General features: G+C 36.1%; 3 protein-coding genes across 3 annotated transcripts; 2 read left to right on the top strand and 1 right to left on the bottom strand.

Annotated features, from left to right (window-relative positions):
• The first annotated feature begins 27,022 nt into the window (after positions 1-27,022).
• LOC133332707 (odorant receptor 67d-like) lies at positions 27,023-28,385 on the top strand. Its single transcript, XM_061541086.1, has 4 exons — positions 27,023-27,265; positions 27,357-27,880; positions 27,950-28,064; positions 28,173-28,385. The coding sequence occupies exons 1-4, from the start codon at positions 27,023-27,025 to the stop codon at positions 28,383-28,385; spliced, it is 1,095 nt and encodes a 364-aa protein (XP_061397070.1).
• A 10,888-nt stretch (positions 28,386-39,273) lies between these two features.
• LOC133332706 (uncharacterized) lies at positions 39,274-39,954 on the bottom strand. Its single transcript, XM_061541085.1, has one exon. The coding sequence runs from the start codon at positions 39,952-39,954 to the stop codon at positions 39,274-39,276; it is 681 nt and encodes a 226-aa protein (XP_061397069.1).
• A 6,864-nt stretch (positions 39,955-46,818) lies between these two features.
• Positions 46,819-47,788, top strand: LOC133332708 (uncharacterized). The gene is made up of 2 exons (XM_061541087.1): positions 46,819-46,842; positions 47,039-47,788. The coding sequence occupies exons 1-2, from the start codon at positions 46,819-46,821 to the stop codon at positions 47,786-47,788; spliced, it is 774 nt and encodes a 257-aa protein (XP_061397071.1).
• The last annotated feature ends 16,334 nt before the right edge of the window (positions 47,789-64,122 follow it).

Here is a 64,122-nt window from a genome sequence, read left to right as displayed (position 1 = left end):
TCTTGGCTCTTACGATTGGTTTTGGTGACAGACTGGCTTTATCGTATAATTTAGCCACGTTCAACCGAACTTTTCGTTTCGTTATTTCTCTTGCTATAGAGTATTGAATCGTTGTATACGAAAAATTGTGTATTAGTACATTCCATGGAATGACCAGAGTGTTGATAGCGCTACTATCATCGATTTTAATCAATTTCTCGTTTAGTAATTATTCAAGAAATGTATCTGGGGGATTCGTAATTTTTTTAAATAGAAATCCGGCTGATTTCAACGTTTTTATTATTTCATGATGTGCTTGTAGTGCAGAGTCGATTGTATGACCGCCTGCTAATATGTCGTCGACATATATTTCCTTTTTAAGTATGTTTGTAGCTAGCGGCCGCTCAATTTGCCATTCTGTGGACTGCTGCAATAACGTTCTTATTGCCAGGCATGGCGCACAGTTAATACCAAATGTGTTTATTTCGTAATCTTCGATTTGTGCGGTTTCATTTTGTAAATACAATATTCTCTGATACGGTATATCAGACTCGTGTACAAATATTTGACGGTACATCTTCTCAATGTCACCATTAAATACATATTTATATAACCGCCAATTTAGAATTACAGACGTTAAATCGTTTTGTAACGTTGGGCCTGTATATAGAACATCATTCAATGAAAATGAACTATTTGTTTTGCAAGACTCATTCAACACACGTGATGAAAATTCATTTAAAACGTCTCTGTACGTGTTTACCAGCATTTTGTCTTTATTTAAGCTATTTATATATTGGGGTAAAGATTTGAAACGAGGTGATTCTAATAAAATAGATTGTTGATATTCTTTTTTAAATGGATTTTTTACACCAAATCTACCGCCCGGTCGACGGCACGTCTTTTTGTAAGAGTCTTCGCAGTACTCATTTAATACGGTCGGAATAGGAGTCCGTTCGACTTCCTCATGTTCCACGAATTTTCGTGATAATGCTTCTATGTCTTCTTCACCTTTCGAAGATTCTTTGACTGTGCCAAATGCTATACTTTCGTTTGCTATTGGTCCGTATATATACCAACCGTAAATTGAATTCTGTGCTATCATATTACCTAGAATATTTTTCTTCATGCCGTTTAGCATTATTGTTGGAAGGATATCGCTTCCAATCAACATATCTACATGCGCTGATACCGCAAAACCAGGATCGGCTAGTTTTAAATCTTTAACTTCACTACAGTACGAGTTTGGAAGAGACCTAGTTGGAAGTAGACTAATAAGATTTCGTAGCACTATTACTTCGGATACTAGATTAAAAGAAGTGTCATCTGTACATAGTGTAATGCAACAAGATTGGTTTGCATTGGTGACTATTGTGTCACTTAAACCACTAATTTGGAAATCTTCGTTTCTGGTCGTAATACCTAAGCGATTAACCACTTTATCTGTCACAAATGACCTTTTAGACGCCGAATCTAACAACGCCCGTAATGTGAACCTTTGTCCGGAGTGCATAATTTGTACCAAGGCCGTCGGTAACATAACGTCACCGTGACTAATTGTAGCTAGTGTCTGAACGTTTGTACCAGACACTGCCCTTGACGAGCATGGCAATTCATTGTGTGATTCGTCGGTGGTGAAATGTGTTTCATGATTGTTTTCACGCATAAACGTTTTTCTTTTGCAACTTCGATTCGCTGATTAGCTGACATGTTGTTAAATCTGGGACAGTTTCGCAGTATATGATTTTTTGCGCATAGAATACATCTATTTGAATTTGTGTTTGTATTATATTGAGCTCCGAAGTCGTATCGTAAAGATTGTGGAGCGTTTTGTGTTTTTATACGACCAATTCGTTCTAACACTTGATGTCTGTTAATTAGAAATTCTTCCATTTGAGACCACCTTGGCAAGTCAGCATGTGACTCAAGTGACTGCTCCCATAACGTCAAAGTTTCTATTGGAAGTTTTGTCGAGCAAAGGTATATTAAAATTGGATCCCACTCGCCCACACTTATGTCGTGTGCTTCCAAAATTGCGAGACAATCACTGATTGTTAACTGGATCCTTTTTATGTCTTCGTTGTTTTCGTTTTTTGCGGGAGCTATTTCGAATAAAATTCGTAATTGGTTGTCAACCAAAACTCGCTTGTTTTCGTAGCGTTTCTTTAGTGCGTCCCATGCTAAAGAAAAGTTTAGATCTGACAATGAGAATCTGTCTACGATCCTGCCAGCTTCACCTTTAGTTTTATTTTTTAGGTGATATAATTTTTGTGCTGGTGTCAGTCTGGGGTGATTGCCATATATGGCCATAAACATGTCCCTAAAAGTTGGCCATTCTTCATAGCTTCCGTGGAAGTCTTTTGTATCACATGGAGGAACTTTAATACACACCTCTGACATGTCAAATGTGGTAGTTGGGGGATACATGGCCGAACTATGAAAAAGTGAAGGATTTGTTTGGTCTTCTCGTCCTGAACTGGTGGACTTTTGAAGAGACCTCTTTTTTACAACCTCCATTAAGTTCGATTTTGTTAATTGGTATTGATCCCGTGCGGATTCAAACTCCAATTTCGCAACATTTTTAAAATCATCATCGATTGCCTTGTCATCGGCCAGATAGACGTTTTCATAGGCAGTACGTACATTATGCCAGTCTTCATCTAATGATTCTAATTTTGTTTCTATCAGCGAATCTGACAGATCGTTTTCGGACATATCTAATATCTTAGCACATGCTCCCATTAAGTTCTCCATGTCGAAGTGGAACCTTGCACAAATTACTTTTGCCATTTCTTTGATTTGTAATATTATTTATTTAACTTGAGTTTTATTATTTGTATATTTTTTATTTTTTTTTATATATTTATGGATTTTTATTATTTATTGTAATATTATTTGGGTCTATTTTGCCTTCGGTTAACTTTCTGCTTTATTATACAAATAGAGAGAAGTTAGAAAAAATTAAAAAATTATTAGGCTTTAATAGGGCTTTGCTCAACAAATATTTATTTTTTAAATTTTGAGAGCAATTTTATTATTATTTTATTATATTATTATTAGGTATTATTTGTATTATGTTTATTATTGACATTTTTATTTTATTGCTTATATTTTTATTTTATTTTGTATTTATTATAGAAATGGAATGCAATATAATGTAATGCAATTTCCACTTGATGTGAACAAGAGTACTCGGTATCGGTTACTCTTTAAACGTGTGTCACTATTGCAACAAAACAAAACAATATGTCTGTCTGTGACTATTGTAAATAATGAAAATTAAACACAAATTTAACAATAGTGAAGTGTTTTAATTGGTGTTTTATTGTTATTCAAATATTTGTGATTGATTTATTTGATAATAAATAAATTTTCGTTGCAAAACAAATGAAGAATTGTTTTTGTTTTATTCACTTATTGTCAGTGTTGGGCTTTGCCGTGTTTGTGGCTGAAATATAAGCAGACGGCAGGGAGATGTCAACACTGATGTGGAATAAAAGGATTTTGTTGAAAAATTTGGTTTTTGAAGATTTTTTGAACAAATTGGTATTTAATGGCAAATCTAGGCCGCTAATTCGTTTTAAAAGGCTCGAAGGACCATGTACAGATTCCCACAAGGACGTAGGATCTGTTGTGAAGTCTAAATTCAGACGAATTTAGAGCCTTAGGATTAGAGTTGCCGGCAAAAGCAACAACTACAACACATACGAAATATACAAACACCACAAGTATACGTGTAATACTCACGTGATGTGAGTATTACACGTATGAATAACTTTAATTATAATAAATATTGTACTGTCAGGCGACAGGTTTATTATGGGTTTAATTTGGGTAAATATAAAGTTGACGATCAAGGCGATCCTTTAGGTTTTACTTCTTGTAGTAAGAGTGATTGGAGATGGGAGTTTCTCGATTTTGGTTCCCTTTTGAGATGGGAGGACACCGATGACTTACAAGTCCATATCGATGAGGTCTTCATCGGTGTCCATTGGTGTGGTACCCACGTACTGCTTGATGGCCGTGCGGCCGTCAACAGGTACAATTTCGCCAGAGGTTTTGTTCATGCAGCCTTAGGGCGGTACGCGCGGCCTGACACATAATGCTGAGGCCCAGAGGGTTAAAATTCAGCATTGCGTTCAGAGCTGCTTGTGGCGTACTCCTCCTGGCTCCTGTAACTAAAATCGAGGCGACTCTTTGTACCTTATCTAATTTACTGGTTGTCGACTTGTGGCGCAGACAGTTCCACCACACATCTACTGTATATACATTTTCGAATTTGTTGTATACTTGGAAAAAATGTTACGATGAGCAATGGATATTTCCTGCAAAGAATTTAAAAAAATGTTATTGTTTAAAAATAATTTAATTAAAAAAAATCTACTCCTGTTTTTTTAATAATTTTTAAAAAATCCACTCCTGCATTTAAAAAAAAAATTTAAACAATTTTTCTATTCACTAGTCGCTAAAAAATTATTTTTAATAAATTCGCGCTCATAGGTTGAAAAATTATTAAAAAAACAGGCCTAATTCCACTTCTATTTGTTGTGACAAAACTTTCGTTCCATAAGCCGAGCTTAAAAAAGATTTCCAGGCTCGTCGGTCTTTTGTGCAGTTTTTCCAGTTAGAAAGATCATATTCGGCAATGTTGTTCTCCACTTGATCTTTCCATCTTATTCGTGGCCTTCCCCTTCTGCGTGCACCATCAGCTGGTTCGCTTTTATATGCCTTTTGGGCTGGGGCATCTTCATCCATTCTCACAACATGACCTAGCCAACGTAGTCGCTGGAGCTCAATACGTCTAACAATGTCGATGTCCGAGAATAGCTGGTAAAACTCATGGTTCATTCGACGCCTATATTCATCTTCGACGCAGATCGGCCCGTAGATCTTTCGGAGAATGTTTCTCCCAAACACTCCAAGAGCTACCTCATCTGTTTGCGTAAGTACCCATGCTTCAGATCCATATAACAGCACGGGCAGTATCAGCGTCTTTTAAAGTGTGAGTTTGGTTTGGCGGGAGGTGTCCTAGTTTATAAACTGCTTACTTAGACCATAGTAGCATCTGTTGGCCACCACTATCCTTTCCGAATTTCAAAAATGATGTCATTCGTTTTATTTATGGCGGTACCACGGTATATAAAATCTCGAAGCTGTAGTTCTCAAGTTCCACAATTGGTCCGAGTCTACTGGACGTCTTGCGCGTTGATACCATCAGCTTGGTCTTCTCTCCATTTACTGCATGACCCACTTTGGCAGACTCCTTCTGAATTTGTTCAAAGGTGGTTGTTACCGCTCGCAATGTTCAACCCATTATGTCGATGTCATTGGCGTCGGCGAGTAACATGTGTTGTTTGGTGTACAGAGTGCCATTTCTGTTCACCTTTGCCTTTCGTATTATCTTTTCCAGCAGGATGTTAAAAAGACCACACGACAAACTGTCACCTTGTCTGAATCCTCGTTCGATATTGAAGGGCTCCGATAAGTCTTTTCCGACTTTAAATGCTGACCTTGTACCAGTTAAAGTTATCATTAGACCTCGGATTTTGCATATTTGCATATTTTTTAATAATGAAGATATCGAAATTCTGATTGGACACAAATTCGTTTCAAAGAATTTAGAATTATTTGAAGGGTTCATATTTTTTAATTTTTTGCATATTTTGCATATGCACGAGATATGCAAAAAATATGCAAAATATGCAAAAAATATGCAAAATATGCAAAATATATGCAAAATATGCAAAATATGCAAAATATGCAAAATATATGCAAAATATGCAAAAAATATGCAAAATATGCTAGGTCGATATGCAATAAATATGCAAAATATATGCATAAAATATGCAAAATATATGCAAAAATATGCAAACATATGCAAAATATATGCAAACATATGCAAAATATGCAAAAATATGAAAAATATGCAAAATATATGCAAACATATGCAAAATATGCAAAAATATGCAAAATATGCAAAATATATGCAAAATATGCAAACATATGCAAAATATGCAAAATATGCAAACATATGCAAAATATGCAAAAATATGCAAAATATGCAAAAATATGCAAAATATATGCAAAATATGCAAACATATGCAAAATATGCAAAAATATTCAAAATATGCAAAATATATGCAAAATATGCAAACATATGCAAAATATACAAAAAAATATGCACGGTATGCTAGGTCGATATGCGAGAAATATGCAAAAAATATGAAAAATATAGGCAAAAATATGCAAAATATGTGCAAATATGAGCAACATATTTCACATATGCAATCATTTTAATCAAAAAAAAAAAATTTCAGGGTAGTTTTCGAATTTGTGTGCTTTCTTTATTGTTAACCTATAGAAATCTAATTGTGTATGTATGCGTTTCATGGTTCAACTGTTAGATTTTTGGGGCATTATGAAAAATTTGCTAAATATATGTATAAAACATGCAAACATATATAACCGTTATATGGCGATATACTAAAACGTGGACCGATATATCCCATTTCCAATACCAAACATCCTAGGAGTAATAATAATATATGTGCAAAATTTCAAAGTTCTATCTTTAATATTGCGACCGAGCATACCGTGCATATATTTTGCATATGTTTGCATATTTTGCATATTTTTTGCATATTTTGCATATTTTTTGCATATTTTGCATATTTTTGCATATCGACAATGCATATTTTGTATATTTTTTGCATATATTTATCGCATATCGACCTAGCATACCGTGCATATATTTTGCATATCGACAATGCATATTTTGTATATTTTTTGCATATATTTATCGCATATCGACCTAGCATACCGTGCATATATTTTGCATATTTTGCATATGTTTGCATATATTTTGCATATATTTTGCATATTTCTGCATATTTTGCATTTTTTGCATATTTTGCATATGATTGCATATTTTGCATATTTTTGCATATTTTGCATATGTTTGCATATTTTGCATATATTTTGCATATATTTTGAATATTTTTGCATATTTTGCATATTTTGCATATTTTTGCATATTTTGCATATTTTTGCATATTTTGCATATTTTTGCATATTTTGCATATATTTTGCATATTTTGCATATATTTTGCATATTTTTGCATATTTTTGCATATTTTGCATATTTTTGAATATTTTGCAGATTTTTGCATATCGACAATGCATATTTTGTATATTTTTTGCATATATTTATCGCATATCGACCTAGCATACCGTGCATATTTTTTGCATATTTTGCATATTTTTGCATATTTTGCATATTTTTTGCATATTTTTTGCATATTTTGCATATTTTTTGCATATTTTGCATATTTTTTGCATATTTTGCATATTTTTTGCATATTTTTTGCATATATTTTGCATATTTTTTGCATATATTTTGCATATTTTTTGCATATTTTTGACATGACCCCAAATATCGATCAATTAAAGCATGAAACGCCTAAATACAAAATTTGAGTCCAATCGGATAAAGCATAAAAAATATGCAAAAATCCGAGGTCTAGTTATCATGCATAGCCGCATTAACCAGCATCTGACCACCAGTCTTAAATAGTTCGGCTGGTAACCCATCGGCTCCTGCTGCTTTATTGTTCTTAAGCCGATTAATTGCTTTTATAACCTCATCTTCGCTAGGTGGTATACACTTACCTATTATTGGTTCTGGGGTATCCTCTTCACCCCTATTATTTGGTACCAGAAGTCTTTCAAAATGCTCCTTCCAGATCCTTAACACGCTGTCTGTATCTGCCGCCAGGTTTCCTTCTTCATCTCTACAGGAAGATGTGCCTTCACCAAAACCTTCGGTTTGGTGTTTTACTCGTTGGACTTCATTCTGACTCCTGTACATCTAGATTTGCTCACGCTCACGTTTTTCTTGTTCTTTCATCTTTTTTCTGAAAACACGTTTCTCCTTTCTTCTTTTCTTCCGATAATTCTCCTTCACATTACGTGTTGCTACTGTCTACAGGGTTGCCCTATACGCTGCGTTTTTCAGATTTGTAGCATTACGACACTCCTGATCGTACCATGGGGTTTTTGGTGGTGGTTTTTGGTACCCAAGTGTTGCTTTTGCTGCAGTATGTAGGGAGTGGGCAATTCTCTGCTCTGTTTTCGTCAAGCAGTTGGGCAAGTTGAGCGGAGTAGGCCTCGGCTATCTGTTGTGTTTGCAGCTTTTCGACGTCGAGTTTCTGTGTTGTGTTAGATCGCACCTTTGCTGCTACATTAAGACGAGTGCGAACCTTGGCTGCCACAAGGTAATGGTCCGAACCGATATTCGCTCCTCGGATCGATCGAACGTCTATCACAACATAATCAATTTGATTTATCATTGCTTGATCAGGAGACATCCAGGTGACCTTGTGTATATCGAGATGCTTGAATGTGGTGCTGCTAACTACCATGTGTTTTGCTGTCGCGAAGCCAATCAACCTCGTGTCGTTATCGGATGTTTCTTCGTGGAGGCTGAATTTATCGACAATAAGACCAAAAATATTTTCCCTTCCGATTTTTGCATTAAAATATCCTAGCAGAATTTTAATGTCATGGCCAGGACAGCGGTCATATTCTGTTTCTAGGCGCTCGTAAAATATGTCTTTGGTCTGGTCATCTTTGTCTTCGGTTGGAGCATGGGCGCAAATATGAAGAACTTCGCTTTTATACGGATTATAGCAATTCGCTCATCTACTGGAGTGAATCTGGAGACGAAGTCTTTTATTCTCCATAAATCCGCAGCCAAATTCATGTCTCGTTTCATGGCAGCTATAATACAGTGCGTAATCGTCTGATCTACTTATGCCAGTCACTTTCCATCGCATTTCCTGTAAGGCAATAATATCGGCTTTGTACTTCTCGAGTACATCCGCCAAGGCGAAAACTGCGCCTGTTCTGTACAACGTCCGCACATTCCAAGTGCAGATTCGCAGATCGTGGTCCTTTATACGTTTGCGGGGTTCGTCAACATTAGGGGAGTTTGGTTTTTTCTCTGCTTTTTCATAGTAGGAGGTGCCTCAACCCATTTTTTATAGTTCTTATGGGTGAACTCGCGGCACATATTAGATCACTATTTCAACGGGTGATGAAAATAGCTACCTCAGGTGACACCGCGGGGAGGTCAGTGTCCACAATTGAGATGAAGGAGGGACCAAGACAAGCATGGACTTCGCCATGTTAAAGCCAATCAGAGCAGTTGCTTGATATCTATCATCCCCTACGCCACCCCCACGCCTTTAGGTAAAAAAATCCACGCATATAGGTAGTCTTTGAAAATAATATCTAAAAAATCCAGGCCTATTGAAAGTCGTTGAAATAATTTTAAAAAAAATGGCTAAATATATTTTATTTACCATATTTGCATCAAATAAATATTAATGTTCTCCTCGTCATTGTTCAATGTGTATGTATTTGTATATTTGTATAAAATTGAATGCAATTTTTAATTAAATATCAGTATTCATTAAATGGCGGTAGCTTCTACACAGGTTATGTTATATTCTCCGATTATTCTTTGGATCAGTTTAACGTTCGTATTGTGGACTTTCAACAACTACAGCAATGCCCTGCCGTTAATTCGTGTGGTAGGTATTACGTCCTATTCAAAAATATTGAATATTATTAAATTAAAATAAATTTTCCTTGCATAACTTTCATATTCAGGACCCTCCTCCCATTATAGCCGCCGAATTACCAGTGTGGAAATTCTTTATCAATTCACAGTTGTTGAATTTATATATTTACCGAAAATGACATAAATTCAAAACGATAAGATATCTGAAAATAAATGAAAATTAAACAATGAATAACGTATTTTGTTTTTTATTATTTTAAATTGTTTATTTAAGAATATGAAACAAATGTTTTTGGTCTATTGTCTAACAAATGACGGTCGACAACGTGCCTTTGAACTTCGACGTTATTTGAATATGTGTAGACATTGCACTCTGTTATCGTGGACTTTTTAAAAATTATTTTTCAATGACTAGCCATAGACGTGGATTTTTAAAAGTTATTTTTCTAGTGGATTTTTTTGTAAATATGTTCCATAAAAATTATTTTTATATGGATATCGATATGACCGGAGGCCACACACACACTTTCACAATTATGGTGTATGGTGGTGGTTAAAGTATGAATTTATGCTACCAATAAAAGTTAATGACACTTTGTGGTTTCGTCGTCGTGGTTGTTGGGTAGCCACAATGAATACCAAACAGATTGGTACCGATCGTTAGGGGATCGTTAAGAGACAAGTGAAGCGATCATTGTGACACGCGACTAAATTGCATGTTGCGTGTGTAAGCATTTAGTTTATGGTTTTGTTTCATTTCGGTGTTTTTTTTTTATTTTTGACAAAAAGGATGTCCTTTCGATATGCAGGACATAACTTCTTACCCTTGTTTTATTGATATGATATAGAATAACATTTTCTTTTCAAATGCAAACGACATGACAATGACATAATCGATGCATTTTTTTATTGAGATCATCACAGAGATCACCCTGATGGATTTGAAGAAGAAGAGTAAATGAATGAAACAAGGAAGACCTGAAAAAGCTGAAATCGAAAACAAAAGTAAAACTTCTGTTGTTGCATGCATTGATGCATAACTTAAGATCTGCATAAAAATTATGATGGAGACAAATCCTTTGAGTCGGAACAAGTGCAGATTGTGATTTATGATGACAGATCCGCTAACATTCGAAAAAAAGGATGCAGCTGTAATAAGTTTTATTGTCCTGGAATAATTTTTTGTGTCCAAGGGGAAAAAATGTAACTGAGTTTTCTATTTAGGGAAAAAAATTTGGAGATAAAGAAGACCACTTGAATAAGCTTCTGTATAGAGAAGATCGTTTGAAAGGCTTAACAAAATGCATCTGCCTTTTGAAAATTTATTGAACGGTATTCAGACGTTAGAGGGGTCCACTTTCTGTAGAATACCCCTCAAAAGGTAGACCATTGAAGTTTCTTTCATCTGTAGAAGACCATTGGAAAATCCTCTGTCTATAGAAGACCTTTTTAAAAGAGTTCCTGTATCTAAAATACCCCTTTTAAACGCCTTATGTCCTTGAAAGATCTTGTATCTATAGAAAACCTTTAAAAAGTCCTTTGTATTCAGAAGGTGTTTTAGAAAGTCTTCTGTCTTTAAGGGATCTTTTAAAAGGTCTCCTATGTATGGAGGACATTTTGAAACGTGTTCTGTCTATAAAATGCGTTCCGATAGGTCTTCTGCCTATAGAAGACCTCTGGTAATCACTTTCCCTACAAAAATCCCTCAAAATATTGCCTATTTATAGAAAAATGTTTGTAAGGTCTCCATTCTGTAAATGATCTTTTGAAAGTTCTGTTGACGACCTATCTGTGCTATAGGCGTGGTAATTTAAAATTTATTTTCCAACTACCATCGGAACTATAACCGTGTATATTTTAAAAAATGTTTTTCTACGGCTGTCGGAATTCTAAGCGTGGATTTTTGTACTATCCACCAACATTTTTATTTGTCATTCCTTTTCAACACCTCGAAATATTTACCTGAGACCTAATCAGAATAAAAATCTATGTCAATTTAGTCCAGTGCGTCTGAATCACGATAGAGTTCGTAATATTTAAGTTAGAGCTTTGACATTTTGCACATACTGTTTTATCACTCCTAGCATGCTTTATATAGAATAGGGGATATATCGGTCCACGGTAGCCCCCATATAACGGAATCTCCCAATATTCGGTTTTTTTTGCAGCTTTTTGACAATTTTTTAACCGAATTGGCTCAAATTTGATATTTTGGGTTTTCACTGGGGAGAAAATCTCCCTATTAAAAATGTTCAATAGTGTTGTCTTTTTCAGGATATCTCCCATATAACTGTCCCCTCAAATATTCGGTATTTTCATGCTTTTGGGCAAAAGTTTCAACTTAATCAGCTGGTATTTTGGGTATTTTGGGGTTTTCATTGAGTAGAAAATCGTCCTACTAAAAATTATTAATATTGGTCCTCTGTATTTCCCCTAATAACACTATATCCCAAATTTCGGTATTTTCCGGAGTTTGGGCTTCAAACAAATTGGCTATAATTTTATATATTTAAATGACATTCAGTATACAATCTCCCTACCAAATGTGATCAATATTGGGCAAAGTTTCCGGGTAGCCCTCCATATTTTTGGTATTCTGGAAGCATGATCAAATTTTGAAGTTGGCAGCATTTTCCCATAACTCCCATTTAATGGCAGAGCCCTTTTGTCAGAATTTTGCAGGTTTTTTTTAATTTTTGTTATTGTAGTGGCTGTTATTTGGCATTACGTGATATTGGAGGGCAAAACATATTTTTGCGAACAATTGTCTACATAGATCCGTCCTGCCCTATTTTCAGTATTATTACATTTTTAGCTAAATTTTCTCATCGTAGTGACTATAATTTCTCCTATCGGATCATTGGGGAAAATCTTATTTTCATAAAATTTTACCGGGCCGAACATAATTCACTTGGAATGGGAACTATAAGCGTGTGTTTGAAAGAATATTTTTCAATGTGTAGCGGAGTTAAAGCGTAGGTTTTCAAACATTAATTTTTCAATGACTATCGGAACTATAGGTCTGGATGTTTTAAAAGATTTTTTAAAGGCTATATAGGCTTATATTTATGTTGTCAGGATATTGTAGCTTTGTGTGGCCCCAGAAGTATGTAACGCCGCGAAATATTTGTCCTAGATTTTTAGTATGCCGATCAGAGATATGACGATCGACTAGCAGAGTCGATCTAGACATGTGCGTCCGCCCGTCTGTCCATTATAATTTGTGAACACGATACAAGCCACATTTATGGACCAATCACCACAAAATGTTGCATGTAGGACATAACCAAGGGTTCTGGCCAAAGATGAAGGGTTCTGGGGATGAAATATATTTAGAGGATGAAATGGACCAAAATCTAATTTTTTGTCAGTTTTTCCAGTCGCTCCAGAGGCCACTGTTGTGGCCCGAAAATCACGAAAGGGGTCTGACAACAGAAATAGCGCGACTGTTTTGATGAAGATCATTTAATATTTAGCGGGTCAGATGGACCCAGACTTTTGTGTGAAAAATGGTAACATTTACATTCTATGGCGTATATATTTACTCCTGGAGGACATAGATCAGAGAACTTAATAGTATATCCAAGAGGAGGTGTCTACGTATTTTTGACATTACCGGGCTCGTGGGATCGCTATAAAATTTTTACGGAAGTTCACGTTATGCTCAAGGACGACACCTCGGTGATGATCAGATGATATCTAGAGAATGGAATGAATCTAATGCTTTATTATTGTATGGTTTCCTAGTCGCTCTAGATGCCTCTATGGTTTTTAAATATTATTTTTCAACGAATGTTTGAACTGTAAGCGTTTAATCCACGCTTACAAGTATCTTTCAACGACTATAAGCGGGTATTTTCGAAAAATGTGTTTCCGACTCTACCGATCTATTAACATAAATTATTTTGATCTTCTGGACCTTTTAAAAATTATTTTTCAACTACAGTGGATTTTTAACAAATATAATTCAACGACTTTCAGAACTATAAGTTTGGATTGTTTAAAATGATGACTCAACGACTATCAGAGCTATTTTATTTCTTCATGTAAAAATTCTTGGTTATGTCTTTTCTCTATGAACGTTTTGTAGAATATCTTATAAAAGATCTCCGTTTTCAACCTTCTATAGTGCAAGAATTCTATGCATATCCTTTTTCCCCTTCTGTCTAACTTCTTTAAATACAACACATTCCCCTGCATTCCTTTGACTTAGGCACGCGTCAGTCTTACTTTATTTAAACATCAATTATTGTTGTTTCTTACAACAAAACGTGAGTGTATTCGTGTGTGTTATCTTCAATTGTTGTTCATCTCTCTACCACTCTTCTCAAAACAGAAAAAAATGTTAGCCAAGTTAGCAATTGCAACCAAAAGGGCACCAAATGACACCACACAGTTCACTCAGTCATCACACAGATGGTCAAAATAGTTTTCGGTTTTGGTATTGGGTGCTAAAACAATTTTACAGACATATAGACAAGGCTTATCATATGTATGTGTGTGTGTGTAGCAATGCAGTTTATTTGGTTGGAGGGAAAATTAAATATTTAATAGTTATTTCTTGCAATACGTTAAGGAAGGAATTATGCTGTTGCACTTGGTTCCGATTAGTCATAGAATCAAATTAATATTGAAAATATCTTTAAATGGATTTGAGGGTTATTACCAAGAACCCGAAATTACATGGGGGTACTACCAAAAAATGGGACTACATTGATCGTTTTCTTAAAAAAAAACCCGAAAACAAAACTTCAGTCCATTAGATTAGAAAAAGCGGCTGAAAGCGTAGTTGCTGCAGCTCCTGTTCACATTTTGATCTCGTATGACCTCTTTTAGGAGGATGTTAAAAGATCACACGAAAAGCTGTTACCTAGTATGAATCCTCGTTCAGTATTAAAGGTCTCCGAGAGGTCCTTTCCGACTGTAACTGCTGACCGCGTGTAATTTTGCAGGAATGCCGACCGCAGACATGGCTCGAATGCGGTTTTATAGTCGACGAGTAGTTGGAATTTGTTGATGTGTTTTTAGTGGGCCTTTTCTAGGATTTGGCGCAGAGTGAAAATCTGGTCAGTGGTGGATTTGCCAGGTCTGAAGCCGCATTGGTACGGTCCAATAATGTCATTGATCATTGGCTTCAGTCGTTCACACGACTACGGTGGATAGCACTTTATATGCGATGGGAAGGAGACTTATTCTTCTATAGTTGGCACATATCGTGTTGTCTTCTTTTTTGTGCACGGACGCTGGATGTTGAGGTTCCAATCATTGATCATGCATTCTTCTATCCAAATTGTACTATAAAATACTCCATCCATATCTTCAACACCCTGTTTGTATCTGCCATCACGTTTCCTTCTTCATCTCTGAATGAGGATGTGCCTGAACAAAAGCCTTCGGTTTGGTGTTTTACTCGTTGGTAAAAATTTCCCGGACTTGATTCTGACTCCTGTACATCTGGGTTTGCTCACGCTTACGTTTTTCTTGTTCATTCTTCTCTTTTCTATAAATAGGCTAATTCTCTCTCCTTTTCTCCCGATAATTCTGCATCGCATTACGAGTCTGCAGGATTGCTTTATACGCTGCCTTTTTCATATCAGTAGCATTACGATACTCCTGATCGTACCACGGGTTTCTTGATGGTAGTTTTTGGTACCCAAATGTCACTTTTACTGCAGTTTGTAGGGAGTGAGCAATTCTCTGCCATTGTGCTTCTATATTATTATCGGGACAAGGAGTGCTTTCAATTAGCATGTGGGTAAGTTGAACGGAGTAGGCTTCAGCTATATGTTGTCTTTACATATTTTCGACGTCGAGTTTCCATGTTACATTAGGTCGCACCTTTGCTTCTACATTAAGACGGGTGTGAACCTTGCCTGCTACAAGGTAAGGGTCCGAATCGATTTTTCGGTGCTTTTTCATAGTATTGTTTTTTTCCGAGTGTGGGCAACTAACCCGACGCCTCAACCCATTTTTTATAGTTCTTATGGGTGAACTTGTGGCACATGTCAGCTCACTATTTCAACGGAGGATGAAGGTAGCTCCTCACCCCTTATGACTCCTTATGTTCTCATATGGAATATTTTTTTTTTCTACCAAAGAAAGTCTTCTAAGAAAGACTTCGTTTTGTTTTTTACAGAACAAAAGTCCTTTATGTTATTGTCACTGTCAGATCATTAGATATTCTACTGAAATAGAAGAATCTTCTATTCTTGGAAGGAAAAAAATTCCTATAAAAGACACCTAAAAGTCTTCTATTAATTGAAGATCAATTTGGCTTCCAATAGAATAAGAGGTATTTCTAGTATTTTATCTGAGAAGACCTTTTAATCCAAATCAGACCCAAAGGAGGTGCTCTGTAGAAGACCATAACTATATAGAATACCTTATTTTGGAGGATATAGCGGTGACATAACCAAATCAGAGGCTTTCAATTACTTATCCAAAAACAGACTTCTTTCATTAAGGCCACAAAGTGTATATCGAAAACGATGTCAACCCTGATGATTGTTTTTGTAAATTATAATTTTTATAATAATAAAAAAATTTAAATTTTACCACGAAGTTTCCTGTTTTGAAATGTCCTTTTTTGTTGTTGTACAAAAATAAAATAATCGTAAACGATATTTATGGACTTGAGGCAAAAAGTGTGAGCCGCCTATAAGTGTTGCATGAGTGTGTGCGTGCGTTCGTGTGCGCGCTCGTGCTCTTCAACTATTTTATGTCCTGTTGCCGTTACCAACAAAAAATACCTTTGCTTCCTATAAGAAACGAACAACAACAACATGATACCAATAATAATATTTTGAAAAAAAAGTGCCAAGAAAAAGAAACGACAGCAGGACAATTAACAATGTAGTGGTGTAAACGAATTCGTGTGTGTGTCTTAAGGAAATATAAGAAATATGTTTAAGGATAAGGAAAGGAAGAAAAAAACATGATAAGTGTGCCTCCTCTTTGCTGTTGTTGTGTATGTGTGTGTATTTTTTGGTGGATTGACAAACAAGGGAAGCCTAATTTCTTTAGTGTAAGCCAAAAGTAGCACCAGATGACGGCATGCGCCTACATTTGCGACGCGGCGGATCTGATCCTGCCAGAAAAAATACAAACGAACAACAAACGATGACATACTCGTTCGTATTTAAGGCAACATATGTTACAATTTATTTTTTCTTCATTTGGCTTGAGTCCTTTTTATGGTTTGGTTGGATGGGGGGAGAACATCGACCATTAAGAAGTCTTCCTTGATCTCTCGCTCGCTCACACTCACCTCTATCTTCTATAGGATGATAGCCATAAGAGCAGAACAATTGTCTTCAAGCATCCTATCCAAACGCTACTTTCTTCTTTCTACTTCTATTCGACTGATGATAATCAAAGGAAAAAATTATACCCTCGCCACCACACCACCAACCCGCAACAGTTGGTCATAATTTCATTGTGATCTACGATATATAAAATTAAATGATCTGGAATTTGAACAGTATGTCGTGTTTGTTTTATTATCATACCTTTTACATATATACATGTATTTAAGTGGAATCTGTTGTAAATAACGGTGTCCTTAAGCTGTAATTAAATAAACACACACACAGACACGTTCGCAATGAAATCCCTGAGCGGCAGGCTTTTTTAGATTGGCCTGCTCTCTTAAAAATTCTTCAGCTACAATGTAAGCCGAATTAAAATTCCATCAATCACTTGGTTTTTTGTGGCAAAATTTTTCAAAAAATGTTTCAAGAATTTGGTTCCGAAATTATTGGTGCCAAAATGTTTTAATTGCAATTTTTAGTTGATGCCTGCCCTCCTGACGATCATGCAAAGCTTATTTTATAGCCTACTAATTGCTGATAATTTTTAATTTGTTTCCAAATAAATGTTGATCAACACTAAAGTCATGCAGCATGTGCCTGATGTAATATTAGGGTGGCTTACGTGCTCTGCTGAAGGAAGACTAGGGGTGAAAGGTACTAGAAATGAAAATATAGGGAACATACCAAAAAGTGGACCGACATTTCTAAAAACGGATTATGTAAACTATAATACAAATTTTAGAAAATTTAAAGGATAATTATACCCTCAGCCTTATGGCTAATGAGGGTGTATACACTTTAACACGGTGAAAATGTGCCTCATCGAAATATTGGTTCTAGACCCCATGTTTCTTTGGACCAAATCCGTTTCAGAAAATTTAGATTTCATCCGAACTTTGCCCATCTTATTATTTCTTCCAAGCCTAGTTCAAATTCTGGAACTTCCAATCAGGGGCTAGGTCTAAATGCGGCTATAGTTCATTATCGAACCTTACGTTCTAATTGTTTATCTCTCTATCCTCCGCAGGTGAAACGATTACAAAGGAGTCTTAGAACCAAACTCAAAACGCGGAACAAATCAGATAACTAGTTTAATATTAAAAAAAGGGGTTATATGGGGACTACCCCAAAACGGGGGCGAATATTAAAAAGTTTTGGTAGAGAGATTTGTTACCATATACGACTACAAATTACCAAATTGCAGCAAATTCGGTTGAAAAATGCGCTCATATAAGGGGTACCCTTATATGGGGGCTATCCGAAAAAATGGACCTATATTCATAATTTTTGGTGGAGATTTGGAACCTATTAAGAACCCAATGTACCAAATTTCAGCGTATTCGGTTGAAAAACGCGCTCAAAAACCCCAAAATACCGAAAATTGGGGGGTACCCTTATATGGGGGATATCCGAAAAAATTCACCTATATTTATAATTTTTTGTGGATAGATTTGGTACCTATTAAGAACTCGAAATACTAAATTGCAGCCAATTCGGTGTAAAAATACGACCAAAACCACCAAAATATTGAAAATTAGGAGGTACCCTTGTATGGGGGCTACGAGAAAAAGTGGAGTTATACTTATAAATGTTTGTGGAGAAATTAAGTACCCAATAGGAACCCAATGTACCAAATTTCAGCGTATTCGGTTGAAAAACGCGCCCAAGAACCTCAAAATATCGAAAATTGGGGGGTACTGTTATATGTAGACCTCGGATTTTTGCATATTTTTTATGCTTTATCCGATTGGACTCAAATTTTGTATTTAGGCGTTTCATGCTTTAATTGATCGATATTTGGGGTCATGTCAAAAATATGCAAAAAATATGCAAAAAATATGCAAAATATATGCAAAAAATATGCAAAATATATGCAAAAAATATGCAAAATATGCAAAAAATATGCAAAATATGCAAAAAATATGCAAAATATGCAAAAAATATGCAAAATATGCAAAAAATATGCAAAATATGCAAAAATATGCAAAATATGCAAAAAATATGCACGGTATGCTAGGTCGATATGCGTTAAATATATGCAAAAAATATACAAAATATGCATTGTCGATATGCAAAATATGCAAAAATATGCCAAAATATGCAAAATATGCAAACATATGCAAAATATGCAAAAATATGCAAAATATGCAAAATATGCAAAATATGCAAAAATATGCAAAATATGCAAAACATATGCAAAATATGCAAAAATATGCAAACATGTGCAAAATATGCAAACATATGCAAAATATGCAAACATATGCAAAATATGCAAAATATATGCAAAATATGCAAACATATGCAAAATATGCAAAAATATGCAAAATATGCAAAAATATGCAAACATATGCAAAATATGCAAACATATGCAAAATATGCAAAAATATGCAAAATATGCAAAAATATGAAAAATATGCAAAATATGCAAAAATATGCAAACATATGCAAAAAAATATGCAAAATATGCAAAAATATGCAAAATATGCAAAAAATATGCACGGTATGCTAGGTCGATATGCGTTAAATATATGCAAAAAATATACAAAATATGCATTGTCGATATGCAAAATATGCAAAAATATGCAAAATATGCAAAAATATGCAAAATATGCAAACATATGCAAAATATGCAAAAATATGCAAAATATGCAAAATATGCAAAATATGCAAAAATATGCAAAATATGCAAACATATGCAAAATATGCAAAAATATTCAAACATATGCAAAATATGCAAAAATATGCAAAATATATGCAAAATATACAAAAATATGCAAAATATGCAAAAATATGCAAAAATATGCAAAAATATGCAAATTATGCAAAAAATATGCACGGTATGCTAGGTCGCACTATTAAAGATAGAACTTTGAAATTTTGCACATATATTATTATTACTCCTAGGATGTTTGGTATTGCAAGTGGGATATATCGGTCCACGTTTTAGTATATCGCCATATAACGGTTAAATATGTTTGCATGTTTTATACATATATTTAGCAAATTTTTCATAATGCCCCAAAAATCTAACAGTTGAACCATGAAACGCATACATACAAAATTAGATTTCTATAGGTTAAAAACAAAGAAAGCACACAAATTCGAAAACTACCATGAAAAATCTTTTTTTTTTGTTTTGTTTTTTTTTTTTTTTTTTGATTAAAATAATTGCATATGTGAAATATGTTGCTCATATTTTGCATATTTTTGCCAATATTTTTCATATTTTTTGCATATTTCTCGCATATCGACCTAGCACACCGTGCATATTTTTTTGCATATTGTGCATATATTTTTGCATATTTTGCATATGTTTGCATATTTTGCATATATTTTGCATATGTTTGCATATTATGCATATTTTTGCATATTTTGCATATTTTTGCATATATTTTGCATATTTTGCATATATTTTGCATATGTTTGCACATTTTTGCATATTTTGCATATGTTTGCATATTGTGCATATATTTTTGCATATTTTGCATATGTTTGCATATTTTGCATATGTTTGCATATTTTGCATATATTTTGCATATGTTTGCATATTATGCATATTTTTGCATATTTTGCATATTTTTGCATATTTTGCATATATTTTGCATATTTTGCATATTTTGCATATATTTTGCATATTGTGCATATATTTTGCATATGTTTGCATATTTTGCATATGTTTGCATATTTTGCATATGTTTGCATATTTTGCATATTTTTGCATATATTTTGCATATTTTGCATATGTTTGCATATTTTGCATATTTTGCATATATTTTGCATATTGTGCATATATTTTGCATATTGTGCATATATTTTGCATATTTTTGCATATTTTGCATATGTTTGCATATTTTGCATATATTTTGCATATTTTTGCATATTTTGCATATGTTTGCATATGTTTGCATATTTTGCATATGTTTGCATATTTTGCATATATTTTGCATATTTTGCATATATTTTGCATATGTTTGCACATTTTTGCATATTTTGCATATGTTTGCATATTGTGCATATATTTTTGCATATTTTGCATATGTTTGCATATTTTGCATATATTTTCAATATATTTTGCATATGTTTGCATATTATGCATATTTTTGCATATTTTGCATATTTTTGCATATTTTGCATATATTTTGCATATTTTGCATATGTTTGCATATTTTGCATATGTTTGCATATTTTGCATATTTTGCATATATTTTGCATATTGTGCATATATTTTGCATATTTTGCATATTTTTGCATATGTTTGCATATTTTGCATATGTTTGCATATTTTGCATATTTTTGCATATTTTATCATATATTTTGCATATTTTTGCATATATGGCCTATATTTTGCATATTTTATGCATATATTTTGCATATTTATTTCATATCGACCTAGCATATTTTGCATATTTTTTGCATATTTTGCATATATTTTGCATATTTTGCATATTTTTTGCATATTTTGCATATATTTTGCATATTTTGCATATTTTGCATATTTTTTGCATATTTTGCATATATTTTGCATATTTTGCATATTTTTTGCATATTTTGCATATATTTTGCATATTTTGCATATTTTTTGCATATCTCGTGCATATGCAAAATATGCAAATATGCAAAAAATTAAAAAATATGAACCCTTCAAATAATTCTAAATCCTTTGAAACGAATTTGTGTCCAATCAGAATTTCGATATCTTCATTATTAAAAAATATGCAAATATGCAAAATCCGAGGTCTAGTTATATGGGAGGTATGTCTAAACGTGTACCGATATATCCCATCTTCGAACATGACCTGCCTGCAGACAAAAGACAACCCTATGCAAAATTTCAGCATCCTATCTCAGTTCCTTCAGAAGATAGCGTGATTACAACAGACGGACGGACATGGCTAGATCGTCTTAGAATTTTACCCTGATCAAGATATACTTTATAGGGTCGGAAATGAATATTTCGATGAGTTACAAACGGAATGACAAAATTAATATACCCTCCATACTATGGTGGAGGGTATAATAATCCCTCCCACTGGTATTCTAATCATGTCTTCCATAGGTGAAGACCTGTTATTTTGCTATGGAATGCAGATCAGGTCATCTATATTCTACTGGTGATCTTTAGTAGAAGGTACTGTTCACACTTACTTAGTCGGCTTGAGACAGAATATTTAATCCATAAGCCGTACTTAGAAATATATTTCCAGGCGCATCGATCTTGTGTGCAATTTTTCCTGTTTTAAAGACCAAGCTTTGAATTCGTGGCCTTCCGTTTCTGCCTGAACCATCAGTAGTTGGCTCGTTTTTAAGCTGGGGCATCCCCATCCCCATTCTCACAACATGACCTAGCCACCGTAGTCACAGCATTTCGATACGTCTGACTATGTCGATGACCGAGAATAGATGGTACAGCTTATGGTTCATTCGACGGCGATATTTTGCATTGAATTTGTGGCCTTCCACTTCTGCGTGAACCATCAGTTGACTTGCTTTTATATGCCTTTTGAGCTGGGACATCCTTATCCATTCGCACGACATGACCCAGTCACCGTAGTCGCTGCAGTTCAATACGTCTGACTATGCCGATGTCCGAGAATATATGGTACTTCTACCATAGTTCATTCGACGGTAATATTCGCCAACGACGCAGGTCGGTCCATAAATATTTCGGAGAATTTTTCTCTCAAACACTCCAAGTATCCATGCTTCAGATCCATACACAGTACGGGTAGTATCATCGTCTTTTAGGGTTTGTGTGTGAGTTTGATCTGGCCTTTTTTCTGAATTGCTTACTTAGACCATAGTAGCATATGTTGGCTAACACTATCCTTCTCCGAACTCAAAAGAAATATCATTTGTTTTATTTATGGCGGTACCGAGGTAAATGAAATCACTGGATACCTCAAGCTGTAGCTTTCCACAGTTCCACAGTTGGTCCGAGTCTATTGGGCGTCTTGCGTATTGATTCTCGCCATTTACTTCCAGACTCCTTAACAATTTCTTCTCGGAATGTTCGTCTAAATACGTGTTATTTAGTTTACAGAGTGTCATTTCTGTTCACCTTTGCATCTCGTATGACCTTATCTAGCAGGGCGTAAAAAAAGTCACACGACAAACTATAACCTTGCCTGTATCCTCATTCGGCATTGAAAGGGCTCCGATAGGTTCTTTCCGACTTTAACTGCTGATCGTGTGTCACTTAAAGTTATCCTGTATAGCAGTATTAATTTTGAAGGAATGCCGAACGCAGACATGGCTTTAAACACCTCTGAGGTGGTTGGCTTGTGACAGAACATAGTAGAATCTGTTGGTCAACATTATCCTTTCCTTATCCATTTCCTAATTTCAAAACTGATGTCATAAGTTTTTTTTATGACGGCACAGAGGTATATAAAATCGTTCACTACCTCAAAACTGTAGTTTTCAAGTTCCACAGTTGGTCCGAGTTTACTGGGCGACTTTATCAGTTTCCTTTTCAATTTGTTCAAAAACGACTATTACCACTTGTCCGACCAAATATTTCGATGTCGTCGACGTAGGCGAGTAACTTGTGTTGTCTACTGTACAGAGTGTCATATCTTCACCTTTGCCTCTCGTATGACCTTTTCCAGCAGGATGTTAAAATATATCACACAATAAACTGTCACTTTGTCTGAATCCTCGTTCAATATTGAAGGACACCGAGAGGTTCTTTCTGACTTTAACAGCTGACCTTGTGTCAGTCAAAGTTCCATATTAATTCTGCAGTAATGCCGAAAGCAGAAATGACTTTAAACTTCTCTGAGCGGATTTGACCGTCGAATGCGGCTTTATAGTCGACGAATAGGTCGAATGTGTCGATGTGTTTTTCGTAGATCTTTTCCAGGATCTGACGCAGAGTGAAAATATGGTCAATGGTGGACTTGCCAGGTCTGAAGCCGTATTGGTATGGTCCAATAATGTCATTGACCATTGACTTTAATCGTTCACACATCACGCTAGATAGCACTTTATATACGATGGGAAGGAGACTTATTCCTCTATAGTTGGCACAAACCTGGTCTTGTCTCCATATTGTGCACAGGTCATGCTGAAGTTCCAATCAGTGGGCATGCATTCCTCTAGCCAAATTGTTCTAATCAGTTGGTACATGCTTCACCACCGGTCTTGAATAGTTCGGCTGGCAATCCATCGGTACCTGCTGCTTTATTATTCTTCAATCGATTCAACCGAGTGTGGGCAACTAACCCGACGCCTCAACGCAAATCAGCTCATTATTTCAATGGGTGTTGAAAGTAGCTACTCCAGGTGACTCCGCCGGAAGGTCAGTTGCCATAATTGAGATGAAAGAGGGGCCAAGATAAACATGCGCTTTGTCATGATAAATCCACTCAGAGCCATTCCTTGGTATCTATCATCCCCTATGCTTGTTCTTCTGGATTCGTATTATACTCGTAAAGGGCTTTCATTAAAATTTACGCATCCGATAAGGCGTATGCCATTTAATCTAAACGTAATTGTAATATCTAAATATAAACTTGAATCCAAAAATGAAGCCACCCAGCCCACTCATTGTGACCGCAGTTCAGTTTATTTTAACACTTGCACTTTTCCCATACCCATCTTGTTATCTTTCATGCCATTCTTAGCAATTCTGTAGCTGTTGGACAATTAAGATGTCACATTGATGTTTCTATTTGTAGCCAATTATAAAGGAGTAAACGTGTGGACGTGTGTGTCGTTCGATTCCATATCCCAGTAAACAGTTAAGCAAGAATGTCTGTTAGGGTTCTAAAATAGAAACCATTCATTTAGTCCAATTTTCAACGACTTGTTTCGAGTGATGGTAATCAAAGAATTTTTATTCAATCGGAAACAGCGATGCAAAGTAGTTATGTCTACATCGATCACCTGCGGATGAATGGTTAGCAGGAGAATAAAAGACCTCGTCTCCAGATTCGGACCAGTAGATGAGCGAATTGCTATTATCCATATAAAAGAGATGTTCTTCTACATCAGTCTTATTTGTGACCATGCTCCGACGGAAGACAAAGATGAACATACCCATGCCATTGAAATTCTGCTAGGAGATTTTTATGCAAAAATCGGAAGGGAAATATTTATGGTCCCACCATCGGAAAATTCAGCCTCCGTGAAGAAACATCCGACAATGGCATGATGTTGATTGACTTCGCGGCAGCTAAAAACATGGTAGTTAGCAGCACCAGGTCCAAACATCTCGATATACACAAGGCTACCTGGATTTGCCCCGGTCAAACAACGAGAAATCAAATTGATCATGATGGATTCACGGTGTTTTAGACCAGCCAAGATTCGCACCCGTCTTAATGTAGAAGCAAAGGTGTGATCTCGAAAAGCTGCAATCACAACAGATAGCAGAAGCCTACGCCGCTCAGCTTACCCACTGGCTAGGCGAAAAAGACTTGTTGCCCCGATAATAATATAGAATCACAATGGCAAAGAATTGTCCACACCTCACAAACTGCAGCAAAAGCAACACTTGGGTACCAAAGACCATCATCAAGAAACCCATGGTACGATCAGAAGTGTCGTAATGCTTCTGAAGTGGAAAACGCAGCATATATGGCGATCCTGCAAACAGTAGCAACACGTAATACGATGGAATAATAAATCAGCAGGTGCCGATTCAAGACCTTGTTCAGATGCTGATCGCATGCAGCAACTTATTAGTACAATTTGGCTAGAGAAATCCATGCCCAATGATTAGAACCTCAGCATCCTGTCCCGTCTCGTACATAAACAAGGAGGTAATGCGATATGTTCCAACTATTGAGATTAGTCTCCTACCCATTGCATATAAAGTGCTATCCAGCGTACTGCGTGAACGACTGAAGCCAATGGCCAATAATATTATTGGATCTTATCAATGCGGCTTCAGACCTGGCAAATCCACCATAGACCATAATTTCACATTGCACACCTGGAAAAGACCCATGAAAAACACTTCGACACATTCCATCCATTCGTCGACTATAAAGACGCATTCAACAGCCCTATCCGTTCAGAGGTGTTTAAAGCCATGTCTACGTTCGGCATTTCTGCAAAATTACTACGGCTATGCAGAATAACTTCAAGTAGCACAATGTATCGTAAAGTCGGAAAGGACCACTCGGAACCATTCAATACAGAACGAGGATTCAAACAGGGTGGCAGTTTATAGTATGATCTTTTTAACATCCTATACGGCTATACAAGATAACGGTATACAAGATAACTTCAACTGGCACAAGATCAGCATCTAAAGTCGGAAAGGACCTCGACGTCTTGCGCGTTGATACCAATCTGACGGTATCAACGCGCAAGACGTCGAGTGGACTCGAGCCAACAGTGGAACTTGAAAACTACAGATTTGAGGTAGTCAGAGATTTCATCTACCTCGGTACCACCATAAATAAAACAAATGACATCTGTTTTGAGATTCGGAGAAGGATGCTACTATGGTCTGAGTAAGCAATTTAACCGGACCGGACCAAACTCACACTCTACAAGACGCTAATACTAACACGTGCTGAACCTGAAGTTCAGATTCTGAACCATGGATACTTTCCCAAGCAGATGAGGTCGCTCTTGGAGTTCTTGTGAGAAAAAATCACCGAAAGATCGAATGACATCGACATAGTCAGATGTATCGAACTGCAACGACGATGTTGTCTGGGTCATGTTCTGAGAATGGATGAGGATATCCCAGCTCAAAGGGTATATAAAAGCGAACCAATTGATGGTTCACGTAGAAAGGGAAGTCCACTAATTCGATGGAAAGATTTAAGTGGAAGACAACATCTCGCAACACGGTCTTTCAAATTGAAAGAGCTGAGCACAAGACCGACGCGCCTTGAAATCTTGAAATCTTCGGCTTATGGAAGAAATGTTCTATCACATCTGTTGAATATACCCATTGAAGGGTATCATATAGTCGAGCCGGTCCGACTTTCCTACTTACTGCTCTCGTTTATAAATGCAGAAAACTTTACATCTGTCGGAACAGATGTTCAAATAGTTTTTTCTCACCTGTAGGTTTCTCTTAATAATATTTGCAAAATAACCTGACATCAGTCTCGAATCGACTTTACGATAGTGCAGTTCACTTTTATTTTCTTTAAGAAAAATCAAGAAAAAATTTAATTGGATAAGAATGGCTAAAACGGCACTGCAACGTTTCGAATTTACTCGACGTGTAATACGAATATGTTCACGATTTGTGGGAGCGGATGTTTTAAACGAAAACTATCGGCCAAATATACTAACTGTGCTGGCCTACGTCTGTTTATGTGTGTATTTTTACTGTACCGGCTATACCGTGTATAAGAACATCTACATTGATGGTCGGTGGACGGATATGTTGAAAACTCTATGCATGATTAGTAGTGGTCTGCAGGTGGGTGCAACTAGAATCAAGGTTCAAAAGTCTTCGTTCACTTCACTAATACATTTTTCGATTTTTCCGCCTTCCTTTGGTTTCTATATAGGGCTATTCGAAAATCACAAATGCCATTTTGAATAAAGTCCCAATACGCTACCTAGTGAACGATCTGCACTCCATTTATAAGGAATATTCCGATAAACATTTCGAGTATCGCAAATGTTTGTCCAAGAGCATGAACACAACCGACAAAAGTATCCGCATATTGGGTATAATTTATGTTATAGCAACATCTAGCCTCATTATTATGGTTTTCGTTTATCGATTTGCTTTCCATCAGCGTATCTATGTCCTGCAATTCGAAATGCCTCATGTGGATGTGAATACCGAACATGGCTATTTGATTACGAATTGGGTACATTTTACGTGCATATCGCTGGGGGCCTTTGGCAATTATGCCGCCGATTTAGCCCTCCTCACGTGTATCAGTAACGCACCCCTGTACAAGGATATTCTGAAGTGTAAGTTTCATGATCTAAATGAAGTTCTGAAGCGAGCGGATGCCGAGCAAATGAAACGCTGTCACATGCACCTAAAAGATATTTTCCAGTTCCATCAACGCTATATAAAGTAAGGTCATAGAGCCATGCCTCGACGTGTACGCCCCGAAAGTAATCACTGACTAATCTGCTGTTACAGGTTTGTCGACACGGTTAGAGAGAACTATTTTTGGGTGATTGCCGTGGAAATGTTCACAGTGGCCTTTAGCATTGCCCTTACTTTGTTCTGTTTGATTTTGGGTACTTGGCCAAACGTATCTGGCCTATTGTTTCCTGATGATGCATCTATACCGTAAATTATTGATATCGAATTCATCGATTGTGTCGGAAAAATAAAAAATTTTATTTGTTATCTATTTCAGAATGACAACATCATTGAGTCGTGCTATACGGAAGTGATTTGGTACCAACTAACACCCCGTGATCGCAAAATGTTACAAACTATGTTGATGATGACCCAAAATTCAGAGGGATTGACAATTGGTTCGGTTATACCGCTAACCATGGATACAGGTCTGCAGTGGACTAAAACTATTTACAGTATGACCATAATGTTGATCAATTTTCTGGATTAAGAAGACAACAAAACAAAAATGCATTCTTTGTTATATACGATTTTACGAATTGTAGTTGAGTAGATTGCACCTCCTATTATTATTTATAATTAATTAGTTAGTACGCTGAAGTAACTTATATATCTGACGGTGATTTTCAATCAGGAAGAAACAATACACAATATTCTGAAAAAGAAAATATCAATTTTAAGATCTTAGGAAATAGAAAGGTCATAATTTCGAATAACACCCACGACGAATTGCCTATGATATTTCAAGAGTTTGTTAATAGCATGGAAACTCCAAATTCCTATTCTGAGTTACAAAAATTTACCAAAGATCAGAGTGGCTAGCTACCGCGAATGAAGAATTAATTCGTTGATTGAAAGCAAAACTTGGGTACTTACTGAACTTCGGAATGCCTCCAAGCTCATCCATCAGAATGGGTTTACAAAATAAAAACTATAGCGGATGACAGTGTGGACACATGCAGGGCAAGAGTATAAACGGACAAAATGGATTGATAATGATCAAACTTTTAGTCCGGTTGGAAGGATGTCTAGAATTCCGGAAATCTATGCAAAATTTCCTCTCAATCGGGCATACTTTGGGAATTCGGTACGCCATGTAAAATTTCTGTTGAAGTACTTTGTTTAAACTATTTTTTTATACAGATATAAGGAAGCATTAAATTTTTCCTCTACATAAATACCTCAGTGTATGCCTTGTATATTTGCTTTAATAAAATATTCAATTCAATCGGTTATGGGCCCCCCCACAAAAAAAGGAAAACAAGTAATTTGACAAATTGGTAAAAAGGAAAATTCTAGACTTGTGAAATTAGATTGAACCATGGAGTTTAGGAAGAACATCAACCCGTTAACAAGATGATTTCCTAGATTTTTATGAAGGAGCTCTAGATGTGGATTCAAGGAAAATTACAAAGTTGTAATCCTTTAGAGATGGATCAACTCATTCTGATCTCTAAATGGACAAAGAATATTCTGTTGACATTTGGGAAGCATTTAACCAACAATGTGGTGTCGATTGTGTGGGTTGAAAAGATTTGGACGTTTCTACACACATTTCAAAACTTAAATGTTTGTGGAGTGTGATTAAAGCTGGTTTAGAATTAAAAGGTTAATAAAAACTTCCTGAACTGTTCCTTAATGGCATGGTTTTGCATGTGCTAACACCATCGTTCAACATTTTTAAATCATGTTGCTTGATGATGACTTGTGATGAAGATAAGTCCTTAGGTGAATTTATTATGCAGCTATGTCTATATGAACCGAATTTCAAGAAGTCTGAGAATGTTGAAAATCAAGAAGCTTTAGCCATCAATGAGAAATAGTCCAAAACCAAGCATAGTATTTGCCATTACTGTACCAAAAAAAAAAAAAAAACATTTGGTAAAATGTTGATAGAATGTCGCAAGTCAATAGCAGATGACCAGCCTTCTAAGTCAAAGCCAATTATGGATCATACAAATGTTGCGCTACATGCGATGACAAATGAAGTCAATATGGCAGATTCAAGTTCGGAATTGTGGTTTGCTGACGGTTAAATAAATATTTTGGAAATATGAAGAATTTGAACAACACAATTCTATGCATTCTACTGGAAAAGAGTGTTTAAGAGCTATTGGGAAGGGGCAAATGGTTATGCTACCGAAAGCCAACAATATGGAAAGGATTGTAACCTTCAACGATGTATGGTATGTGTCATCTATATCATTGATTTATTGATTTTAGCTGCACACAGAAAGAAATAGAAAATTTACATCTACCACGAATGAATACAAATTCTACGTGAATGGGGAATTAGTGATACATGGTCAACCAGAAATCTATGTCACTCTATACATGCTAAATGTCCGTGGAAAATCACACAGAATTTTCCTTGCTTGAAGAAAAAACATTGGCTCAGCAAGATCGCTAGATATGTTAAGATGAAGCTTCAAAAGGGCATGTGAATTACTGTGAAGGATACAAGTGAAAATTGTGAACCATGGGATTACTCATAAGTTGACTGCACAACATATACCCCTCAGAAAAATGGGTGTGGCAAAAGTGAGAATAGAATTATCATGTCAAGGACTTTAAATACGTCAATAAAAAACAATTAGTTTCCAGAAAATTTATGGTGTGAATTTGTAAAATCAGCAATATATATTTGAAACAGAAACAGAAAATCATCTGAAGCAGATATTAGCCCATTCGAAAAATGGTATGGTAAGAAACCTAGATTCAGAGCGTTGACATCCTACATGCACATTCCAAATCAAAAACCAGTAAGGAAAGTAGTAAAGTCGGACTGGGCCGACCCTTCACCACTTTGGGTATATTCGTATGTATCCTAAAAGACGTCGCCTTTTCGAAGGAACATTGACATAAAATTGAACGAACTTAAGGGAACCCCACCCATTCTCGATTTTAATTTTACAAGATTTTCAATGGACTGGTAAATCAATAACAATGCTTGTTAAGGTTTGTAATTTTGCACATATATATTTGAAGATTTATAAGAGAAGAAAAATAATTTACAAACACATTTTTTTATTGCTTTGTTGTTGTTTTTTGTAATTAAAGAAAAGTCCCTATTTTTGATGGCGGGCATAATAACTCCTCACTGGAACAGCGGAATCCGAAAATTCCAACGGTGTTAGAAAGAGTACATGTCTGGCTCTCGTATGAACTAGGATTATTGACATCGCTCAAAAATTAACAAAATGGCGGACCTTTGAAAAAAATATTTTTGGAAAATCGCCGATTTTTGACAAAAAACCTAGTTAAATAATATGGAAGATCTTCATCGATTGGCTTTATACTAGTTCATACGATAGCTATACACTCACAGAGAAACGTGTAAAAATTTGGAATCGATTGGGTTATTAGTTTTTGAGTTATCGTGCCCGCCATTCACAAAAGAGATAAACGCGTTTAAAGTTTTAGAAGCCCTTTAGCCATCACTTGATGCTGACACAATAAATCTGCTATATCTTCAAGAGTTCTTGAGATTTTCACTTGAAATTTTGTACAGACATTCTTGAATTAAATCAAAAAAATTGTTGACCCCGAGAATGGGGGTCCCCTTAAATATCTAATATCTAAACCGACCCTTATCTATATCTAAACCGACTAACATCAATCCCTACACATGTCATTCTGCAACCTATGCTAAATTTTCTAATTCTGCACCCAAAGACCCATTGATTATTTGGTGTACAATAAACATGTAGAAGTTCAAATTATGTATGGAAGCTATGCTATATCTATATCTGAACCGATTTCAAGTAACCTTGCCAGAGATTAATTTATATTAACTTCAGTACGTTGTGTCAATCGGCCTAGCTAGGGGTCTTTAGTGCACCATTTACATAAAATCGGACGAAAATATATATAGGAGGTGTTTGAAAATCTGATCCGATTATCTTTGCACACATCATTCTAGACGTAATTCAGTACGCTATACCAAAATCGAAAGATATAGGGGACTTCGGTGCAGCATTTACATAAAATAATAAATTATATATGGGAGCTATATCAGGGACTTTGGTGCATCATTTATTTCAAATCGGACGAAACTATATAGCTATATCTAAATCAGAACCGATTTTCACGAAACATAACACACATCATTCTACACTTAATTAAGTACGTTATGCCAAAATTCGTGCAAATCTAATGATTTTCAGGGACTTTGGTGCACCATTTATTTCCTAAAATTGTCGGATTCAGTACGCTATGCCAAAATTCTATATATTTTCAGGGAGCTATATCTATATATCTATATCCTGATATTTTCCCGAAATTTGGCACACATCATTGTCGACTTAATTTAGTACGCTATGATTTTCAGGGACTTTGGTGCACCATTTACCTAAAATCGGGCGAAACTATATATGGGAGCTATATCTAAATCTTATCCGATTTTCTCCAATTTCAATAGGGTTCGTCCTTGGGCCAAACCAATGGACTGTGCCAAATTTCATCCAATTCGGATCATAAATGCGACTTTGCTCATAAAAATACATGGACGGACGGACAGACGGACATGAATAAATCGACTCAGAATGTGATTCTATGCATATTCTCAAAAGGAACCATGGGTCTATCTCGATTCCTTTTGCCTGTTACAAACATATGCACAAACACATAATACAGTGTGGTGAAGGGTATAAACAGAAAAAGATGGACAAAAAGCCTGAAAAGGGATATTTGGTAGGATATGACGGCGCTTCAGTCTTGTGCCCAGCTTATCCAATTTGAAATACTATGTTTCTAAATGTCGTCTTCCACTTGATCTGCTTTTATATACCTTTTGAGCTGGGGCATCCTCATCCATTCGCCCAACATGACCTAGCCACAGTAGTCGCTGCAGCTCGATACGTTTGACTATGTCGATGTCCGAGAATATATGGTACAACTCATGTTTCCATAGATCTTTCGAAGAATTTTTCTTTCAAACACTCCAAGAGCTGCCTCTCTGCTTGGGCAAATACCCATTCTTTAGATCATACACCAGCACGGATAATATCAGAGTCTTGTAGACTATGAATTTGGTTTGGGGAGAAATGGCATTGTTTTTTGAATTGCTTACTCCGACCATAGAATTATCTGTTGATTCTCAAAACAGATGAAAATCTGGTCAATGGTGGATTTGCCAGGCCTAAAGACGCATTGGTATGGTCCAATAATGTCAATAATCATTGACTTCAGTCGTACACACAGTACGCTGAATAGCACTTTATATGCCATCGGTAAGAGACTTATCCTCTATAGTTGGCACATATTCGTCTTGACTCCTTTTTATGCACGGGACACAGAATGCTGAGGTTCCAATCATTGGGTATGCACTCCTCTAGCCAAACGGTACTAATCAGTTGGTACATGCAGCTGATCAACGTCTGACTGCCGGTCTTGAATATGTTGGCTGGTAAGCCATCCGATTATTTGATATTCTGACCTCAAATTGGCTAGGTGGTATACACATTATACCGTCAACTATTATTGGTTATGAGTTATCTTCTACGAAGCTTTGCAAAATGCTCCTTCCAGATCTACAATACACTATCTGTATATGTCACCAGGTTTACTTCTTCATCTCTACAGGAAAATGTGCTTGCACCAAAATGTCTGAAATGTGTGGCTTGTCATATCTAAACAGAACAGAAGCCTATATTCTTCTACAGATTCTGCGGATGGTCTGACTGCTTACATGGTAGCACCAGAAGGTCTGACTATTTAAATATAAGCAGCATGCAAAATAATACAAAAATTAGAAGATCCGATATTTTTAAAAGCAGTAGAAGGTCTGACATTCGATATAGAAAGTCTGACTTCGTTCAAACAAGAGGTAAATGTCTGACTTCTATAGGAAACGAAAGATCTGTTGTTTTTTCCAATAAAAGAGCTGAAGATAAAAGTATGGCTTCTTTAACAGAAGTTCTGACTTTTTCAATAGAGGCAGAAGAGGGTCCTATTTCCAGAATCATTAGAAGGCTTGCATACAATAGGTAAATGTCTATCTTCTTCTATAGATAAAGGGCAAACCTTATAGAAGAACTCTGACATCGAGCTCGATTTTGTTCCGCTCAAAAAGGCGCTGATTTGTATTGCAAATATCTCTGAAATATGCTGACAAATAAGTTGTGGTGAACATTCAGAATAGACCGACCTACGTTGCTCCAACAATTGCCATATGACACGTTTGTCCTATAAAACAGACCATTTTCTTCGAAGTTCTTTTCTACGATGAATTTTCTTTCATTCCTCGTCGAAGATGTTTCCGATCGCGCTTATACGCATAGATCTGTTATTCGTCAGATCACGTACTGTCATTCCTAGTCACTGTAATCGACACAACACATGGACGTACGTCGTTACGTAAGACAGCACTTATTGTTCAGATCAGAAAATCCGAACTCTTATTTTAGATATTATTTTAGAAAAACTGTCTTCATCATCTATAGAAAAGCCTTTTTCTTCAGAAGATTAGGAGATTTGACTTCTTCTTCCGTAGAGGTGTAGGATATCTGGCTTCTTCTGTAAGCAACACAACACTTGGTCATACGTCTTTGCGTAAAGCAAAACTTAGATCAGAAAATCCGAATTCTTATTTTATAGAAAACCCGTCTTCATCTTCTATAGAAGAGCTAGAGGATTTTTTTTATAAGAAAATCGGAAGATTTTGTTTCTGGAAAATTTTCTGTAAAAGTTCTTCTAAAAAATACCTAAGTAAGGACCAGCTGTATAAGACCGGTTGATGTTCTGTTACATAATACCGGTTTATCTTTATCTTCGGAATACTAAAAAGGCTTACTATATTAAAACCAGACATTAATTTCGTCTATATTAAAAGAAAACAGACCTTCGATTCTCATTTAAGAAGAATCCAGATAATATGATAGTATATAGAAGAAACCTTGCATCCTGCTCGTCTCTAAAAGAAGCTAGACCTTATCTTCGTTTATACAAATACCCAGACCTTCTACTCGTATATATATGAAGAATCCAGATAATCCGATATTCTGTAGAAGAAACCATGCATTCTGCTCTTCCAGTGGCGAATAAGCCACACCTTCTGTTCTTCGATAGATCTCGTCTATACGAATACCTACAATCTCTACAAGGAACCAATTCGCTTTCTTATATAGGATACCAGTTGGTACTGCTTTAGAAGTATTTCCCTCCATAGAAGTATTTAATTCGTATGCTTGGATTGGTGCCACAAATGCTAAATCGTTTTGGAGGCCTATGTATGCGTGTGTTTAACAACACACTTACGATGTGTACTGTAGTAGTATTTGTTGTTACAATTTAGTATTTTTCGGAAACGCATATGGGCTTGTACATTTAACACACCAACTGACGCGGCTCAAAAAATACTGGCAGACAGACATCATCTCCCGTTTGAATTGGCTCAAAGAAGTAAAAACAAGCAAAGGTGGAACACGTGTTCAATGAGCCCAGTTCTTCCTTTTCTACTTCCAGTCAAAGGTAAAACCATTTTGAGCAATTCTTAAACAAAATAACCCCCGAAAACCAACTTCGAATGAATTGTAAATGAACTTAACCCCAATCCTCAACAGAAATAATCATTATTGGAATTAAATTTGAATTGCTTGTCCTTCCACCAAAAAAAGGAAAAACATAATGGGGGACCTCAAAAAAAGGATTAACTCTTTGCCATGAGTCGCCTGGCCGGCCAACTGTAACATCAGCGGCAGCAGCATCGTCAGTCAGCATCATTAACATTGAGGTAAAAGGAACATTGTCAACATGACACCTACCAAAAAAGGAACAAACCCGAAGAGAATACAAAAACAAATAATCGGTCACACAGACAAAGAAAGAGTTGCCGAGCGAAAGGAGTACGCACGCGCATACGAATATTAGACCAACTGTCATCATTCGGTTTTGTGTTGTTTTATTTGCTGTTGTTGTCTCGAGTGATCAATGAAAACACACGTGGAGCATAGTGGACGTTATAGAATCCCTTTCTTTCCTGCCACTTAACGGTTCCTTTTTAACCTTTTCTCTGAGGCGCTACCTAGGAAGAACAAGTTGTAGATAAGGAGGAGAAGTCATTCATTAAAAATGCGGAACTGCTGCATCATACAAACGTTTATAATTATGGTGATTTGTTATATAATCACCAATGGGGGTGTTCTACTAGAGCAACATATTTTTTTTTTTAAAAATATGATACCATAGAAAAAGACAAAGTTAGACGTTTTGCTTTTTAATAGAAGTGAGGACGAAAATGCGGCCTGTACTTCTATAAAATGGGAGGTTTGAATTTCAGGTTTTCTATAGAAGAGGAAGCCAAAATTTAAGCTCTTCTATAGAAGAGGAGACACTAATGTTTTCTCTTCTATAAATGAGAACCCTAGACCTTCTGTTGAGTCTAGAAGAAGCTAGACTTTCCGCTCTTAAATTAAGGTAAAATCTTGTGCTACTTTATATATGAAGCCAACATCTTTGGATTGGATTGGAGCAGCACTTCTACTGGTTATGAAAGAAATATGAGGTTCTGCTACCTTCACAGGAGAAGATGTATCCAGACCTTCTGCTATTTTATAGATGAATCCAAACTTTCTACCTTCTAAGAGTAGAAAATCAGCTATTTTATAGAAGAAATCAGAACTTCTTATTTACTTCAGGTCTAGACCTTCTGCTCTTCTGTTGAAGCCGCAACCGTTATTTAATTCAGACCTATGGAGTATAAAAAGACATTCTTCTATAGTACAAGCTGATTTTCTGCTATTTAATAGAAGAAAGCAATACTTCGTGTTTACTTTTGTAAGATCTAGACTTTCTATTCGTCTATTAAAGCCAGAACTTATGCTCTTCTATAGAAGAATAGAGACCTGTTTTATACTCTCAGCTTTATGTGAGCATTATGAGAGCATATACGCTTGGCCACTGTAAATATTTGCCTCATTGAAATTTCGTTTCTACACCCTATGTTTCCATGTACGAAATCCGCTTCATACAATTTGGAATCGATTTAGAAATATCGGTCAAACCCTTCTTGTACCTTCACCACAGTCTCAAATTGCTGCTTAATTTCGTAATATAATGCGAACGGTGTATTTGAACCGAAGTTGGCACAACCAGCCACAAACAATCGTATATATAATTTTTGAATATGGTGAATACCGGCCCATTTCTTCTTGGCACCAACTCCTCAACTTTTCCAAACTTTGAAAATTTTTAAATCCAATAACAATCGAATTGAATGTCCGATTTATTCCAAACATTGTTCATCGTAATTTTTTCACCAAGCCTAAATCAAGTTCGAACGTGGGGCTTCTTCTAACAACAAAGTATTAACATTTTGGATGATTCATATCATACACATCGTAATATTTTTACCAAACCGACATCAAGACCGAAGTTGTTAGAATATCGAACCGCTCCTTCTGGTAGCTCCCTCACAACGATATGAAGCACTGGGAGTATTTAAGAGAAAGTCGATCCTGCTGCACTCCTACATAATAAACCTATAGAAAAAACCTGCGGAAGAATTCAGAACTTATGTTCTTTTATAGAGAAAGGAAGATCAACCTTCTGGAGAATTAAGGCATTCTGATCTTTTACAGGAGAAGCCAAACCTTTTATTCTTCGTTAGTCCAAGTCAGAGCATCTGCAGAGCCAGACCTGATGTTATTTTATAGAAGTCTGACCTTCAGATCTTCTATGGAAGAAGGCAGATCGTCCGCTCCTTTGTAGAAGAAAACCGATCGTATGTTCTTCTATAGAATAAGCCTGACCTGCCAATATTCTATAGAAGAATACAGAACTGTTAGTCTTTTTTCCTTTTGGGTTAGAACTGATGGTTTTTTTTATAGAAAAAGCCAAACCTTCTGCTCTTCTGTAGAAAAAGCAAGAACATATACTCGTATATAGAAAAAGCCGAACCATCTGATCGTCTATAGAAAAAATCCAGATCTTCTGTCCGTCTATCGAAGAATCTTTTATAAAAAAGTTCAGACCATCTGCTTTTATTCTCTTCTAGAGAAGAAAGTAGACCTTCAGATCTTCTATAGAAGAATCCAGATAATTCCATGTTCTTTTGAAGAAGTCATTACTTCTGCTCTCATATAGAAGAAGCCAGAACTTCTGATCTTCTTAAAAAAACTAATCACATTGTTCTTCCAAATAAAAAGCTAGACCTTAGAGCTTTCCATAGAAAAAGCCAGATCATCTGAACGTATATATAAGAATCAGAAGAAGCCTGAAAAGATCCCGACATGTTTCTATGCAAAAGATCAGACTTGCCACTGATTTTATAGAAGAAGTCATATGTAGAAGAATCCATACCTTCTGCTGCTTCCATGGAGGAAACCAGTCCTCCTAACCATCTCTATAAGAGAAGACTGGACCTTGGAAGATCTTCTACTGGAGATAAAACCAGACCCTATACTCTTTTAATATAGAACAAATCTCTCCTACATATCTTCTGCAGTAGAAACCAGACGTTTTGCTATTTTCATGGAAATAAGAAGACCTCTCGATATTTTCCTCAAAAAATGCAGACCCTTTAGAAGCTAGTCTTTGAGCAACACACACAGTTATTCCGGAGAAGCCAGACATTCTGCCCTTTTCTAAAAAATGTGTTACGCTGCATCTAATAACGAATTCAGCTGTCTGAAGAATTCAGACCTTCAGCTGTAGAAGAAGCCAAGCCTACACTGCTCTATATAAAATATACTACTTCTTCCCTTGATTCTATAGAGACCAGTCCCGCTACTTATTTTATAGGAGAAAACCAGGACTATAGATTCATCCAATTACCTATCCTTCTGTAGTTATACCTTCTACCACATATAAAGAATCCGCTTTGTTTTCGGAGTTTTTAGGAGAGCAAGTTTCCATCGAAGTGACAATTTCCCATCGAAATGGCTGTAATTTGGAATTCCGAGTACTTAGAGCTTGAAAAACATATGTTCGAAACAGTTTTTGTATGGTTCCATGTTTTGACATAGCCGCAATATAAACGTTCAGCTCCATTTTCGGGGATCTTTAAGGTCTTGGCTACAATTTCCCACGAAAGTGGCTGTAATTTGGCATCCCGGGTTCTTGGAAGGATAACCACAATTGTACCGATTAATTTTTGATCTTTTGACGTTCTAGCACAATTTTCTAAAAATAGTCTGGAATTCCAACACAAAGTGTACATAGTCCCCATATAAAGGTCCCGATTTTTGTAGAAACTCTGCTGCTCCTGTAGAGTATGTCAGATCTTCTGCTCTAAAACTAGATCTAATGACAATGTTTACAAGAATCCAAACCTTGTATAAAGGAGGTCAGAACCTGTTCTTTCCCGAAAAATTACAACAACTCACAACAAAACTTTATAAATAGATTTATTTCGTTTTCAAAATCTCTAAAAATCATCATCATTTAATGTTGTTACTATTATTATGACATGTTGTCAGAATACGATCTAAATATTCGACAGTATCCTCTACCACTTTATCGGCACAGGTGCGGGAAGATTCTCCCACGTCATTGGCAATTTGATGTGTATGTAAAACTTCCATACTGGCACGATTCAACAGGATTGCTAAATCTCGATTTAATTCGGAAATTTTTTCAATAAAACATGCTGTCATGCTTGCGAACGAATATTCCGATTTTTCACATTGACTCGGCAATGTGGCAATTTGTTGAGAACCCATTTCCAAGGATTTGGTTATATCCATTGAATCATTTTGAAAATTATGCAAAATATCGGTAAGATTTTTTGTACATCCTGATAACTGGGAATCGATGCGTTCTCGCAATTCTTCCATTGTAAGAAGGCGTTGGCATTCAGGTTTTTCTATGGCCTCTTGGATTTCGATAATGGGTTGTGTCAAATGTTCCAAAGCCGTATCGATAATGATCTCAATATCACCGATTATGGTTTGACTGATGATCTCAATTTTGTTGGATAGCTGCGAGGTTAAATCTTGGGCAATTTTATGGGTATGAATGGCGAGGTTTTCCATGACATGTGATGAGGGACCCTTGTTAATGTCATTTTGACGCGGCTGTACCGCCACCATGGAAGCTAGAGCCTTGAGAGATGGTAACATTTATTTTAAAAATCTTACAAAAATGTTCGGACTCACCCTTTCATTGCTCTGTAGTAGAATTGTAAAAATCAAAAGTTTCCACATCACGCTATCCATTGCCCACCAAACTGTGTCGTTTACTGTGAAAATCTGAACTGCACTCACTTTTACCTTCGTATCGATATTTGCCATCGAATATCAACATTGATTTTCTAGAAGTCGGCTGTTAGATAAGTTGTTGTGGTTTCCTCTTGGCATCGATTTCAATGTTACGAACTGATAAAAAAATCTGATACATCTTTCAATGTCATCGCCAGACATTGCTCTTCCCTTGACGACCCACTTAGTGGAGGGTGGAGGAGAGTAGTTAAAATGTGTCGAATGGTTGTTTTGTTTTCAAATTACAATATCAAAATTTGCACTCTATTTAATTGAAAGAGAAACAAAATTGATAACTTCTTCGGAATTTGGAACAAAGATTGTGGGGAATTTTTAAAGAAAATTTAGTGCGAAATATTTTTTGAATTCGTGCAGTAGTTGAGCAGAAGAATGAAGTTTTGGTTATTTTGTGGAATATCGTCTATTTTGGTAAAGTGATTTTTTGAAGTATTAAGTTGGTAATTTTATTCGAATTTTTTATTATAAGAAGCCGATTACTTCGACGTAACGAACGAAGGAAAATCTTTGTAATTCAATAATTGTTTCATATCAAACTCTGGCCCTTGACTAGTTGTAAAATGTGGAACTCTAAGTGAAATAATTGTGAAACATATAAAACAAAATCAGGCCTTTTTCTCGTTTATAGAGGAGGCCAGACTTTCTGTTCGTCTATAGAAGAGGCCAAAGCCCTCTATTCTTCTACAGAAGACGCCAGACCTTATGTTCGTCTATAGAAGAAAACAAACCGTCTGATCGTTTATAGAAGAAGCCAGACCTCCTGCTGTTTTATAGTAGAAGCCAGACCTTCTGCTCTTCTATACCTGTAGCCAGACCTTCTGATCTTCTATTGAAGAAGCCACACTTGCTGCTATTGTACAAAATAAGTCAAACCTTCTGCCCTCTATAGAAGAAACCAGACCTACCGCTCTCTTATATAAGAAGCCAGAACTCTGAGTAAAATAATTATGAACGATATAAAAGAAGTAAAAAAGTGTCAGTCGGTGTTACCGGCATATATACACCCTCAGTCTATGACATATCGGAGGAGGTGCCAGAGATGAGGAACCTATATATACAATAGTGGCACTAAATCTATAAATATCGTATATATAAATATTTGATATATTGGTACTACACAGGATACACCATTTTGATCTGTGTGGACGAGGTACTAGAATAAGTGGGACAGCGGGTCTCATCTTCGGAACTTGAACTGTGTTTGGTAAAAATATTACAATGGTATATTTAACTGATGAAATCAGATACTCTCTAAGCTTCAAAAGGAACTCACAAGTTTTAAAAATATTTATAATTTGTGGGGGAGGTAACAGAAGAAGTGAGCCAATGACTTCCATATTCGGCCTTGTTCCGGATTACGTAAAAATATTACAATTGACAATTATCGAATCATACGCTTCATATGAAATTTCCAAATTTTGAGGGTCTATTCTTCGGGCTTCGTTTAGAATGAAGGTCTGACTCCTTTTATAAAAGAGCGGAACATCTGGGTTGTTGTATACGACATCTGGGTTATTGTATAGAAATATCACCAGATCTGATTTTCTCAGTAGATACAGCAGGAAATTTCTTCTATAGATGAGAAGAAGGCAATACCTTCACAGAACGGTTGCTGTCTAATAGAAGAACTAAAGGACTGGTTACAAAAGAAGAGCACAAGGTTTGGTTTTTCTATAAAAAAAAAAACAGCAAGTCTGACTTCTTTTATAGAATATCATAAGGCCTTCTATAGAAGAGGATTTGAACAAAATGTTGTCTTATTTTGTAGAAGAACAGAAGCATGTTAAAGAGTGGAAGCTCTGACTTCTCCAGAAGGTCTGAGCAGATAATCGATTTTCTTATATAAAAGAACAACAGGTCTGAGTCCTTCTATAGAATAGCAAGTGGTCTGATCTGAATGTCTTGCTTTTTCTATAGAAGAGTAAGAGTTTTGGCTCTTTGATAGAAGAGCAGCATGTCTGACTTCCTCTGTAGGAGTGCAGTAGGCCCTACTTCCCCTTGCTTCATTTAAAATGTACAGGCTTTTAAAATGTTGAACAACCCCCCAAAAAAGGATCCACATCCAGAAGGGGTGAATCTCATCAACAGACTTCTGGATCCTTGATCCAAGTGCAGTAAAATATTACTATGTATCAAATTTTTATAAAATTACATATTCCGTTCGATTTATACGATATTTATAAGTGTTCCACATTTTGGTTCTTCGTGGTTCGATAAGCTCCATCTTCAATCGTTATAAAGGCTTGATTAAAATATTTGCAAAATTTGGATACCTCGTTTGCAGTTTCGTTCCGATATTTAAAAAACAGTGCAAAATTGTGAACCAATCGGCGGGCAGATAGTGTATTCGTGGGCTATTTACATTAAGGGGAGCCCCCCATTCTCGGGGTCAAAAATTTGATATAATTCGAATATATAATATAATTCGAATATAATTCGAATACACTAATTAAAGAATGTCCCTACAAAATTTCAGATGGAAATCTCAAGAACACTTGAAGATATAGCCGATTTATTGTGTCAGCATCAAGTGACGGCTGAAGGGCTTCTCAAACTTTAAACGCGTTTTCCTCCAAACATTTTTTTGCGAATGGCGGCCACGATAACTCAAAAACTAATAACACGATATATATTTCAAATATTTTTCACGTTTCTCTGTGAGTGTATAGCTATCGTATGAACTATGATAAAGCCAATCGGTGAAGATCTTCCTTATTTTTTAACCTGGGTTTTGGTAAAAAATCGGCATTTTCCAAAAATATTTTTTCAAAGGTCCGCCATTTTGTTAATTTTAGAGCGAAGTCAATAATACTGTACTCTTTCTAACACCGTTGGAATTTTCGGATCCGATTTCCAGCGAGGAGTTATCATGCCCGCCATCAAAAATAATGACTTTTCTTTAATTACAAAAAACAACAAAACAATAACAAAATTTTTTTGTAAATTATTTTTCTTCTATTTTAAATCTTCAATTATATATGTGTAAAGTTACAAACTTTAACAAGAATTGGTATTGATTTACCAGCCCATTGAAAATCTTGAAAAATTATAATCGAGAGTGGGTAGGGTTCCCTTAAATCGGAACAAAATATTTATGGGAGCTATAACTATCAGATTCTCACCAAACTTTTGGTGAAATAAATGAGCTGTAAACAATTTCATCATATTCGAATAATAAGTACGACCTTTTCTTTGTAGACAAAAATACATTAACAAACGGGAGAGTGGAGAGTACATCCTCCAAATTTATAATGGGTCTATCTACTTTCATTTCGTATGTTACACACATATACATAAGACCTATAATATCCTCGTCAACAGAGCACTCTTTATACTATTATGTGGAAAGTCGTTTTTTGTTTCTAATCCAGATCGTTTGTCACGTTCGGATCATCGGAGTCTTCCTTGCAAACATCTGGATGAACCCTGACCATATGGTGTTTATATAGTCACTCCTCTGTTGTTTCTATAGACGAAATCATACTTCTTGGTACTTCTGTAGAAGAAATTAGTCCAAATTCTATTATCTTTGGATCTTCGACAGAACATGCTAGAACATTTGCTCTATTAAATAAACTAAACCTTTATTTAATAAGAAAATGATAGAAAAATGGGCCGGGAAATATGACCCTAAAATTGGGAATGGATCTATATTTAACATTTTTCAAAAAACATCCAATTCGATGGGAAACTGTTGTCTCACCGGACCTTTACAAGTATCTATGTCAAAAATATTCTGAAAATTCAATTTGGAAATTTGCTTGTAAATTTCGATGTACCAAAGATGTAACTTCGTTATGAAAATGTGGCTAAAACCTTCAAAGTATTGAATATGGGATGAGACCATTGTACAATAATGGTCCTATATCAAAAATAAGCGACACAAAGCTTCTGGCCCTTCAATAAGCTGGAATGACAAATTACGAAAAAAATAAAGTACAGAAAATGAGAGGGGTCTCCGACAAATATTTCAGGGTGTTGCGAAGGGATTGGAAAATTTAATATAAGAAGTTAAGAGTAGTTAAATACGAAAGAGCCGAACATTTATACTCTCAAACTTTCTAATATTATTTTGTTTTCAGAGACAGAATATTCAGAAGAACTAATTAACCAACACAACAATATTGACAATAATTAAAATTTTACTATAGTTCGTTTTGTTATATTATAGTACGTATTTCCAAAACTACCTCATATCTCAAGACTACACACCAATTCTGACCTCAACAGATACCTAGCTCTACTAATTTTTGTACCATTTATTACCTTTCGTACTCTTGAAGTACCTATTTCCAAAACTAATTCAAAATTTCATGATTTGAGGTCTCAAATCTAAATTTTACCAAATTTAGTACCATATAGTACATAGTAATATAAATCATATATCCCAATTTGAGGATTCCAGCCCGATCGCTTCATATCCACTGCATACCCACATCTCACACTCCACACTCATAATTCTAATTTTCAAAATTCCCGCTCTATTAGTTCACCGAAATCCAAATTTGGTAACATTTTGTACCAATTTGGGTAGACATTAGTACGAATTGCCAAAACTTCTTACATGGCCCAATTGAACACCTCAACAGTGATCCTAACTCCAAATTTCAAGATTCCAACTCTATCGGTTGACCCTAATCCAAATTTGGTACCATTTAGTACACAATAGTACGAATTTCCAAAACTTCCTACATACCACAATCCTACAGGCCAACAATGATCCTAACTTCAAATTTCAAGATTCCTGCTCTCTCGGTCCAGCAAAAATTCGAATCGTACCAAATTTAGTACCATATAGTACACATTAGTAAGAATTTCCAAAACTTTTAACATACTCTAATTCTACACCCCCAAAGTTATCTTAACTGCAAATTTCAGGATTCCTGCTCTATAGGTCCTTCCAAATATTCAAATTGTACCAAAATTTAGTACCATTTAGTATTCACAAGTATGAATTTCCAGAACTACATCCACCACCCAATCCTTCGACGGTAATGTAATTTCAAATTTCAGGATTTCAGCTCTATCCGTTTCTGCAAATATTGATTGTACCAAATTTAGTACAGTTTAGTACATTTCGTATACATGACATATACACGCTTTCAAGACCATCTCCTTATATCGAACCTACTTCTCAACCTTTATTCACATTTCAAATTTAAAGTTTAGCTCTGCTACGGAATTGTACCAAATTTAGTACATTCTAGTATTTTTCGGTTACTCATAGTTGGAATATCCAAAAAACTGTTTGTTACATTCTATTCTACACTCAGTAACCCTCTTTTCAAATTTAATAGCTCTAGCTTAACCGGTTCGCCAAATGGCACCACATTTAGTACATTTTAGTACTTTTGGTGCCGTTCTACTCCGAATTTCCAAAAAGCCAGCCTTATCTGACACCTTTGTACCAAAAGTGACCTTCACCCGAAATTTCAAGATTCTAGCTGTAGACGTTTCGTCTGGGCGTTGATGAATCCTTAAGCCAAGAAGCATTGTTCAGTACCTCCTCGGGTAGCTGGTTAAAAAGACGGATCCCTTTTCATACTAAAAATAATTCAATATTTCACTCTCAGTTTTTATACCCTACACAACTATGTTGTCAGGGTATTTTGTGCAGCCCCAAGAGTTTGTAACGCCGCGAAATATTGGTCCTAGACCCACCTTTAAGTATACCGATCGTCATATCTCGACTAGCTGAGTCGATCTAGGCATGTGTGTCCGTCCGTCCACTATAATTTGTAAACACGATACAGGCCACAGTTATGGACCGATCTTCACGAAATGGACCAAAAACTTTATTTTTGGCTGATTTTCTGGCCGCTCCAGAGGCCGCAATTATGACCCAAACATCGCGAATTTTCACAAGGAGGACGGGATCGGGCCAAAGAATAAGCGTGCCTTTTTTGATAAAGATCTGTCAATATTTGGCGGGTCAAATGGACCTTGAGTTTTGTGTGAAAAATGACAAACTTTGTGTATATATTTACCGCTGAAGGACATAGACACGAGAAGTTGATAGTATATCCAAGAGGAGCGGTTGACCTTTAAATTGATACCAATTATATTGTCGTATGTTCTCGGATGTGGGAGTTACACTTAAATATTTGCAGGTGTCTACGTATTCAGATATTATGTATTAACCCATTACCACACCAGTGGGTCCGCCCTCTGGCTGATAGCTTTGAAATTTCCATGAAGTTCCAGTTATGGTCAAGGACAACGCCTATATGTTCTGTGATGATCAGATAATAATTTTGGGATGAAGTGGACCGAAAACTAAATTTGTTGTGTTTTCGAGTCGATCTATAGGCCAAAATTATAAGCCTTGATGTTCGGCTTATAATTTTGGCCTATGGGGAATTGAATATGGACAAGTACCGAATATTAGAAATATTCGGAAAATAAGTCAGTTTAAAGAAAGAGGTTATGTTGACCTCTAATCGGGCAAGAGGGTGCAACTATCACGATGAAGTGGACCGAAAACTAAATTTGTTGTGTTTTCGAGTCGAACTATAGGCCAAAATTATAAGCCTTGATGTTCGGCTTATAATTTTGGCCTATGGGGAATTGAATATGGACAAGTACCGAATATTAGAAATATTCGGAAAATAAGTCAGTTTAAAGAAAGAGGTTATGTTGACCTCTAATCGGGCAAGAGGGTGCAACTATCACGATATATTGCCCAGGCTCGGAATAAAAATCCTCAGAATGTTAAAGCCACGTGGTAGTTGTGTAGGGTATCGTATGGTCGGCCCGGTCCGACTATACTGCTCCGCTCACTGGTTTTAAATTAGCTGGATATTCAGATTCTCAGCACAGCTTCTTGTACTTTTGTTCTCTCCTCGGCAGAGAGATTTTTGCCACCGAATTTTGACAGTAAATAGAACGATCATTCCATACAGCTACTAATCCTTCTTAAAATTTGCAGCTCTTAGGCATTCATTGCCGTCGAGAATTACCCCAGGTGATTTGGAAGCATGGACCCCTATACGAAGGCATACAACATTTGATATCTGAAGAAAAGACGGCAGCAGAGCAAATTTGGAATGATACAAAATTGCGCATCGAAACGACAGCAAATGAATATCAAAAGGCTCAAAATTATTTGCGGAACTTCGAGGAGATATTCAACGAGAAGATACAACAAATTCGGGAATGGCAACAATACGAAGAGCTGCAAAAATGCTATAAACAATATGAACGACAGATTGCCCGCTTTAATCGTAATTTAATTTATAAATTTCGGGTATGTCGTCAAGCACTGAATAGTAGCCTCTCGCAGTTGGAAGATGAAATCCGCACGGAGGTGTTATATATTCGTGATGCTGCCATTGAAATACAAGAAGTTGTGTATGATTGTAATGTTACGGATTTGAAGAGCTATAATGAAGTGGAGGAGAACTATATGCATGGCAGCCATGTAACCATGTGTGTCATTTCGAAGTTGAGTGCAATCCGCCAGCAGCAATTCGAGGCCAGGCATATTTCGTTGGAAATCCTAGGACGTATTGTGGCCAGTGATATCCATCAAAATGAAATGACAGAGGGTAATGGTGGTGGCGACGGAGTTGTGTCTAGACCCAAAGGTGATAATGTTTGTTTGGAATTCCGTCATTTGCGAGAAGAGTTTGAAACGATCTATGATCGCATCTTACGTTGTATTGTGGATGGAAAATAATCAATTTGTGAATCTTTTCAGATTTTTAAATGAAAAATAAAGTGAATAATTAAAATATTTTTTTTTATTTAAAAGTATTAGAAATTATTATTGGATATTGGGTCTTTGGAAATTGGATTTTAACAGGTCCTGTTCCATTTAATTTTACATACAAATTCCAAAATTATATTTCCACATAAACAATAGACAAATTATTTTTTCAAAATCAAAAGTAAAAAAAATGTATAAAATGGACCTCGGTTAAATAGAAAATAAAAGTGATATATTAGTCTTGAAATTAAATAATAAATAATCCGCTAATGTTTACAAAATATGCATTGTTCTAAAGCGGGGCTCTTCAGTTAAAAAAAATATAATATCAAAGGGGATGAAAATCAACGACAGCATGTTATTCATATAGATGGAATACAGGGCATACATTTTCCAGTTCATGCCGACAAAGGGATGAGAAAAAAATGCCGACAGTACTAATTGAAGGACATCAAAAAAAGTTGCGGTTTTCTTGGTTAATCTTTAAAATGACCCCTCGAAAACGATTAGTAAAAAATTAAGCAATAAAATTTGTTCAGGTTCACGCAAATTCAAAACATCTATCAAGGACAATAAATCCCACAAAAAATAATCGGGATGGTAATAATTCAATCCTCGAGGTCATCAATTATAATTGTTGTTGTTTTTATGAACTGCGACTTAGAGCTAATAAGGGTACATACATACCGTACATATTGGGTACCCCGTACATATTGCGGAGAGTAGACTGAATAATATTTATTCAAATCGGGGCTCGGCAAAACGGCTGATGCTAGAATCTTGAAATTTGGAGTGAAGGTCACTCTTAGTCCGAAAGTGTCAGATAAGGCTGGGGTTTTAGAAATACGTACTAGAACGGTACGAGAAGTACTAAATGTAGTACCATTTGCATTTGGCGAACAGGTGGAACTAGAAATCTTAAATTTGGAATGAGGATCACTCAAGTAGTCTAGGAAATACTACAAATTCGAACTATAAATATCCGAAAAGTACTACATTTGGTATAATTTCGTAGCATGAAATTTGGAATGCAAATCAAGCTTGCTAAGTAGGGTCGATGTAAAGAGTTGGGTTTGAACGAATGTTGTCATTTATACGAAAATTACTAAACAGTACCAAATTTGGTTCAATTTGAATTTGAAGGAACAGATGGAGCTTATTTAGCTGGCTTGTGACAGAACATTTGTTACATAAGACGAGCTTAACACTAGAACGCCGAAGGCCGTCATTTTGACCGCTTTCCAATTTCAAGTACAAAAGCAAGTGTGCATTTATTAACACTTTTTTTTAAATATGGTGACTTTTTGTACCTCATAGAATTACGTTTATTATAAAAAATTCACCAAATTTAAAAAAAGTGTCATTAAATGCACAGTTGCTTTTGTACTTGAAATTGGATAGCGGTCAAAATGACCGCCTTCGGCGTTCTAGTGTTAAAAATGTTCTTGAGCGCAGCTCTTAAAATTTGAAAGACAATATTTCGAAATGTTCTCGTCCACTGGATCTTTCCATCTAAATACCTCTGAACGGAGAAGGCTGTAATGCGGCTTTATAGTCGACGAATAGGTTGAATGTGTCGACGTATTTTTCGTGGGTCTTTTCCAGGATTTGTCGCAAAGTGAAAATCTGTTCAATCGTGGATTTGCCATGCCTGAAGACGCATTTGTATGGTCCAATAATGTCATTGTTACAGTACGATAGCACTTTATATGTGATGGGAAAGAGACTTATTCCTCTATAGGTAGGACATATCGCCTTGTCTCATTTTTTGTGTTTAGAAACAATTTTTCTAAACTATGTTCCTTTATATGATTTTAAATACAAAAATTTTGATTTTTATTCCGACAACATTTTTTTTTTGACACTGAATGGGTTAATTCTTTAAAAAGTTGACCAATATTGATAGCTTGTTTTTTGTAGGAAGATTTGCTACCCAATTAGAACCTAAAATACATAAAGGCAGGCAAATCATTTAAAAAACGTTCGCAAAATCTAAAAAATCCGAATAATTGGGTATTCCGTTAAATGGGGGCTACCCGAAAACTAGTCCAATATTGATCTTCTTTGTAGAGAGATTTTCTTTACTATGAGAACCTAAAATACCAAATTACAGCCAAATCGGTTTAAAAAACAAACCCAAAATTCCAAAAAAAAAACTCAAAATGCAGGTGACGTGGCTTGTTTGGTGAAGTTAAGTTTTTGGAAAATATTTTGCCGCTAAAATCGCGATTTCAGCCATAGTGCATTGTGTGGCGGAGGTACCAGAAAGAGTGTAGCGATGGATCCCATCTTTGGATTCAATCCAGGCTAGATAAAAAATTAGACCTTTTGTGGGATGAGTGGAGTGATACGTTCCATCTTCCAACATTATATATGCATAGTTAATGCATAGTTATAGCCAGTTGTGTATTGTTGTATGTTGGTTCAAATCGCATAGTCCGTTATCAAATTTATTTTCAGCAAAAATTTGAAAATTTTGTGGAGGAGGTACCAGAATCTTCTCCTTCATGAGGTAAATTTTTGCCGTATGCACTATGAACAATGCTTGCATGTAAACCTCTATTTTATCAATGCTGTTCAAAGGTGCTCCCCTCTCCTCAATATTCCCTAATAAGCCATAAGGCCTAGGGTATAAAAATTGGTTCAATTGCAACGGATGACACCTCCTTCGCGTTCGTAATGGTCATTCTTTGTAATCCGCCCAATCCTTCCATACAGAAAAATTTGACCAGTATATTAAAATGTCGATATGCGAACGCATACTCACTTCAAGATTTGTTAGAATCAAATTTTAGAACAATTACATATCCAAAACTAATGTCGATTTTTTCCATTGCCTAATTGAAAATGTTTTTCAGTTCAGTTGATAATAGAAATAACAATTAACCTACAAAATGCAATTAACCAATAAATTTGATTGACGGCAATATTTGATGGCAATAAAATTGAATACACCCCCTCCACTCGATGAGATGAAAGTAAAAGAAACTAAAAATTTGCCGACAAAAATACGAATATCCCTATGGAGCTGTACGATCAGCAAATGAGAAAGTAATTAATAAATTACAACACCGATAAAAATCAAATTCACATCGAACTCTCAGCAGTTAGAACTCATCAAAGGGCCACAGAACGATGGTAGGTAAACTACCACAGAAGCAAAACTCACTCACTACGCTACACATATCCATGTGAAAATGTTTCCAAGTAAACCATATTGTTGATGATGATGCTGTTGTTGATGATCCTGATCATAACTGTCTCATTGAGGCAATGAGAAATGTAATTGTTCAACAACAAAAGAAACGACCTACAGCATCGAATTTTCTCACGCACACGCACAATGAGAGTGGGCAGAGAGGGGAATTCCCAGTATGGTTAGGATGGGCATGCGTATGTTACATTCGGATTCTCATACTCATTGGCATTGCCACCAGCAAAGTCAAGAATTTGTTTATTATGGCAAGGGCGTGTTACGCCTGTCAACATTTCAAATCTTGATGACCGACAAATTCTCTCAATTCACCCGAGTTCTGACCATAGAAAAAAATCGAACAATAGCAACCTGGCATTGTAGTACTGGCGAACAATAGCGAAAATGGTCAAGTAGTAGTACCCACACACACGGTCATCTTCGTCGTCTCCTCGCCGTCCTCCTACTCGTAATAATCTTCGAAAATATTTTCACCAAAAAACGATCATCAGCGAACAATGGCGAAACGGATTAGTGAAAGAGAACATGAGAGTTACATTGTTTGCTTTGTGGTGGTGATGTTGTTCGAAGGACAATGGATGAATGCCAAGAAGTCAGGATTACCTCACATTAGTGTGTCTATGATATGTGTGTGAGGAATATCATATCATGTGTGTGGTGGCCTCTTGAGAGCTCGAAAACAATACAACCACTTGACCGAACAGCAGCCAGTTCATTGAAACTCCTAAAGAAAGAACATTCAATACTATTCTTTTAAATAACAAAAACAACAACACCTATTGTTGTTTATGACCTCAAGGATTGATTCATTACCATTCGACTGGTATTTTGTGGGATTTATTGTCCTTGATAGATTTTATTTCGGAATTTGCGTGAACCTGAACAAATTTTATTGCTTAATTTTTTTCTAATCGTTATCGAAGGGTCATTTTTATAAACATTGACCAAGAAACCCGCAACTTTTTTTAGATGTCCTTCAATTAGAAATTGTCGGCATTTTTTTTTCTCACCTCTTTGTCGGCAGTGGAGTGTAAAATTTATCATTTATATTCGAGACCATTCTCATTGAATAACATTGCTTTTGAATAACATTCGATTATTCTTTTGTAAAAACTTAGTTACGCGATTTTCTGTTTCATGTTTTGTTTTCATTCTTTTGGTGGAAAAGTCCCGCTTCTAGAACAATGAATATTTTGTAAACATTAGTCGATTATTTATGATTTAATTTCAAGACTAATATATCACTTTTATTTTTGTTTAAAATTCGAGTTGGGTTCTCTTCGATTTTATGAATTTTTTATACTTTCGATTTTGAAAGGAAAAGTTAAATTTTGATTATGTGAAAATTGCATTCAATATTTTTTAATGGAGCCCCGCCCATATGGTATGGTATGGTAGTTAGAAACATAAGTTAATGATGAACAAGTGCCAAAACCATTAAAAATAGTAATGTGCAACACGATTGCGGGAAGGCCTTTAGTGTTGTTGAGAACTTATAAAAATAATATAAAAATGTATTTTTGTTTGGCTGATTCTCTAGAATAGTATTCAAAATTTTATGTAAAGGTCTGGAATTTACTATGTCATTGTAAATTAGGTTGCTTTTGCACCGAGAAAATTAAATACCTACTTACAGACACGTGGGTTGGAAAACTAGGCTTGGAAGTAAACCATACCAAAAATTAAGCGAGACTTTTGTATGGTAGAGATGTGAAAACATGGACCTGAAATATTCTGTCAATATGTTTTTAACCCTCTTAAACCCCAGAATGTCAAATTACAGATATTTCTATTGAAATATGCTGCTAAGACATTTCAAATAAAGAATATTGAGCGGTATCGTAAGCTGTAACAAACATGAACCAACATCATAAATTAGAACAGGAATCGGTTTAAGGACTTGTCCAAAGTGCTCAAAATACGGAATAATGGGGAGCACTATTCTATTGAAGCTACAAAAAAGAAGCTTTACCAAGAATCTATAACAGACGTGAAGCAATTTTTTTAACATAAATTTTTTTCCAAAATATTGACAGTTTATGGGTGTGGTACCATGGATAATGGAACATAATAATCCATAGAGGCACCATATCTATAAATAAATAAATTATATGGTCTGTCAAGATTAGAACATTCAGGATTCACAATTCGTTTTTAGATAATGTATATAATTTTATCAATGTGTTGAACACATGTGAAAAGGTACGGGGAGATTTATCCCCCATTGATCCCATTTTCGGGTTTAATATATGTATTACGATGTTCAATCAATCGATCATATCGAATATCCAATTTGCTTCATATGAAATTTACATGACCCTTTGTGGGGTGGGCTTATACAAAAAGGAGGTCTCATACTCGACCTTGATCTAAGTATTCTAAAAATATTAGGATGCACAATGTTTGAATCCAATCGGATTCAAAGAGAAGTGGACCTATACCTTGTTTGGATGAAATTGGACGTTACGGTCGACTCATATGAGATTTACAAATTCCCCAACATTATACGGGGTTTGTTAAAATATTATGTTGTGCAATGTTTGGTTTAAATCGGATAGTCCGTTCGCATGATATTATACTATTAACCCTTTCAGTGTTTTTGTCGAATATATTCGACATTGAAAATTACTCTCTTCCTTTGCAATTTTTCGGTTATCCTATGTACCGTTACAATTGATGTCTTTGTTTTTGCTGAAAGACAGACAAAACTGTCCGAGGTTTAAAATAAGAATTGCTTTTTTTCTAAACTCTGTGCCTTTATATGATTTTAAGTACAAACTTTTAGATTTTTATTCCGACAAAAATTTTATTTGACACTGAAAGGGTTAATTTTTTGGCAAATTGTTTGCCATTTTGTGAGAGAGATACCAGTAGGAGTTGACCCATATTTCTCCATCTTCGAACTAAAACCTATTAGCGAAGCAGCGTAGTCGAACGTGCCCGATCAAGTTTCTCCGTATCTATATTCCGAGCCTGAGTTATATTTCGAAATATTTGCACTCTCTTGACCGATTAGAGGTCAACAGCTCCTGTGCGATTTCTTTTCCGAAACATATTTTTTCCGGAGTAACAAATTACCCCATAAGATTTAAATTTGACCCGCAAAATATTTACCCTTCATTATTATGACAGCCGTTCGAATTGGTTGGCAATACTAAATATTATCAGAACACATTGAACCCTGCAAAGTTTAAGTATCCGTGGACGTATCAATTTACAGGTCAATCATTCTTCTTGATCATAATATCAATTTTTCGGGCCTAGGTCCTTCAGGAGTAAATATATTCGCCATAGAATAGAAAATATTGTCATTTTGCATATAAAAGTTGGGTCCATTTGACCTGCTTAATATTGACCGATCTTCATCAAAACAGTCAAGATTATACTATGGTCAGACACCTTTCTCTGTTTAAAATTTCTTGATGTTCATAAATATGGGCTCTAGATCGACCAGAAAAAAAAAAACAAATAAAAATTAACGTTTTTGATTCATTTCATCGCCTAGATATTAACCGTTCATTACCAAAATCAATAGGGGCCTTCTTTGGCCAAAACCTGTTTTACTTACACAATTTCCAAAACTGTGGTCTGTATCGTGTGATTATAATAGATCGACTCTGCTAGTCGAGATATGACGATCGGGATACTAAAATGTGGGTTTTGGACCAATATTTCGTGGCGCTACAAACTCTTGGGGCCACACTAATCTATAATACCCTAACAACATAGTTCTGTAGGATATAAAAATACGGATATACACAGTTTGGATGAAATCGGGCCAGTGGACCAATGTGCCCTATCTTCGGACTTGATATATGTTTGTAAAAAATATTATATTTCAGCGCGCTTAATATCAGATTTAAGAAAAAATCAAAATATTGGCCCTAGAAAAAGTTCGACCCATAAATCTTCCAATATTATAAAGGCTTGGGTAAAACATGAGCTTCTTCAAAGTTTGATTGAAATCGTATAGTGGGTTTGCATGATATTATAAAATTAACTCTCAGCTAAATGTTGATCATTTTGTTGGGGAGGTACCAGAGGGAGTGGACCGACATTCCTCCAGGGTGCGCAAAAATTCGCTCGCGAATGTATTAAAATATTCCTGTATTCCGAATGTATTCCTTTCGTTTTGTGCTCATTTTACGAATGAATTTATGGCGATAAATTCTTTACCAAACGAACACTCGCCAAAAAATGTTCGCACACACATAACAAACGAGTGAGAGCACACAACAACGATCGTTCGTGAGAATGAAATGGTTGAATGAATGGTTGAATGAAAACAAACATTCCCGAATTCTCGCGAATGCTCAAAACAGCAACAAGAACACCAACAATAAACGGTTGTGAACTCAATAACAGTGCTCGCATATTTTAATCATTCTTCGCACCCTGCATTCCTCATCTCCGAACTTAAATTAAGTTTGGAAGAAATATTACGATTAGTGTTGCATGAAATCGGTAAATATCTTTGAGAGTTATAGTGTGTACCAGACAGACACACAAGCGGATATTTGTAAATCGACTACAAATTGTCTAAAACCAATTTTTCAATAAGAACATGTTTGCGGTAGCAAATGTTTTATAACCATGGGCTAAGGGTATAAAAATGGAATAAAACCTCCTTATAGAAAATTACCAACGATAACCCATATAAGGGTCTCTCATTAAAACGTTAACCGAAGTGGATGTATGTTGGGATTTCGATTTCTCCGAATCGAAAATTCGTCCTTCCAACAAATATATAGTATAATATTATAGGATATCATCATATTTTTATGGAAGAGCGTGTAGTACAGGTTAGAACTCCACACGTTTTGTCACAGCTCCATATACCATACGGTCCAATTTTCATTAATCTTAATGTCTTTCCCACCGAATTGTCTGCACTTTTGCATCACCAGGAGGTGGACATTCATAATAGGGATCTGGAGCGATGTTATGGTAAATCACTGCTAGGAGAGATCTGCAGATACTCAGATTAGAAAATTTTTATATGTACTTGGACTGATATTAAAAATGTTATGCCAAATTATAGCCACTTCATAATGCTAAATTAAAGTCACTTCGGTTCGAAAATGCGCATTGAACCATTGATATTTATATATATTTTTTTGTAAAAATGTTGACCACCCAATGAGTACTCAAAATATAAATCTGGAGCGAACTCGGTTGAATGTTCCCTTTATGGAAACTATACCATATCATGGACAGACATTTGTATATTTAGATCCAAAAATATAGAACTACAGTCAAATCGTTTTAAAAACGTTTCTGAAATACCTAAAATACCGAATATTGTCGGTACCGGTTGACCGATATTGATAATTTTTAGTAGTACGATTTGTCACCCAAAGATGCCCCACATATTAAAAGCCAATCCTCAAACTATCGAATATTTAAAGGGTTACGGTTATATAGGGTCTACACAAATTCTTGAGTAAATATTGATCATTTTTATGGCCTCAGGCTTATGGCTAATGAGGCTTTGACTTTGATGCGGCAAAAACGTGCCTCATCCAAATATTGGTTTTAGATCCTATGTTCCCTTGGACCAAATCTGTTTCAGGTAATTTGGAGCCGAATTACAAATGCCCGTATGTCTGTCCGCCCGGGCGGCTGGTGCGGATGATAACTCTGGAAGGGAATAACCAATGTCATCCAATCTTTGCACATAGTATCATTACATTATCTTCTGGTGCATCATCCACAAATGGGCAAAATGTTCAATATTTATAAATCCAATATCAGGCAAATGGAGTGTCCGATTTGGACCAAACTTTTCATAACCTATTATCTTTATCAAGCGAAGGTGGCATGTTAGCAGTCGTAACATCGCACTGGGGCTATCGACCATCGACCATAAAACTGTTTTAAACCATTTACAATTGACCAGAAACGGCCGAAATTGGCCAACAGAAGAGGTGTCGTGTTCATGTACAGTGACTCGCCAGAAACTTTGGGAGCTTGGTTGGGAAGTTTTAATGCATCCGCCATACCAGCCGGACTTGGCACCAAGCGATTATCATTTTTTTGACATTGCAAAATTTCTTTAATGATAAAAAAATTGGAGGATTGTGAAAATCCTCCTCCTAAATAAAGTCCTATAGTTAATATAAAAATAATGGATTTTTTACCCACCTTAATGTATAAATTATTTGCCCATTTGGTTGAAAATCGTGCCCAAACTCCCCAAAAAATTAAATTTTGGGAAATACTTTATATGGGGCGCCATCCTAAAATGTGGACCATTACTAATAATTTTTGGTAAGAATGAGAAGCCAAACAATTAACTCGGTTGAAAAATGTGCCTTTTCACAATCAAATATCCTAGGAATTGGCCATTTTAAATGCTGCGAGTTCTATTGTAATTTCAATCGATGTGATTCCATGGTTAAATCCCCCCAAAATTTTATTCTGATCAGGAATGTATCAAAAGGGTTTCCGAGGAATATTACCAGGTGGTCTGAGCATCATATAATCGACTCCGTTCGTTTTTTATATTTTTCTTACTGATTTAATTTCTGCTGTTTTTTCCTCAACATTCAATTTATTGGTCGTTTTGTTTTCTTAATAAATTATGTCGAACGCTCCTGATTTTCTCACAAAAAATAAACTTAAACCCAAAACACAAAAAACGGTGACATTAAGATGAATCGCACCTGCATTTTTGTAGGCAATATGAAACCTTGCTCTATGGTTAGCTGGCTGGGCTGTCTGGTAACTGTCAACGGTTTACGGTAAATCTTAATCTGTATGGAGATCAAATATCGATCATTGAGACGATGTTTGCATAAACATATATACATACACACATGAAATTGTTTCATAAAAATTGCAAAAAAGATCATTTTTGCGGGAAAAAATGCTGAGGTGAAAAATAAAAATACGAAAAAATGTAAAAATTGAATGTGGTGAATAGCCAAAGAATGCGTAAGAAGTCATGATCTCCAACTCAACAATATGTTTAACGTTGACTCTGATGGTAGCCAGCGTTTTTTATAAAAATCACATTAATAGCCTTTAGTTTTACTTTTTTTATCCCTAAGGGATAAATATAAAACTCCCTCTCTAGGCCACTAAAAGGTCAATTAGACCATCCTCTCTGTACAAAAATCCCAATAGTCTCCTCAACGCATTGTGTGGTCCTTGCGAACAAACAATCGATGCCGAACATTTTTTTGGTTTTTGGCGTGATTGGTAATTAAGTTGTAAAATTCTCTGACAGCAACTACGAAGTGATAGTCTCGAATATGTGGGGGATAGCGTAAAACTCAAATACAAACCCGGTAATTAGTGACACCAAATCACTGAGGTGAACGCCCACTCACTACACAAGATCACTCATAGCCCAAAGGAATGTCCCTGTTAAATAACAACAACTAAACTACACAAGACACAATCTGTGAGGTCCTTCTACTGTGTGGATATACGACAGGTAAGAAGCAAGGAGAACTCTTTCCTTGAACAACAACAAAATACCCACAATAGCAACAACAACAACTACAAACAATTACTATTATTTTAGTTGAAGTGACCAATAATTTGTCTTCTTCTTTGTTTATTTAATTTTACGACTTGGCAAAAAAGATAGGAAGTAAAGATTAGAGAAGAGGGAAGGGGAAGAAGAAGGGATAAGGCTTACCAGACTAATTAAGACATTAATGAGCATTTAACCAAAAATTCTGTATCGTAACAATCCGGAACAAAACGGTTTTCGGATTTTTTTATTTTATTTTTTGCCAACCTAAATTAGAAGATTTAGATCAAAGATCAATGCTGATGATGAACTGTCAAAGAAGTCCAGACAGAATTTGATGCGTCGTCGTCTTCTTCAACATTCGTTGCAATGCGATACGAATTTCAATGTGAGATATGCGCCTAACTTGGAGGTCCAGCATCCATTTTTCTTATTTTGCGCAGCATCAATGCACAAAACTGAAACTTCAAAGTAAAGCAACCCACCGCAATCGACGGGGTCATCATTACCACAACAGCAAACGCTGATCTTCTATAAAAAGTGCACTGATTAAATTTTGCCATAAGGATCCAATTACAAACCGTTAGCAGGACCACAACAAATAATGCGCAGCATCATTTCTCCTCATTTTTCTCCTATGCAGACAAGACGCCACATTTTGGGAGTAGTCTGCACCAAAATGTGGGACTGCACGACATGCATTTGATTTTGCACTTTCTTTCAGGTAGATCCTCAAAAATATATACACTGAACAAAATAAAGGGTAACAAAACGTAGCCGATCAGAACTCCACCCCGAGGAGGACATTTCAAAGACCTGAAATTAATCGTGACATGCATATGGCTGGAAAATTATGTTGAGACGAAAATGTCCTTTGCCCATAATTTGAGCAGAGGATTTATGAAATAAATATCACATATAAGAGGTTCGGGGCCGCAGATAACTATTTTGCAAGAAAAAAAGTAAAAATTTAACCAAGTAGATCGAAAATTGCAGTCAATTTTGTAGAGCTGTCACTGATTACAAATCTAAAATCAGATTTTGAAAATCAAATAAAATTAATCCTAAATAACGAATGAAACAAAAACAGCTTTCGGATTAGGCTTAAGTCAATATTGATAGTTTTTGATACCAACATTTTACATTCAATGATAATTCAAAATACTAAAATACAGGCAATTTATTTGAAAAAACGCACACAAAAGCCCCACAAATTCCAAATTAAGGGGGCTACATAATTTGCTACAAAATGCAAAGTCAAGATACCAAATTACAGCCAAATTAATTGATGGTGAGACCACTTTCTTCCAATTTTATAAATTTTACATTAATTACTTACTTAGCTGTCTTGTTACAGAACGGTTGTTCTATAAGCCGAGCTTAAAAAAGATTACCAAGCGCGTCGGTCTTGTGCGCAAGTCCACCAATTTGGAAGACCACGTTCCAAGATGTTGTTTTCTACTTGGTCTTTCCATCTAATTCGTGGCCTTCCCCTTCTACGGGAACCATCGGTAGGCTCATTTTTATATGCTATTTGAGCTGGGGCATTTTCATTCATCCGCACAACATGGCCTAGCCACCGTAATCGCTGCAGCTCAATACGACTGGCTATGTCGATGTCCGCGTATAAATTTTAAAGCTCGTGGTTCATTCGACGCCGATATTCACCGTCGACGCAGATCGGCCCGTAGATCTTTTGGCTGTTACCGCTCGCAATATTCGACCCATTATATCGATGTCATCGGCGTAGGCGAGTAACATGTGTTGTTTGGTGTACAGAGTGCCATTTCTGTTCACCTTTGCATCTCGTATGACCTTTTCCAGTAGGATGTTAAAAAGATCACACGACAAACTGTCACCTTGTCTGAATCCTCGTTCGGTATTGAAGGGCTCCGATAAGTCCTTTCCTACTTTAACTGATGACCTTGCGCCACTTAAAGTTATCCTGCATAGCCGTATTAATTTTGCGGGAATGCCGAACGTAGACATGGCTTTGAACACCTCTGAACGGATAGGGTTGTCGAATGCGGCTTTATAGTCGACGAATAGGTGGAATGTGTTGATGTGGTTTTCTTGGGGTTTTTCCAGGATTTGGCGCAGAGTGAAAATCTGGTCTATGGTGGATTTGCCAGGTCTGAAGCCACATGGTATGGTCCAATAATGTCATTGACCATTGGCTTCAGCCGTTCACACAGCACACTGGATAGCACTTTATATACGATGGGAAGAAGACTAATTCCGCTATAGTAGGTACATATCGTCTTGTCTCCTTTTTTGTGCACGGGACACAGGATGCTGAGGTTCCAATCATTGGGCATGCATTCCTCTAGCCAAATTGTACTAATTAGCAGGTGCATGCTCCTGACCAGCATCTGACCACCAGTCTTGAATAGTTCGACTGGTAACCCATCGGCTACTCCTGCTTTATTGTTCTTCAGTCGATTAATTGCCATTCTGACCTCATCTTGGCTAGGTGGTAAACACTCTATACCGTCATTGGTTCTGGGGTATCTTTTCACCGCCACTATTTGATACCAGAAGCTTTTCAAAATGCTCTTTCCAGATCCTCAACACGCTGTCTGTAATTGTCACCAGGTTTCCTTCTTCATCTCTACAGGAGGATGTGCCTGCACCAAAGCATTCGCCTGTTCTGTGCAACGTGCGCATATTCCAAGTGCAGATTCCCAGATCGTGGTCCTTTATACATTTGCGGGGGTCGTCAACATCAGGGGGTTTGGTTTTATTTGTCTTTGCTTTTTCATAGTAGGACGAGTTTTCCGAGTGTGGGCAACTAACCCGACGTCTCAACCCATTTTATCGCATATCAGCTCACTTTTTCAACGGGTGATGAAAATAGCTACCCCAGATGACACCGCGGGGAGGTCAGAGTCCACAATAGAGATGAAACAATTGACAACCGAGATCTTGTGATTCAAGACCTTGTTAAAGCCAATCAGAGCCGTTGTTATTTGGTTATTCAAAATTTCATGGGAAAGGCCTGTAAACATACTCGTTTTTCGTTTTCTCTTCATTAGATAATTTCCCCCACAATATGAGCAATGTCGCATTCTTCCCATCATATGCATATTTATGTCAGTGTATACAGCGATCTTGCAGTTTCCAAAATTTCATCATCATCAACAAAAACATAGACAGAAAAAATACGCATGAAATTGAAACTTTCTTCATAATTAGCGATGCAGTGTGGGTGGTTCGAATAACCTTTTTTATTTTCGGGATAACTTTGCATCTTGTTCAAGTTCATGTTTGCAGAATATTATCCACATACACATTGTCATTATATGGTCTTCATCCTCCATACAATAAGATCACCCATAACTATCAAATTATTGCCGCTTACTAATTAAAATCACATTTTTTGCATTTTCTTCTCAGGGAGCTCATTTTTTTGGATGGATGGATGGATGGATAGAATGGCTAACTAATGAACTGCCTTTACTTGGCTACTTTGGACTAATTTACGGTTATAAGAACAAATATCTCACGCTATCTGTCTGTCTGACATCCTACCATGGGCTGTGTAAAATGAAAAAGGGAGGAGAGTATCGCAGAGCGCCAACAGAGAAGCTGCCGAAGCTAATGAACTTTAAATTGTTGATGTTGTGATTTTTTATGTCGTCTGATGGATAGATAGGTGGATGGCTGGTTGGATGGATGCTTTACATCGTTCAACGTCCTTCCAATGTTATTGGAAACAGAATATTTACCGTTTATCGAAGGTAAAGTGAAAGCGTTTCATGTTAACAATTTCTGAAAAATTTAGCTTTGCTTGGGGAACTACAATAATTTGGGGCATACGATTGGTTGCTTAGTACAAAATGTAACCTTCGGGAACCCATTGTAGACCCATATAGAGTATTTTATGTTTAGGAGATCCGCATGACCAATTTGGTATCTAGAAGACCCGCTGGAGGTCTATTGAAGGCCAATGGGGGATCTTCTATCTACAGAAGGTCCGTGTGTTGTCTATAAAAGACCCGTAGTAGGACTTCTATCTTAAAAATACCTATTATCGATAAAAAGATTTACGGAAGGTATTCTATCCGTAGATGATCTGTAGGGGGTCCTTTAATGTAAAGAAGACCTGAAGGAGGTCTTCTATGTATAGACGACTTGAAAGGGGTTTTCTATGTATAGAAGACTTGAAAGAGGTCTTCTATGTATAGAAGTTCTGAAGGAAATCTTCTATGTATAAGATATCTCTATAAAAGACCTGAATGGGGTATTCTATATATAGGAGACCTGAAAGTGGTATTTTATGTATAAAATATCTTAGGGAGACCAGAATGTTAGAGGTCTCCTATTTATGGAAGACCTGGTGGAGGTACTCTATCTATAAAACCCCGTAGGAAATCTATCTATAAAACAAACTGGATGTAATCTTTATATAGAAGACCCATAGAAGGTCTTCTATGTACAGAAAGCCTGTTAAAATATTCTATCTGTAGAAGAACCTTTGAAAGCCTTCGATCTGTAGGAGGTCCATATGATGGTTTTTATTCATAGAAAACCCATTGGAGGTATTTACAATACCCAAAGAAGGTCTTCTTTACATAGGAGGTATTATGTCTATAGAAAATTCATAGGACGTATTTTACCCTAGAAGGTCCTTAGGAGATTTTTTGGCTATAGATGAACCCTAGGAGGTATGCTATACATAGAAGGCCCTTAGAAGATCTTTTATGTACAGAAGTCTGAATGAGGTCTTCTTTATATAGAGAACCCATAGAAGTTTCTCCATTTAAAGAAGACCAACAAGAGATACTCTAACTGTAGAAGATAGTAGGAGACCTACTATCTATAGAAAACCCCTAATGAGGAATAAAAACCCCTTTTGATAAATTGTAACCTCTCAACACCCAAAAGAGGACTTCGATACATAAGAGGTTTTATGTATATAGGAGATCCATAGAAAGTATTTTATCCCCAGAAGGCCTTCTATATATAGAATGCCCTTAGGAAATCGCCTGTATACCGAAGACCCAAAGAAAGACTTTCATGTAGTGTGATTTGTTTTCATAATTCCCGACATATTGATAAAATTTCCGAACTATTCACCTACATTTACTGTTTTGATTTTTTTCGAACTAAACCCCTTTTACTATGTATACCTTCTACCCCAACAACAATAATAACAACATTGTTTCTTCTTCTTTTTTAGGTTGCAAATACGAAGGCATCAAATTATCACCCTGACCAAATACCGAAAAAAAGCCCAACATCGTAACAAAGACAAGAACAAGTCTTAGGTAGGAATGGATCTCCTTTGGACATTTCTTTTTTAAATGAAATTGCCACACGCAAGCCATCGCTTTGTCACGTCAAAAACGATGGCCTAAGTCCTGGTGCTGCTGCTACGTTTTTTGCTTCTGCCACCGAGTGGATTGATTTAAGCCAGTGATTTGTTTACCCGAAAAAAGTTGTGCTAATATGCAGAGCTTTGTTATTGTTGTCTTTGTTGCCGTTGTTTTTTTTTTTGTTGCTGCCGTTGTAGTCGTCGTGCCAAACACTGCTCGGGTCATTTGATATAGTTTTCCAGCTCATTTGTTGCATGTAATTGGGCACCGAACGACGATGTTCCACCGT

Source organism: Musca vetustissima, unplaced genomic scaffold (assembly GCF_032173495.1).
Source record: "Musca vetustissima isolate MV318-11 ecotype Yass unplaced genomic scaffold, APGP_CSIRO_Mvet_v1 utg9216, whole genome shotgun sequence".
NCBI lineage: Eukaryota > Metazoa > Arthropoda > Insecta > Diptera > Muscidae > Musca > Musca vetustissima.
Note: the sequence above shows the minus strand (reverse complement) of the source record. Positions and strands in the feature narration are given on the sequence as shown.

Coding starts and splice junctions, on each gene's coding strand:
- LOC133332707 (XM_061541086.1), top strand. CDS start 27,023: ATGGCTAAAACGGCACTGCAACGTTTCGAATTTACTCGACGTGTAATA. Junction 27,881..27,949: donor TTCCATCAACGCTATATAAA/GTAAGGTCATAG, acceptor CTGCTGTTACAG/GTTTGTCGACACGGTTAGAG. Junction 28,065..28,172: donor TTTTGGGTACTTGGCCAAAC/GTATCTGGCCTA, acceptor TATCTATTTCAG/AATGACAACATCATTGAGTC.
- LOC133332706 (XM_061541085.1), bottom strand. CDS start 39,954: ATGTTACCATCTCTCAAGGCTCTAGCTTCCATGGTGGCGGTACAGCCG.
- LOC133332708 (XM_061541087.1), top strand. CDS start 46,819: ATGTTAAAGCCACGTGGTAGTTGT. Junction 46,843..47,038: donor TAAAGCCACGTGGTAGTTGT/GTAGGGTATCGT, acceptor TAAAATTTGCAG/CTCTTAGGCATTCATTGCCG.